This window comes from Ictalurus punctatus, chromosome 12 (genome assembly GCF_001660625.3).
Source record: "Ictalurus punctatus breed USDA103 chromosome 12, Coco_2.0, whole genome shotgun sequence".
In the NCBI taxonomy this organism is placed as follows: Eukaryota; Metazoa; Chordata; class Actinopteri; order Siluriformes; family Ictaluridae; genus Ictalurus; species Ictalurus punctatus.
The window spans coordinates 2,040,618-2,112,706 of NC_030427.2; the positions used below are offsets into that span (position 1 = coordinate 2,040,618).

The 72,089-nt window shown below is 39.5% G+C and overlaps 1 protein-coding gene, 1 long non-coding RNA gene and 2 other non-coding genes across 20 annotated transcripts; 2 read left to right on the top strand and 2 right to left on the bottom strand.

The window, feature by feature from the left end:
- The first annotated feature begins 3,849 nt into the window (after positions 1 to 3,849).
- Positions 3,850 to 3,931, top strand: trnal-uag (transfer RNA leucine (anticodon UAG)). Its single transcript has one exon. It is a non-coding gene; the product is annotated as a tRNA-Leu (tRNA).
- Positions 3,932 to 4,435: 504 nt separating this feature from the next.
- trnas-gcu (transfer RNA serine (anticodon GCU)) lies at positions 4,436 to 4,517 on the top strand. The gene has a single exon. It is a non-coding gene; the product is annotated as a tRNA-Ser (tRNA).
- A 5,748-nt stretch (positions 4,518 to 10,265) lies between these two features.
- LOC128634203 (uncharacterized) lies at positions 10,266 to 23,597 on the bottom strand. 2 transcript variants are annotated; one of them, XR_008397493.1, is made up of 4 exons: positions 20,581 to 23,597; positions 20,325 to 20,471; positions 11,098 to 11,223; positions 10,266 to 10,536 (listed from the first exon to the last, which is right to left on the bottom strand). It is a non-coding gene; the product is annotated as an uncharacterized LOC128634203 (long non-coding RNA). The 2 variants fall into 2 exon arrangements; XR_008397492.1 differs by having other exon boundaries at positions 20,325 to 20,468; positions 20,581 to 23,596.
- Positions 23,598 to 25,414: 1,817 nt separating this feature from the next.
- LOC128634184 (E3 ubiquitin-protein ligase UBR2) lies at positions 25,415 to 54,827 on the bottom strand. 16 transcript variants are annotated; one of them, XR_008397453.1, is made up of 13 exons: positions 54,595 to 54,824; positions 50,519 to 50,581; positions 48,363 to 48,510; positions 46,636 to 46,769; positions 45,696 to 45,749; positions 45,480 to 45,596; positions 44,777 to 44,884; positions 44,568 to 44,666; positions 43,711 to 44,460; positions 43,516 to 43,601; positions 37,812 to 37,940; positions 36,089 to 36,245; positions 28,225 to 28,425 (listed from the first exon to the last, which is right to left on the bottom strand). XR_008397453.1 is itself a non-coding variant. In XM_053684444.1 (7 exons), exons 3-7 carry the CDS (start codon positions 28,196 to 28,198, stop codon positions 25,749 to 25,751), a joined length of 630 nt encoding a protein of 209 aa, XP_053540419.1. In that variant the 5' UTR covers positions 28,199 to 28,425; positions 36,089 to 37,940; positions 40,256 to 40,416; the 3' UTR covers positions 25,415 to 25,748. The 16 variants fall into 16 exon arrangements, 1 of the variants encoding a protein (XP_053540419.1); XR_008397450.1 differs by having other exon boundaries at positions 37,791 to 37,940; positions 54,595 to 54,823; XR_008397448.1 differs by having other exon boundaries at positions 28,230 to 28,425; positions 36,089 to 37,940; positions 43,711 to 44,095; positions 44,287 to 44,460; positions 54,595 to 54,819.
- Positions 54,828 to 72,089: the final 17,262 nt, after the last annotated feature.

The window sequence follows — 72,089 nt, forward strand, 5'->3', positions numbered from 1 at the left end:
TCCATAAACATGCAAGAGGTCAGGCGATTGGCAAACAAGCGTACACGGGGCAAGGCAGGTATCTAGGTCGTGGTCACGGAAAACAGGGTCGATAAACAAAACAAGAAACGAACTATGACGAGGGACTGGAAGCGGATAATCCAGCGCGAACTAACTCTAAACATGGACCGTGACTATGACTATGACTATGACTATGACTATGACACGAGCTAAACTAACTCTAAACATTTAATCTTCCGCGTTGTGTGCTGGGAGGCGTGTGGTATATATGCGGACATGATCAGCGTCTAAACCGCTAGCAGCTGAGAGCAATTCAGACCCACGTGAAATCCCAGCCAATGACAGAACAGGGAGGAGACATGACAGAAACATAAACAAAACACACGTGTCCAGATGTCATTACAGTCAACAACGGAAAAGCAGGTGCTCGCACATTCACGCTTAGAGCACGCTGCTTCAAGGGGGAATCGTGACAGAACCCCCCCCCCCCCGAGTGCCATGAGTCATCCCACTTCATTGGCGGCCCCGGCCCCCTGGGCTGAATGTCCCAAACAGAGCCAGGAAACTGCCCGGTGTTCTTGGCGGCGTAGGGAGGCTGAGCGACGACCGCAGCTGAACAGGGAGGCTGAGCGACGACCGCAGCTGAACAGGGAAGCTGAGGCTCTGAGGTTACCAGGTGAACCTTGGGCATGGGCGGAGCTTGGCTGTGCGTGTCAGCAGACTCGGGCGTGAGCAGAACTTGAAATTACATGAATTTCTCAAAATAAACAGAAAAAGCAAGCAGAAATCTGTTTTTGCCTAACAACATTACATTTCAATTGCCCGGTGTTTAAAGGTGAAAATATACAACAAAACTGAAGTCATGCTGTTTAGGTATAGAAACTGTAACATACACAACACAACACCACATGAAATCTCTCTTGCAAGAAATGCATAACACCATCTCTACTTGAGCAGATTATTTTTAAGTGAATGTACTCGTGCACTGCAGGCATCAGCTCCGATGTTCATGAACAGCCTCTGAATCACCTCAAAGGTGTATTTGAAGTTTGTGGGGTAGTTTATGTTACGTGCATAAAGCAATCCCATCAAGTTGACAAATGCATTTGGTACATCACCAAGATTGCGTAGAACGACAACTTCTTCCATTACAAGGGCTACATCACCGCAGTCACACGGAATAGGGTCCATCACGTCATCCACAACTGTACTGATTCCAACAGTCACGCCCTTGATTAACTCTTCTTCAGAATCTGTGTGCTGTATTAAAAACAAAGACAAACTTTAAAATGTGCTTTCACACATACAACCTCACAAGCACAGCGACTTAAGAACAGCATGAGTGAACCGATCTTAACTTTACTAGTCATCACACAAGATGAATTAATATCAGAAGGTGTAAAAAAAATACAGTACAACGTCCTGAAATTCATCATCTCTCATGAAAATAAAACAAGGTAAACTCCATCAATACGTGGATATCAATACTCCATATCAATACGTGGACTTCCATTATCCGAATATCTATATATATCCGAATATCTATCTATCTATCTATCTATCTATCTATCTATCTATCTATCTATCTATCTATATATATATATATATATATATATATATATATATAAATAAATTACGTTCAAAGACTTGCATACTTAACACAAGACAGTTCGGATCATTTTACTGACTCGGATCTTTGAATCTCGTTCAGCAAAATGAACGACTCTTTTTTGCATCATTTCGTTCATTTCAGCAGAATAAAGTTAAAATGTTACATGTTAAATTCCCCAACACCTCTAGTACTTACGCAAACATTGATCACATTTGGAATAAAAAATAAACTATAGGCTAATGCAACCGAGGCCGAATTATGAGAAACAGAAATGATTGATTAATTGCTTAGCATTAGCAGTCTGTTAGTTCACCTCCCGATCCGAGTCGTTCTTCTTTTGTCACGTCACATTTGATCAGTTCACGTCTCAAGTTAGTTAGACATAATATAGTACTATGAAATGTTTCTGACCCAAAATATTACGAAATATGACTGTTTACATTAAAATGCAAAAGTTGATGAAAAAGTATGATAAGGTGAAAAAAGTGACATTTTATGTCTAGAAAGTCACTTTTCATCAAAAGTACAATAACAAAACTAGTTTGCATTCATTCTGTGTCCCCTTACACACTTGTGATCTTTATCCGCTCAAAACGCTATACAGCGAACGAGAAGGCGCTAGGAGCAAAGGAAAGTGGTTTTTCTAACAAACTCATATAATCAGTTGCCCGACCTACTCCAATTTGATTCTTTTCACATATTTACACATAATATAGTACTATGAAATGTTTCTGACCCAAAATATTACGAAATATGATTGTTTACATTAAAATGCAAAAGTTGATGAAAAAGTATCTCTAAAGCGCCTGGACTCCACCAATCCACAGTCAGACAGATTGTGTACAAATGAAGGAAATTCACGAGCATGGTTACCCTCCCCAGGCGTGGTCAGCCAACAAAGATCACTCCAAGAGCAAGACATGTAATTGTCCACGAGGTCACAACGGATCCCAGGGTAACTTCTAAGCCACTAAAGGCCTCTCTCGCGTAGGCAAATGTCAATGTTCCTGAGTCCACCATAATGAGTACACTGAACAACAGTGGTGTGCATGGCAGGATTGCAAGGAGAAAGCCACTGCTTTCCGTAAAGAACATTGCTTCCTGCATGCAGTTTGCTAAAGATCACATGGACAAGACACGAGGCTACTCGAAAAAACGTTTTGTGGACAGGTGAGACCAAACTAGAACTTTTTGGTTTAAATGAGAAGGGTTATGTTTGGGGGAAGGAAAACACCGCATTCCAGCATAAGACCGTTATCCCATTTCTGAAAAATGGTGGTGGTAGCGTTGCAGTTTGGGCCTGTTTCGCTGCATCTGGGCCAGGACGGCTTGCCATCATTGATGGAACAATGCATTCTGAATAATACCAGCAAATTCTAAAAGAAAATGTCAGGACATCTGTCCGTAAACTGGATCTCAAGAGAAAGTGGGCCGCGCAGCAAGACAACAACCCTAAGCACACAAGTCGTTCTACCAAAGGATGGTTAAAGAAGAATAAAGTCAATGTTTTGGAATGGCCAAGTCAAGGTCCTGACCTTGATCCAGTAGAAATGCTGCGGAAGGACCTGAAGCAAGCAGCTCATGTGAGGAAACCCACCCACATCCTAGAGATGAAACTGTACTGTAATGAGGGATGGGCTAAAATTCCTCCAAGCTGACGTGCAGGACTGTTCAACAGTTACCGGAAACGTTTGTTCGCAGTGGTTGCTGCACACCGTGGTCACACCAGATACTGAAAGCAAAGGTTCACATACTTTTGCCACTCACAGGTATGCAATACTGGATCATTTTCATAAATGACTGACCATCTGTAGTGTTTTTGTCTGGTTTCTGTAATTAGGTTCTCTTTATCTACTTTTGATACTTGTGTGAAAATCTTACGATGTTTTAGGTCCCGGTAATGAAGATGTATAGAAAGCTCTAAAGGGTTCACAAACTTTCAAGCACCACCGTAAGTGGGATGTAAGGTCATGGCAGAAGAGCTCTTCCGCAAACACTACCGATGTGACCGTGGAGCATGGGGTCTTAAGCCTAGACGAATCGCGTCCAAAAGACCAGGCCTTAGCTCTGTCTTCAGCTGGAAATGGTTAGATGTCTCCGCCAGAGCTGGTTAAGCGAAAGGCACTCGAGTCTCACAACAGCCCATTTGTCGCGCCCATGCCAGATTTCTTGTCGTCCGGCGGAATGACCCGGTCACCTTCTTACCACGAACGGGTTTACCACCACGCCGGCCTGCGGGTAGCGTGGCCGAGTGGTCCAAGGCGCTGGATTTAGGCGCCAGTCTCTTCGGGGGCGTGGGTTCAAATCCCACCGCCGCCACGGTCGTTAGCTTACAGTGGGTGATGTCTCGTCTCCAAAGGCTTTGCGCAGGTTTTTCTCCCACGCTTTCATGCTATACACCACGTAGCATGCTGCCTCACGAACGTCGCAATTCGTGCCCCCCTTTTCCACAGTCGTTGTGTATATCCAGGTAAGGATAAAAGTTACATTTCCATCCATCCATCTTCTATACCGCGTAATCCTACTCAGGGTCACGGGTAAAAGTTACATTTTCCAAAGAAATTTAACTCGCTGGTACGGGCAGTCCATAGGTAGTCGGTACCTAGCCGCCCAAGGATTGGATTGCATTGCGACGGCTCGACTATGGAGTTGTCCCGTTCTGTGAGACCTTTGGGCCGTCTCGCCGCATCGTCACCCTTCAGTTTATATGACGGCACAGCTCATACCCCAAGACTTGAATCAAATCTATTTGAGAAGCAGTCATCTAGTCGGCGAACATGAAACCCTCATTTGCATAGTTTTCGTTAAACGGGGCGGGCCTCGGGCGAGGTGGCCGAGAGGTTAAGGCGAAGGACTGCTAATCCGTTGTGCTCTGCACGCGTGGGTTCGAATCCCATCCTCGTCGCAAGCTTCTCACTTTGCCTCCTCTTTCCAGCAATGTCTGGCTTTGTTGCAGTCTGTCTCACACCTACAAGGCCTACAACCGGGAAGCTTTGTACACGTCCCTGAGCTGGCACTAGAGAGGGTGGAGAAATGTGAAGAGCTAGCACTGTGGCTACGTGTTTCACGACCGTGAGCTGTATTTCAATGCTTTTTGGCCACAGCTGCTGTAAGGCTCTTGCGTCTCTGGAGGTCCGTCAACGCAGAACGCATTCCGCAGTCCAGACGACAGGGGCAAAGAACCTGCACCGAAACCTCTTTTTTGCTCCGCACACCGGGATGTAATTTCATACGCGTGAGCTATGTCAGCAAGAGGTTAAGGTGATGAGCTGCCTATCCGCTGTGCACAGCCCATGTGGGTTTGGACCCTATTTTTCTTGTAAAGACCTTGCTTAAGCGCATTCTGTAAAGGAAGCGTGCATGGTGCAGACACTGTTGGCGTCTGCATGAGCAGTTAGTCTGAAGGGGAAATTAGGGTCAGGTGTTTTCAATCAACGGGATGACAATCAGGTGTGAGTGAGCACCCTGTCTTATTTGAAGAAGTGCATGGACTCCACCAATTCACAGTCAGACTGATTGTGTAGAAATGAAGGAAAATCAATCAATAAATCAGTCAGTCAATCAGTCAGTCAATCAGTCAGTCAGTCAGATGTTTGCTTATACTATTTAAATAGGCCCCATTAGGTGGCATCTGTTGCTTACAGCCATACCACTCTGACAAAGCCTGATCTCAGAAGCAAAGCAAAGTTGGGCCTGGTTAGTTCTTGGTTGGGAGACTGAATGGGACTACTAGGTGCTGTAAGCTTTTCATTTAGATAAGTGTTTTAAGCACTTTACTTTCTCCTGACATTGAAGAATATTCATTACTACACCAAAGCAGCCTCCAATTCCTACAGTTTTCTCCCATACATGATAGATGAACTCTAGTGCTACCTAGAACAACCTCCTGGAACTGATCAACTTTATTAAAATCCGGTGCAATTGCTCCATTTTCATGTTGTTTTTCAAGACAATTTTCATATCCAAATGTTCAGCAATTACCATGAAACAGTCCATTTCTGAAAGTCTCCGTATAACCTGTTATAGGAGATGGTGTGGAGTTCTCAAAAAAAATTTTTTATTTATCCCAGGAAGTTTTCGAACAGAAACCCAGACAAGAAGTCAAGGCTTCCATGTTTTTTGACATCCTCAGAAAGATGGGTTAGCCCATGTACATTGTAGATAACAAATTCAGGACCATACAACTCACTAAAATGCTTTACAAATGACACTAGCAAACTGTGAGCAAAGTCATTAAGAATTATACAAAGAGTGGATTGGAGAGTATAAAGATAGCAACAGATAATTAAAATTGCTGTACATTGGTTATGACAGCACATCAAGAAGAACCACTGGACTTGTGTATAACAGAAACTGTCGCAATTTTGTTGCTTTCCACCTCAGTCTTTCTGAGAATTGCCTGGGTTTCCTAGCAAAGTCCTCAGGAATATAACGTCTCAAGCTAACAAGTGTGTCTGAGATTATAACACTTTGGCGAGCAGACAAAAGACAACATAAAGGCCCTGAAGCAAGCCATAAGTCCAGCAGTTTTCACATAACACCAAGACATACAAGGTGCATGTAATCATGTGGAAAGCATGATACCATGCCAATTCCTGCAGCTTTTAAAAGAGATGTTTCAGTATGATGGTCTTCATCAGACATGTTGATAAAAGACTCATCAGTCCTACACGGGCTGTTGATCTCAGGAAAGGTCATTCTATGGTTGATGTACACACCAGATTGGATACACTTGTCACAACCTGAATAACCAGTATGTGATTTAATTCCCTTTATAAAAGCTCTAGCTGGAGCATCACACAGGATAGATGTGACATTTAGGAAAAATTGCTTCCCATTTATGGCAAATCCCTTGCTTAACCCTTGCAGTTCACTGACTAGATCTTTCAAATTCACCAGTTTGTGATGTTGGCTTTGATTTACCACAGAACAGAGCAATGACAACTGGTTTCTTAGTATAACCCTGCAGTAACCCTATAATTGGCCAAAACTACAGAGACGAACTTTTAAACAGTGGTAAGACATCCATGTTCAGTTGAAGTTCGAATTCATACTTCTCTAGAACATAAGACCAGATTCTTTCCATGGTTTTGGACAAAGCTTTAAGAATACCAAAATAATGATATGTGCCACCAGCAACATTTTGGATATTAGATGAAGTTATCTCGTCATCTTGCACTGCAGCACCAAGATCATTTTCTCCTAAATGACTTCCAAATGAAGTGAGCATTACATTGACCTTTTTTACTGCTCTTTTTCTAACATTCCATCCATCCATAATTTTGCTGGTTCCAGTGTTGACTGTCGCACATTTAAAATCTGTATCCCGTGTTTATATGTTTCTGTAAAGCTGCTTTGAGGCAACGTCTATTGTAAAAAACGCTATACAAATAAAATGGAACTGAATTGAAGTTACAGCGTGGTTTTGTACAACCAAGAATATAAGTCTGTCTCCTTTTCCCTTTCCTTATCGACAGTAGGAAATACAACATACACATACAAATATAATATTTGTACACATGCAAGACCATATAAGGCTGCTTCAGTAAAAAAAAAAAAAAAGGGGGGGGGGGGGGGTCAATTAAAATGAAATATGCAATTACCCATTATATTCTTGGTTTTAACTAGAGATGCACCGATGTATCGGCCGATACCGAAAGGCTATTTTTCATCTATCCATAATTTAAAAATATCTGATAATCCGACAGCACAAAAACTCTAGAAATTACTCAGAAAGTATTGGAGTTTTTGGCGCTTGATGATCAACCATACTCTGTAGTGAAGGACATGGGATTTCAGCGACTGGAAAAACACCTTGAGTCTCGCTACACTTTACCGAGGCGGCGTTATTTCACATTCGTCTACTTACCGGAGTTATACAACCGTATGACAGATCATATTCACGAGCTTCTTCATAACCACTCCGCGATGAACTTCACCACAGATGTTTGGTCTTCAGATGTAAGCCTGACGAGTACGCTTAATCTCACTGCTCAGTGGCTCCACTGTGACTTTAAACTTAAAGTCTTGCTTCATGCACAAGAACTTCCCGGTTCTCACACTTCATAAGAAGCACCTGCATCGCGTTGTAAATCGCGCTGCTCGCAGGTGAACTCTCGCGATACTCCTGGGCAGAACGGGAACTCACATTCCTGCTTCTTAAAGGGCCAGCGGAACATTTTATCCCTAGATGAGAAGGACATCTGTGCACACTGCATGGACAATACACTTAATTAAGGGCTTTAATAACCAGTTTCACAATTGGAAGGTTGTCTTCTTTTTCACCTGGTTATTTATATATAAAAATATAAAGTATTTAGCATATTTGTATTTAGGTACTTCTGTTTCTAAATAAATAAGCATTATGTCATCAAATCACAAGTCTGTTTTGATTTAATGGTCAAAAGCTGTACTAAATGACGAATAACCTAAAATCACAAACATGATACTTGTAAATAAAATCATGTCATATATGCAGTTTATTAGATCCTTAAAGTAAAAAGACAGCTAAATAGTGAAAAACATAATTGTTGGATTTATATGAATGCATGACAATAACTTGCTAATAGTCCATCAACTTAATTGGCATGTGCTCCAGTCAGTGTTGTTCATGGGGAATTTATTCTACAACTTCTACAGTTGTAGTGAACTTCCACAGTGAAAAAAACCCAATCCTTTAAAAAACAGTTAATGAAGCTGAGGCTCGAAGGCAGGTCGCTGGCATAGAAAGTCTGCTGTTACCGCTGCAAGTACCAGAAGTCACTGACTGCAAAACTGTGTTTACAAGAAGAGTCACTGCAGTCATCAAAGTCGATGGTATAGAGATCTGCTGGGCTAGCAGTGTGGATGAAAGGGCTCTTGCTTCATTTTGTGCTTATTTTGTCTTCAATTCAACATATCCATCTCATTTGAAGAACACTCTGATTTTTCTTCAGCAATATGTTTTGAAACTTACTGTTTTAACTACTCCAGTTACCAGAGTAATCAACTTGGTCTTAATGACTGTCAGAGGACCTTTTCAAAGTATGAGTCCTTTAGATGTCATATTTACCAAAAGCATAAAGACACTGTATTACAACGGACTATGGCTGATGATCCTCAGCATTTGCGATGGTGCAATGACGATGGTGCTTTTGAAGTTTGCAATCCCCTCGGGTCTAAACGTAACAAGCAAAAACTGTGTGCAATCTACTATTCAATTGGAAATATGGGTACAAAGTATTACTCTCAGTTAAAACATTCATTTAGCTTTACTTCCTTTTGTTATCATTATTATCCATACTGTGTGAAATGTGAGGATGAGTGGACTGTCCTCTCACCAGGTGAGGAGGTTGATTACCAGGCACTAGATATATACAATGTTGTTGACAAATTACTTATTAGCACTAGATATTATTGCTGAAGACAAAACAGCCCCACTTTATACTGATTTTACTCCTCACCCTTTAATCTATCTTTCTTCTTCTTCTCCTTATTGTTATTATTATTACTAGAGTAGTAGCCTAGTAGTATTCATCTTAGCATAGGATTAGGAAGTGATTTCTAAAAACTGTCAATCACACCTTCATGCTAACGCTGTACATGATGTCAATGGTTCACTACTCCTCTTTCTCTCTCTCTCTCTCCATAGATACTTACAGGGACCCTCGACTTTAAGTCTTTTTATTGCAAAAGCAACTGCTAAAATAATTATGTGCAGATGGAAAAAAAAACGTATTAGGTTAAGCAAATGTTCTGAGTTCTTTTTCCTAGCAGTTTTTGTCATGTATATGTATATCATCAGCGCTACTATGAGTTTCTTTCCCCCCCCCCCCCCCCCCCCCGGTAACAATAATATAGCCTTATTCTGTTTACTCAGAAAGACTATAACTTTATTCTCAGTTCCTCTCCTTAACTTCAGTCACTTCCTCACTGAAACCTATAATCAGAATAACTCCAAAGCTCAGGTCTAAGCCTAAGTCTTCACTCTAAATCATGTGTCTAGAACACAATCTCTGAACTCTTATCTAACACATTTGGTGTTTTATCTGCTCTAAAGCACCCACCTCAGCTCGTGCAGGCCGCTTAATTAGCTGATGACTTGAATCAGGTGAGTTTGGTGCAGGTTCTAATTGAACATCCTCAGGAGTGTAAAGAAGCCTCTCTCTAATATCTTTCTTACCGGTTCTACTCCAACTTCATCACCACCCCAAGAAAGCACTGCATGTTAGTAGTGTTCTGGGTCAGTATCTAAACTGACAGTCTATTCACACACACTAGCACTACTGCACTTCACATCCAGTATTTCCTTCTCTAATGTAGTAGGTTCATTGGTAACAGGTTTGTCTGATTAGTATTCTGTTAACAATGTCGGTGTGTTGGTTTGGAGTTGTAGTTTGTGTTTGCCATGTTTGTAGTCTGAGGTGCATTCTGGGAAACGGAGTCGCTGGTTTGCTGTGACATGACAACGACACTTGAGAGTTTACTGTTCAAGACTCAGAATTACTATACATTACTATAATTACCATCAAGCTGCACATGACATTTTATGAAAGTAGTACTATGTTTTTTCTCATTTACGGGTACCTCATACAGTCAAAAGGTTATTGAATTTTAATTATTTTTCTTAAAAATAAAATAAAGAAATGTAAAAACTGAGTTGTGTCGTGGAAATTAGACAACACTTGCAGACTCGTCCTCTGAGGTGAAAAAGGTTTATTACAGAAAGATGGTTAATACAGCATAGAAGAAGTATCCCAGAAGACAAAAAAATTTACATGATCATCCTGTTTACAACGTTTACAGCCAGGCTCTTAATGGATGCTGTTACCTTCTTGAGCATCAGTGAATGTTTGCACCTTTTGGAATAGTCGTGTACGAGTCCTTCAATTGTCCTCAGTGTGAAAAGATGGATCGGAACATCATATAACCTCTACTGGAAAGGGCTAAAATATGCAGGAAAAGCAAAGTATGAGAATGACCTGGAGGATTTTTCTGAAGAACAGTGGGCAGTTTAACTGCTCAGGACAAACAAGGGACTCATGAACAACTATCATAACACATAAAAAGAGTCGTGGATCATTCAGGTAACGACACACAATATTAAGAATCAAATGTGTGTAAACTTTTGAATGGGGTAATTTTGATTAATTCAGCTATTATCTTGTGGACTATATGTAAACTTCTGTTATATGAAATAGCTTATTCATGGCGTTACTAAATTAGAAACTTAGGATTTTTATGATCAATCTTATTTTGTTAAGAGTATTAAGATTTTGTAGATTCTGCAAGGGGTATGTAAACTTCCGACCGCAACTGTATACCCACCCAGCCCCACACACACACACACACACACACACACACACACACACACACACAAAAAAAAAAAATTAATAAATTCAACCATTTAAAAACAGCAAGGACTTTTATAAACAATCAAAAATAGACTATAATATGAACATTTTAACAAATTAACAAAGACACCACAGTTAAAACACTCTAAATACCTTCTTTTTGCAAAAGTTTTCAAAAGTCTTCTCTTGCACCCGCACTCTCGATCTGACACCAGCTGGAGCTACCTCTTCATGGTCCCCTCAACCTCCATCTCTGCAGCTTTAGCCGTGAAGAGGTTTCTATGAACATTGGAAGAAAGCAATACATATCGTAAGGTTATTATGAATCTTAAGCATTAATTACGTTTATACCATGGTCAGTGTGAATATTGGATTCTGATTGGCTGGAAGGTGTGCATTATAACCGTTTATTGCACAGGTAGTTCCAGTCAGTTTGATCACTGTGAGCATTTCTAAATCAACACGCAGCCTACATGCACACACAAACACACACACACGCTCAGACACTCGAGCAAACAGAGACATTCGTGAACACACATTCATACACACAGACACTTCTTGCCGGCGCTGTCTGCAACTTAAAAAAAAATATAGCTTTGCTGGTGAAAAGTTACATTATATTTCTCAGCAATGAGGTGTTACCATCACTGTTTGTGAAGTAATTCAACTCTCAGTTTTACTACACTACTGCTGCGCAACACTGACTATGTTTACATGGACAGCAGTAATCTAATTATTGACCTTACTCTGAGTAAGATAATAACGTGATTAAGGTGTTTACATGCGTCGCTTTTAGAATACTCCTGTCATGTTCCCGTTTTACATGTTTTAGAACATAATTAGATTAACAGCCCGCATCATTACATCACCGCGCCACGCCGTCTGATGTCCCTCCAGAATTTCACGCATCAACATACAGTTCGTCTTCGTTATGGTATAGTATACAGTTTTGGGTGTTTTTATTTAATTTTTTTATGAACGCTTTAAGCGCAGTTATTTATTTGTCATGCTGTACGTGCAAATAGACGACTGCTTGAAGCCGTGAGCTGCATCCCAAACCGTGCACTTAGCGTCTCTATAGTAGCCGAGATAGATGTATTTTCCCCACTACAGGCCTATAGTCAGCAAGTATGCGGTTTGGGACGCAGCCATGCTCTCTTGTTCGCTGTAAAATGTTGAGCACTGCCGTGTGTGTACGTGTCCTGTCGCAAAATGAGGTGAAAACTCACATGACGTTAATAATGTGATTCAGGTGTTTACATGTCTGTAATACACGTTGATAATGCGACTAAAACAGGAGTACTCCACATGTCTTAATTCGATTAGTGCTTACTTCGAGTAACTTGACTTTAATCAGATTAAGGTAATTAAAAATTGCTGTTTACATGGTAGTTTCTTAATCAAAGTATCGGCTTAATCGGGTTAACAGTGGATTATTGTGGTCCATGTAAACACACTGACTGACTGCTGAGAGGCACATGATGCAGGAAATTCATACATGATTAATCTCTCTGTCTCTGATAGATATCTGTCAATTCATTCAAATAAATGTAATCTCATCACACTACTTTATCTCTGTGTCTGATTTATATTGGGCAAAATTCCAGATCTAATGACCTAACTAATAGAAATTAACTGTCATTTTAAACTTCTAATCAAAGTTTGAGCTTCTAAAATCAATGACAGCTTTAACTTTATTAATTGTGGAAAGACCATGGTATAGGCGGGGTAATCCATGGCTAGGTGTGCATTAAACGATTTGAACGAGTGGTGCATTTCCTCCACATCATGCACTAAGATCGTTTAATGTACATCTAGCCGTGGATTACCCCTTACATATCATCTGAGAAAGACAGCTAATTCTGTATGTAAACAGATATACTTACCAATCACGACCTCTCCGAGTTGGAGAGCGGACAGTGAAGTCTTTCCATTGACTCCCCTCCAATTGAGATTCTTTGCCAGGGAGTTAGCAGTCACCCTCTTCAATATGCACCAGATGCAGTCACGCACATCCACCCCGTCAATAAGCACCAACCAGTTTACCCGAAACCGATGATTTTTAAAACAATAATATAATATAAAATATAAATAATTAATAAGCATGTATTGCCTTGTCAACTGTGTCAGTGCTTCTCACTACTCCTGCAGTTACCCTGCCCTGTGTGCTTTCCATGTTTTGCTCCTCTAACAAAGATTAGGTCATAACTGTTCCCTCATATCAAAGTGTGTCACCTTGAGAAAACAAACACTCTCAGTAGCTGTGTAATTGTGCAAGCAATTGTTAACAAAAAAAGGAAAAAAATTATCACCAGTTTTTGCTTGCAATCTGGGCTCTGTTGCATCCTTTGTTCCAGACTATGCAGTTGAGGAAGATCTTGCAGGGCAGTAAATCTTCATCAATATCCAAAGACTGCACCTGGAACACCTGTAGTTGAAGCAATCTCATTGGTTTGTTGGTCCAGCACCATCTCTAATTTAGTCAACACCTCCCTCAGCATGGCTATGGTAAAGAAGTTAACAATATTTACAAACGATACACACTACAAAACTGTACAACTCCATCCTCAGTCTTATTCCTAACCTACACAAATTCCAGTAAGATGGCTGAGTGGAAATCACGGTTAATTAATACTTACAAAAGAAAGTCAATCAGAAAGCAGAAGAATACTTGGTACAGCCGATACTGAAAAAAAAACTTATCGTATCATTCTTTTTAAAATTTTAGTATCAACTTGGTACAGATACTTTTGACATCACAACTTACCAATTACAACATCCTTGAATTGCATGGATGCCAAGGATATTTTCCCATTCATTTGTAACAGATAGCTGCACAGTAACAGGGGCGGCTGTGGATCAGGTGGTAGAGCGGGTTGTCCACTAATCGTAGGGTTGGCGGTTCCCAGCCAGCATGACTCCACATGCCAAAGTGTCCTTGGGCAAGACACTGAACCCCAAGTTGCTCCCGATGGCAAGTTAGCGCCTTGCATGGCAGCTCTGCTACCACTGGTGTGTGAATGGGTGAATGAGACACACTGTAAAGCACTTTGGATATAAGTGCGCCATTTACCATTTTACCATTTATTGACACAGAAGCGGAGTCCATTCCATTCCATGGTGTTTTAATTAACGGAAGTAAAAAAAAGAGATGAAGAGAAGGGTGGGGTCTTAGGAAGCAATAAAAAGAACAGGTGACTAGGTGAGAGAAAGCGGGACGCGGAAATGAGAGCCAGGTGGGAATGGCGGAACTGATGGTGTGCGTTTGCCAAGGACCATGCTAATGCTCTTACTGTGGATTATAACCTTGTGGATATTGATTCAGGAGGCTGACGAACACTTCGGGAATATTCTGCCAAGGTGAATAAACGAGCGAGCGGAGTTTTGAGGGTTCGGAGGAACATCACGGGTTTGAGATCCTTTCTTTAATACTTTTGTGGAGAACCAGTATGTTTAAATCGTTGGATGTTACTGGCTGTAAAGAACTCCGAGTGTTAAGCGGAATCTGACTGCTCTTTCCCATGCTTTCGGGTTCACAAACTCCCGTACGCTTAAATCACCGCCATTGAAGTGCAACTTTTAAAGTGAACAACTTTTTTGTTTTGGTTAAGAATTATTTTGGGGTTAAATGTTTTTTTTTCTGCCTTTTGTGTGTGAAAATTTTCTTTTATGAATAGAGCCTTGTTTCCTTATGGGTGCGTTTATTAATCCCACGTAGGGGAACTTTTTGGTTTTCATTATTTCAGTTTCTATGACTGAAACGATCTGTATTTTCTTATGTTTATTGCATAAATAATAATAAACTTATTTTGTAAGAATTGAGTAGCCTTATTCTGAGTGATGTCCAAATTATAAGTTATAAATGACTGTTAATTTGAACTGTCTGGCGTCCAAACCCCATAAGGTACCACGCTACAGAGTGGCGCCCAAATGGGGACCGAACCGTAAGATTTAGAAAGTTTAGTTGGGGTACTGAACTTAACAGACTTGGACATTTGCGTTATTGATGGACTTGACCATTGTTAATTATTGTGAAATACAGTGTGTACATATATTTTCAGTTTTTATGGTTGGTGTTTACATGAAATGTATGGTTATTGAGAACATTCAGGAGTCTGTGTAACTACTTGCTGCTCTGTATTGTTTCTCTTCTTCCCTGGCCATGTCTACCCCTACCCCTCGAATCAAGCGAATCATTACTCTTGTCTTCTTGTTGAAGGAAAGAGCCAGGCTCCCACATTCAGTGGAAAAGCAGAGACTGCCTGTGATTTTGCAAGCAGCTGTTATCTGCCTTGCACCAAAAGCTCAATGGAAGGGAAACCGCTCCCAGCCTTTTTCGGGCGTAGACCTCTCGCTGATAGGTGAACTTGGCGACCAGTACTTTATGGAAAATTTTCCAGTCACGCACAGAGTCTTACTGAACAACGAAAGAGCCAGGCTTCCACTTTCTGTAGAAAACCAGAGACTCCCTTTCATTTTGTAAGCAAATGTTAACTGCTTTGCTACAAAGGCACAAAAGAAGGAAATCTGCTCTGTCCAAGGTCTCGCTTTCCGGCTGTTCCTAGAGGACCTGATCCTACAGTGATGACAACCGGTCAGTTATTAAAGCAAAGTTCAAAATTGCTAGCTTGTTTCTGCCCAGTCTCGAACCAGGGACCTTTTGCGTGTGAAGCAAATGTGATAACCACTACATACCACGTGATAACTACTACCACGACAGAAACACCCTTTAGCTGTTGCCTATGGTCTGCTGATGAGAAGAGCACATAGTTAAACTTTTGTTCAGCCATCTGCTTTGAAATGTGATCCATGTCTATCTCCATGAAAGACTTGGCAACAAATGCCACACATATCTCAAGATTTTCAAAATCACTGAACCTTTCCTCAGATTCCTGCCCAAGCCTGGACAGGAGGTCACAATACTCGAGTACATCCAAAACTTTGCTTGCATTTGCATGGCTTTCTTTCTATCTTTACCAATGACGGGAAGTGTTGCAATCTTTTGTTTTTCAATTGCTGAAGGTAAAATGACAGTTTTGCTTTAAATACCTTCACAGCACTGATCATATCACATATGGTTTTGTCTTTACCTTGTAACTGAAGATTGAGCTGATTCAGTTTCTCTGTCACATCAGCCAAGAATGCAAGATCAAGCAGCCATCAGACAACAGGTTAGTGTCGCCCCCCCCCCAGTTCCATTAAAGCCGTAATTTCACTCACCAAGGAAATAAAACGGTGAAGTACTTTACTCCTACTCAACCATCTGACTTCTGTATGAAGGAGATCGCCATACTCTGCAGAAATTTTGAATACAAATTCTTACATTCAGCCATAATCCAGTCCAGACATTCTGTCATCTGCTCCGTGCAGCACTGCTTCATACACGCTGTAGGAGAAAATAAAGACTTCAGATCATCACCATCATCACCACCATTACCACCATCACCGTCCTCATAATCATCGTCATTGTCATCATTGCCATCATTGTCACCCTCATTGCCGTCATCATCATAGTCACAGTCATCATCGTCGTCACCATCATCATAATCATAATCGTTCTGATCATCGTAATCATAATCACCATCATCGTCGTCACCATCATCGTAATCATCATCATCATCATCATCATCGTCACGATCATCGCCGTCATATCATCGTCATTGTCATCATCATAATAATCACGTCATCAACATTGTCATCATCATGGTCATAGTCATCATCTATTGTCATCATCATCATCGTCACCATCATCGTCATCATGATCATCATCGTCAACATCATCGTCGTCATCAACATCGTCAACATTGTCACCATGATCATCACACTCCAATGCCCTACAAAACCCTAAAAAAAACTCAGAAAACCTCTGAAACCCTCCGAAATGCTAAAAAACTCAAAACCCCCAAAACACGCCAAAACAGTCCAAAAACCCCTCAAACCCTCCAAACCTGAAAAAACTCTCAAAAAAAAAACCCTCAAAACCCCAAAAGTTACAGCTTTATTACAGATGTGTTGAAAATGTTTAATTTCTCAAGGGTTTACATTGGAGACCCCCTAATGGTCAAAAGTATAAAGACATGTAGAACTGCAGCACAGTAAACCTTTACTGTGTGTAAAGGCCAAGAAGAAATAAGCAGCTGATATACACATCAGATAAAGTATTTCCTGAAGGAGCCGGGCCAGACTGGGACAGAAACTGGGTCTCACACCCACCCGGTCCTCCCCATACACAATAATACATGTTTGATGTGAACATTAATAAAGCTATTGACCTGTAGCTGCATGATTTCATGTACAGTGCTGCTGTCACATGATTAGCTGAGTGTATATGGGCCATTGTTCCAGTGATACAATAGAGACTATAATAATTAGAAAATATATTTATAATTAAAATCTACAAGTTAATATAGGAAATTTAAGTAAGACTAGTGAATTTAAATTCAATTTGCATATCCCTCATCAAAAAAAAAGTTGAGCAGACACGACAGTACGTTTTTTTATCCATGAACACGCATATGTACATAAAATTAATCAGATCTCTACACTTAAAGGTCGTAAACCCTGTTACCTCAGTGTCAAGCCTGTTACCCTTGTGTAACCAGTGTTACCTCAGTGTCAAGCCTGTTACCCTTGTGTAACCAGTGTTACCTCAGTGCCAAGCCTGTTACCCTTGTGTAACCAGTGTTACCTCAGTGCCAAGCCTGTTACCCTTGTGTAAACAGTGTTACCCTCATGTCAACTATAAAGTTTGTATCTCCATGTGGTATTCGTGTACTGTGAAGTATCTGGTGTTAAATTTTGGGAAAATGAAGAAAGCTAAAGTACAAGTTACACTCTAAACACAAGCTCCATTAAATCATCTTCAGAGAAATGCTGTTACTACAGACTTCATATAATAACTGATACTCTAGATAAATATCCCCGCTCATGCCAAGGGATCAAGTGGACACACACATTCATGATAAAAAGAGACTTTATTTACAGTTTACATTTTCATATCACTATAATTTGATTAAAATTACACCTCTTATTTAACAGTTCAGATCAGTAGTTCATAGAGTACAGAAGATACCAATAAGGCCACGTTGTGAAGCACACACACATAAAAGGACACATTTTGATATTTTGTAAAATAGTTAGTAAAATTAGAATAATTCTAAGAATTTATTTATTTATTTATTTATTTTTAAATAGCAAGCTTTTTGTGCCAATTGACAGGCGTGTCTGAGTCAGTGAGGGCGGAGCTTAAGTATAATCTGAACTGTATAACATTACCACTAGCTTCTGTTTTTATTTCTTTAGTATTTGTGGGCATAAAAGCCTGCCTATAATTAAACAGTATAATAGTTTAGTAATATCAGCTGTGCTAGCCCGTCACCTACCCACAGCACTAGTTAACATAGCGAACATTAACGTTACCTCCCCAGCAGTCGCTATACAGCATTAAATAGATGATCAAGCTGAACAAGTGGAAAGAAAAGCTAACGGATGTCACATGATTAAGTTGAAAAAAAATTCACATAAGCTCCACCCATACTGAACCAGGAACACCTGTCACATGGCAAATTCAGTATATACTGACTGTGTGTGCAAGAAAGAGAGAGGTAATGCAACACATGTCCAGCAGAGGGAGCTGGTGAACTGTGTGTTTCTCCAGTACACACACCCCAGAGATAAAAGAGAAGAGAGATTTTCCTCCCATTAACCACAGCATGAGGTCATTAAATAACACAGAAATGAAATAAAATGCATTTTTAAATCCAAACCTGTGACTGTAAATGTATGTATAGTGTATGTGAACATGTACGCATGTGTGTGTGTGTGTGTGTTTACAGTCACAGTGTGTTTTGCTGGTCTCCTAGCTGCGAGTTTCACTCTCAAAGGCGGGGTTATCGTAGTGCAGTGGCACTTCAAACACACTGCCTCCAAACCTGCAAGCCAATCACAGCACAGGGTACAGCCATTGAATAGAGCCTCCATATGGAAGTGTACCTCTGCACTGAGGAGCATGCCCTCCTAAACAGTTAGGGCAGCTACGAGAAAACAGGTTCCCAGTCCATCACTGAATGCAGAAATACATAACCAGAGCCATCTCTCCCTACAGCTCTTGCCTGGCGTCCCACTGAAGATAAGCAGGGTTGAGCCTGGCCAGTACTGGGAGACCTCCTGGGGAAAACTAAGCTTGCTGATGGAAGTGGTAATAGTGAGACCAGCAGGGGGGGGGCTCACCCTGTGGTCTGTGTGGGGTCTAAAGCCCCAATATAGTGACGGGGACACTACTGTATAAACAGCACTGTCTTTTGGATGAGACATTAAACTGAGGTCCTGACTCTCTGTGGTCATTAAAAATATAAAACATAAATAAAAATAAAATAAAATAAAATAAAATAAAATAAAGAGTAGGGGTATAACCCCAGTGTCCTGCCCAAATTCCCTCATTGGCCTTCTCAATCACCCCTAATAATCCCCATCTCTGAATTGGCTACATCACTCTCTCCTCTCCAGTAATAGCTGGTGTGTGGTGGGAGATCTGGAGCACTATGACTGCTGTCCCATCATCCAGGTGGAGGATACGCACTAGTGGTCTCCTCCCAGTGTAAAGCACTTTGAGTGTCTAGAAAAGTGCTATAGAAATATAACTGTAACCAAGTAACTTGAAGATGCCCCACCTGCCAGAGAAAATCACCATGAAACCTGCCCTGGATCTCCACAGGTCAACTCAGTGACAAGACCAAGACCAAAAACTGTCAGCCACTGTGAAGAACACCGCTGCTGAGCTATTCCCATTATATGGAGAAAAGTATTAGAACAGCAAGGGCAATTATTTTTGGTTTGCTATATACGGGAAACATTTGGGCTTGAGATCAAATGATGAATAGGAGTTGATTAACACATTTAAATGTAAATATTAGGAAATTAAATTCTGGTCAAACAACTTAAAATATGGCACCTTGTGTTTAAACCTACCCATTTTTCAAATGATCGAAAATATTGGAACATATTTGGAATGTCCTAAAAATGACCGACATATCTCAAACCCAAATGTCTTCAGTGTATAGTAAAACCAAATCCTGGGCTTCAGAGGAAACTGTATTGAGAGACCAGCGCACGTCCTGACACCATGTTTCCATCGAACCCAGGACAAGAATATCAGCGTTCTCACAAACCTTATGGCCTCTCGTCAGTTGAGCCACAATCTTGAATCTTTTTGTGGTCATGCTAGTATGTTTAGTCCAAATACAGGTGTGTGCTTCCAAAATAATACCCCCCCCCCCCACACACACACACACACAGTGAACAAACTAGCTTATTAGCAGCAGCTTCTGGAATTCAGCAAGGCAGGCTGAAACACAGTGTGTGTGTGCATGCGCACTTCTCACCTTCATGTGTGTGGTCAGCAGGACCCAGCTGCTCTGTTGCATGCAGAGATTCATATCCAGAAAAGGCAGCATCGCTGTGTGAGAGACTCGGAGTTGGGGTGTATGCTGGAGACTGAGTCACAGTGTGTGTGAAAGTACTCAGTGCTGCTGGGAAACGAATGCAGAGCAGAAGTGACCGTCTACATGTGCTGCTCCTCAACATCCGTCTATAGAGAGATGAGAAACTCTCATGAATCCATTTACGCACACACCTCACCTCTACTCTGAGGGATTTGAGGATGACACACGTACATCGGGCAGGTCCTATGATCCATCAGCCATGGCTCAACACATGCCTTATGGAAGAAGTGACTACACAGACAGACAGACAGACACACACACACACACAGGGTAAGACTGATAATGTGCTATGGACACAATTCTGTCTTACAGGGTTTCAGAATGTAAAGTTTCGAGTCCAGAGCTCTGAGGTGTACACTGGCACTGCAGAGAATCCTGTACCCTCCTCACTCTCATCTCATGCAGTGCATTCTGGGAATTACAGTCTTACTGATATTCCACAAACTCCACATTTCAAGTCCACCAACACTGTAACAGAGGTAATTTCCTACTGCCTAACTCATATTCTCTACCCCTAACCCCTTAACTCCAAAAGCCTAACCCCTAGCCCATTAGTACCAAGTGCTTGTGATCAGGGTGTGGTTCAGGAGGTATGGAGAGTTCAGTTCCTCGTTCTAAAGATATTGAGACCACAGTGTCAGAAACTGAAACTCCTCCACCTGGATTTTCTGCTGTCTGTGTTGTAAACAACATTAATCTGAATTTGACTAAACCAGAAGAAATAAATGTCACAGCGTCTCAGATTGTTTCCGAATAAGCAATCAGACACACCTCCCCACCAAACAATCAGCTTTAGGGGTACGGTACACTTTAGTATTTTTACTTTTAACTATATGTTTTCTTACTCTTCCTCAAATAGAGATGTTCTATGCGTAGTAAAAGGTCGGTTGTACCGGAGCTGAAGTTTCTCTTTTCTTTCTCTTGCTGAGTAAGAAAAGTCCAGAAAGCAGGAGGGCAGTTCTCAATAGAGGAATTGTTTTTGAAAGTTTTTGCTAGAATGCTTGCAATTTCTTTTTTGAAGAGTGTGCCGTGCTGTTGTATTTGTATGTGTTGTATTTACAGTGACCAGCGTGTGCAGAAAGCGCAGGACCTGGTCCAGGCCGAGTCACAGCTGCACAGCCTCATGATGGACAGCGTTAATCAGAACTCAGGACCCAGTTGGCTCCCGCTGTCAAGGCAACAGGGCCCAGACCAACACACGACGATGGATGATGTCAAAACCACGCCACCCTGCCATAACCTCAGCCCACCTGCCGTGGTGGATCTCACCCAATCAGGATCAGACGAGCTGGAGATGATGAGCATGGATGGAGGGATGGAGATGAAGGATGAGCATGTGATGGATTTATCTACACAGGTGACAGGACAGTTATTTTGGACAAGTGTTTAAGAGCATAAATGATGAGGAGCGTTTAATCATAGAGGAGAAATCCGATCATACACACTCACTCAAATCAGACCTTGCACATTTCTCCTTTCAAGCAATCAGATTCATCTGTAGTTCTGTTGGGAATTGAGTCAAACATACCAAAAGCATTATCAGAGGTGGACTTTGATTCAAAAGCCTGCATCGAGTTTGATGCTGATGCATCTAAACCTCTGCCACTGGAGCTATAGATGAATCTGACCCCACACCCAACAATGATAGTGGTAGGCAGAAATCAGTATATTTCACTGCAGCAGACGAGTCCTTGCTCTGCCCCACCAAAAAAAAAAACTGCAAGTCATCTATGATGGTGAGGAAGAGGGGCATGAAGAAGAAGAGGTGGAGAAACCTGTTTTGGCTAGCAGTCCATTAGCTCGCAGCTTCATGGGCCTCAGATCTTCCACACCCGAATCCATGCTGAATAATGGCACCAACCGCAGATGCAGCAGGAACACATCAATCGCATCACGACACTCATGAGTACAGTCACAGCTGCAGGATATGGAGGAGGAAGAGGAGGAACCAGAGACGAAAGAGGAAAAATTAGAGGAGTGGGAGGAGCCAGAGGACGAGCCAGAGCCTAGTGAACACATGGTTGAGTGCGAGGAGGAAGAGGAAGGTGATGGTAAAGAGCTTCACTGACGTTCAACTGGCCTCTAGTGAAGTTGTGCATCAGTGTGCAGCCACTGAAGTGCAGAGTCCAAATGATGTCAAACATCCAGAGGAATCGTTTGATTCACTGGTGCATTCTGGGAACGTGTTTGTCTAAAGGGATGAAACAGGAAGCACTGGACTTTTTTCTGAAGGCCACTGACATTAACACTGGAGACAGTGAGATACAACTGCTCATCAGCTTACTGTACAGACACCCGAGTCACTGACACACACACACACACACCTGCTCATCATCCAACCATACAGACACAGTCACTGACACACACAGTGTGTGGGTGGGTCTTCCAGCTAAAGTGGTTTAGAATTAGGCCTAGATTTGAGGAATGCTGTATGGTGCGTGCTCTATGCCATATGAGGAGTTTTGTACATCAAAGCAAGCACTGATCATGTTTGGGGACACAAGCTCCGCCTGCTTGCCCTTTATGTATGTTATACAACATGGCTAAATTTTTTTGACTTTTTCTTCAATTCAAGCACTGAGATGAACAGCCACATCTGTTTCAGATTCATATTTACACTTACTCTTGCACTATTAACACTAAATCCCATTACCTGTATTTATGAATATTAACATTTGCTATTTTCATTACTTATGCTACTCCAATTAATAATCTTGCTGTTCATATTGTTATTTAATAATATAACTGTCAATCCAGCATCTAAAATTTTCACACCCCAACCAGACATCCCAAATAGCAAGTACGTTTGGGCCACATGTGGGTATTATCCGTCACATATGGCCTAGATATAGCACCGCTGAACAGATATGGGCCAAATTGTGACCATATTTGTCCTCGTCCTGCAGAGTATCCTCATTAGAGAACAGCAAGTCATGACGGGACACGCCAAACACATTCATGCCCTTCAGAGAGGAGATGTGGCACTGCAGCTCAGGGTCGGAGCGGCACGCAGACGAGTGGAGCGACTGCAGCTGCAGCCGAATGGAGGACGAGTACGTGTCCTCCAGTGTGAAAAGCTCCTTCAGCTCCTGCTTAGAGAAGTACCGAAATGGGTCCTTAAACACCTATAGTAGGAAAACACACATGTGCACATACATGTGCAAATACACACACAAGCACACACATGACGAAAATATATCATATAGATGTACCGGTTCAAGTAAGAATTTTAAATACGCAACCAGGAAAAAAAAAAAAAAAACATTTGTACACCCTGGCACATGTGTTTTTTTTATTTTTTTTTTAAAGTTTTAAAATAATAATAAGAACATTAATACTGAAATAACATGCACACAAACATGCTGTGAAATCTTAAACTTTTTAAATGTTATATTTAAATTTTTTGCACATACTCAACATCTCCCAGATTCATCAAGAGCTTCACCCAGGTTACTTTTCTTAAAGTTCTCAAATGAACAGAGCTCCTTACTGCTTCCCCTGAGGTCCACAGGAACACTGCTCTTTTTAGGGCTTCAACAATTAGTTTTATAAACAAATACTCTCGACTGTTTTTAATCAACTACTCCTGGGTAGCTGGAGTACTACTCCACTAAGCTTTTGTGGAGTGCCTTAGGCAGAATGAACTTAAGAATGCATTTAGGCAACTTATTAGAAGGAATGTAAAAAGTGAGTTCTTAAAATAAATAAATGAAAATAGATAAATAAAACCTGAGATGTATCTTGATCTCTGGTTTCCCTTATCGATGGCTTGTAACTTGCTTATCCAAGTCGATGGATGTAACTACCACCCCAAAGTGACAGAGAAAGGATACATGGCGTAATGGACTATCAAATATCAACAGATATTAAATAAAAACCTGACTGCCTCTGACAGAGAGCTTCAAATTGGCCGTCGTTGGATCTTCCAGCAGGACAGTGATCCAAAACATACATCAAGATCAACACAAAAACGGTTTACTGTTACTGTATTTGTTACACAAATACAATCACACACACACGTTTGTAGTGCTTGTGTAGTTTCAGTTTGAATGTGTAAGCTCTGGGAGATTCACACACTAGAGGGTTTGAGTGGTTTCCCCCTGCAGTGTCTCCAGTTTTACAAAAATGCAGTAAAAATGGGAGACAGGAGTTAAGTGGTGCAGAGACACACACACACACACACATATACACACACACACACACACATATACTGACTGGTATGTAAATACCTGTTATATTTCTCCTCCCTGTTTGCATCATTGATATTCAAAGACCTGCAAATAAACCAGACACAAACACACATAAGCTCAATGATACACACCTCTCAGCTCAGGGGTGCATTAACACAGCAGCCTGCACTCTGACCCCCACCTCATTATACTTTAATAATGTCCAGTGGATATATTCTGATGTATATATAACAAGTTCAATCACCTGATTTCTTTAGCTTTTGATACTCTCTGGCTGCTCCTAAGGCCATACAGACTTCATATGAATCCATAATGAACTTTTTCACACTATCTGTTGTTACCCAGATGAGGATGGGTTCCTTCTGAGTCGGTTCCTCTCAAGGTTTCTTCCTCTTAAAACATCTTAGGGAGTTTTTCCTCGCCACCGTCGCCACTCAGTGGCTTGCTCAGTTGGGATAAATTCACTCCTTTAATATCTGTATACCATGTTGATATTTCTGTAAAGCTGCTTTGAGACAATGTCTATTGTAAAAAGCGCTGTACAAATAAAATTGAATTGAACTGCACTTACTCCTAAGGTCAGATCAGGTTAACGTTCTTTGCTTCCCCATGAGGCACAATAAGTTTACAGACTTTGAAAGTAACACTGGCTTGATCTAAGACAGTGAAAAATAGTCAAGTGCACATAGCAAGCTTTGTTTCATGCTTTGTGTCGATGATCAGCTCACTGTATTGGGTCAAATTTATATATATATATATATATATATATATATATATATATATATATATATATATATATCTGCAGATGGCATATTTAAGCCAAACACATCCAATTTGGATCTACATCTTATTGATCACCACACATCCATGAAGACTTTCCTGTACATCACAGATTAGATTTTTGACTTTTCGGTCACAAAACATCCAGACTGATTGATTAATATTAGCTAATTTATTTGTAATTGCTCATATAGAGGTCATATTATTTTCTAGACAAACTATTTACTGTTAGCTGCTGATCTATTGCCTATATCCACAAACATTTGAAAGCAGCAAAACTTTTTATTTGGGATTAAGTAGAAGGCTGTCTAGAAGTAACATTTTGCCCAACTCCTCACCTCTGCCAGCAGTGAGAGTACATGGTGTGGCCGCAGCTGCCGGTATGGGTACCAAAGGACAGGTCAGGGTGCATGAAGAGGGGATCACAGCTCTCTGTAACACACATGTATCCTCCAGAAATAAGCACACTGGCTACTCAAACCTATCCAATTACTTGACTTGCACACTGTAAACCATAACCTTACCTGGATTGTGAGGGGGTCTTTTGCGGTTCTTGGACATGACCGTAGAGCGTTGGACAAAGGCAGCGAGCACCATGGCGGTGCCATCAGGTAGGATCTCCTGCGCTTCGTGACACAGGATACACATCTCCATCTGCCTCCTCTCTCCTCCTCTGGCACGCCAACGACGAGGTCCCACACACACCAGAGCACCATCACATGAACTGGGGCTGTACCAAGCAGAGACGGATGGTTACAAGTACACTATAACCTTAATTTTATGTTACGGTACCTCTGAATTTGTTAAAATAATCAATGTTGAATAAATGGGTTCATCTTTTTTTACTCACCAGGAAATTGCTAAAAATGGCCTAGGATCCTCTCTACTCATTTACCCCAACAGAAAATGCTCTAAATGAATATGCAAGATAAAGAGTTTAAGGATGGGAATTTACTTATGTTATGTGAAGACCACCATTATATGCAAGAACTTTTAGGACAAAGAACAGACAACTGCTCAGCAAAGTCAAGGAAGTGTTGATGCATGCATTTACTGACATAAATGTACTGCCTGGATATTGAGAATACAATACAAGTTGACTTATTAAGAACACTGCGTCACTACGAGCATGCTTAGGTACCCATGCTCTGCTGATGTAGAGGCTGAGGCGTCCAGATCCTCTGAATCCTGCGTGAGCAGATCTATGTACTTATTGATAAAATGACTCTGGCTCTCTAATGTTTGAGTCATGGTCTTTTTCCAGCACAGTTCAGCTTTCCTTTTTCTCTCTGCTTTGTCTTTGTCCCGCACAGTCTACAACACACACACACACACACACACACACACACACACACACACGTAGATTTAAGCTCTTCAACACTTTAAAGGGTAATGGTTAATATGTCTGTGGAATAGAAAGTTGCTCAAAGTCTGACCTCCTTGTGACAGTGCCCTGTTCCTTCACAGGGAGGTGCAGCAGCTGTGCACTCACGCTTCGTTTTAATGCTAACCACCATCTGTGTAGAAAAAGACACATAATTTAGGAAAATACTTTTACAAGAAAACGATACAGCAGTGCAGTTAGAACTACATGCACACACAATCAAAGTCTGCAAAACTAAGCAGATGTTCAATAGAACACATTTGTGTACTAAAAAGTATACACACACACCATACCATTAAATACTGAAGATGCATTACAATTTTACTAACATTTAATTTGCCTGTTTCTCTTCAAAGTACATACTGCAATACATCATTAGCCTTGGCCTACACCATGGCCTTTATATGTACATGTTCTGCCTGGTGCAGGTGTCCTGACAGTTTTCACTATATGGAAAATAAAATGCACACATCACAGTGCATTGAAATTCAGTTTGTGTAGTAAGCAATCCTTACATGTCATTTAAATATTCATGTTGACATACAGCTTTTAAGTAATACGCACAATAATCCACATCAACACACCCCTAGGGCCACCGACAGATGATCAGCAGCAAAACCGCTTTGTGACAGTGAAGCATTTGTGCTTCTCCGTGGTGAGAGGTGCTGCTTTGCCTACCGGCCACGCCACCTTGAGCGGTGTTGCACTGCTTGGATTTCAAACAGGTCTTGATGCAGCACTGCTTTAAACTTCATGGTAAAAACGCTCATCTTTTGTATGTTGCGCCTACCTTCAGTGAGCGAATTGTAAAACATGCTAGGTTGCCACCTGGTGGACATATTAGGTGCACGCATAGAGAGAGTAAGGCAAATTGCAAACATAATCAAGATGTAATTTCACTTTAAGGATCCAGCGAATCATGTCTTTGTGCACTTACAAGTGAGGCGCGTGCTGCAAGGCCTCTAACAGAGCCAGGATGCTTGGAGTGTTGCCGGGGGCTTCACCGGGACCTGTGATACAAGAACCACAGATCTAACTACAGGCTTGAGGTTTTGAGATTGTGTGAGATGATGTACAAAACTTACGGGAGATTTTGAGGGTGAAGTTGAAAGTAACTTCATCGTCATCCCCAATGTTCTCTAGCTGTTGCTGCTCCTCCAGCAGAGCCATGCCTAACAAGTGCAGCACCTGTAGCAACACACACATACAGAACTGTGAACACTACTCAGTCATTAAAAAGTGATGCTCATGAACACAGCATAGCAAGTGGAATTTTGTTGAATTTACTACACTATCATGTCATTTTAACAAAACATCCAAACATTTACCCTCTGCAGCATGGACTCAGACCAGTGTCCTCCACTGGGCTCCATAGCCCACTGCAGCACAGCTCCCAGCATGCCAAGCAGCACGTCACACTGCAGAATGTTTCCCAAGCTGGCAAACAGTGGGCAGAATGGAGGCAGGGCTACGACACACACAGACACTCACACTTCAGCAATCTGCATTCAACTGACCAATCATTTTCAGATATGACTACAATCACTGAAGAAATAGCTTACCTGGGTCCTCTCCATTCTGTCTCTTATGCTTTTGCTGAGCTTCCTCTGCCTCTATCCAAAATAAACTACATAAAAATTTAGAAAAACCATTAGTGCTCATGTGACTAAAGAGAATTACTAAATCTGCCAAAAGCAGCACATCACCTTAAGGACATCCTCAGCACTAACAGCCAAATCAAAATGCAAACGGATAAGTGCATATATTGAGCTTCCAAAGAGCATTTCCTCATTAGACCACTAGGCACTCAAACTGGTATTTTGTCATTTATGTGCTTTTCTTTATCAATCACAAAATCTGACAGAGGCTCTGCACTTAAGAGAAGGAACTAAAGAATGAAGTAACACGTGAGTTGCAGACAGTTTTAGTTACTGCGTAGCAGGAGCTCGGGTACATGCTTTAAGTAGTGAATTATTATTTACAACAACTGTTTTCAGAATTGTAATGCTGTTCTCTCCAGGGAAGGGGTCACAATGTTAACGGATGTCTGCCCCAGAGACAATAACAGCACCGAGACTCTTCCCATAATGTCTAACCTGAAATCTTCCTGTAATGCTGCAGACCGAGGGGTCCTGGTCCATGCCACCATGGAGGACATTTTAAGCTCATTGTAAAACACTGATTTTGAGTTTCTTGAAGCATTTGTGTGTTCATTTGGAAGTATGCTTGGCTCTTTATCTTGTTGAAAGCCAAGTCTGAACCTCCTGGCAAGGGCAAGCTAAAGGTTCTGGGCTAAAATGTGATTGCTCCTCCCTCCCTCCCTCTCCCTCTCCCCCTCCCTCTGCTTCAGCGGTTCAACCCCAGGTACCAGGCAAAAATTACTTCATGTATACAGAGATCCCCAAACTATACACCGAAACCAGACCTCATTTCAGAACATCTCGAAGAAAAAACATTTTATGAATACATATTTATTATATATCTATTTTTTAATTGCTTTTTTTATATTATGTGACTGTTTTTTATAATGCTCATGTTTAAATAAAGGATTTAAAAGTATTATTTATTTATACACAAAGTGGTATCGAGTATCGTGTATTTTTGCTGGTATCAGTACCGACTACTAGATTTTTGATATCGTGACATCCCTAGATTGGACATTCTATGTTTGAGTTATAACAACTTCCTTTTTCATGGTGAAACTTCTAAATTTGTGAGAGCGCCACGCCCACGGCAAGCAGCAAAAATTCAAAAGCTTCGCAATTTAGCATCGTCAATGCCTGTAGATGAGACTGACCGAACGTGATGCCGATCTGACGAAAGCTCTAGGAGGAGTACGTTATAGTACGAGGCCTGAAAATGGCAAAAAACGGAGGAAAAAATTAAGAGAAAAATCTAAATGCTGACTTCCTGCTGAGTTTAGGGTTTGGGTTCAAGAGACCAGGGAGTCAGCCATTTTAAGTGTTGTCTCAATTGCAAAATCCTTCCAGTGCACTGGAACTTTTGCTCCCTAAAAAATCCCCACAACGCACCACAAAAACCAGGGAGTATCGATACTCACTGTGTTCCCTTACTGGAAATGACCTCATGTCTCTCAGCTAATGTCTCTCTCTAGTGTCTGGTTTAGACACTAGAGCTATACTGAGAGCTATTGTAAATGCACTGTAGCACTTGTCTGTCCTGCAGACTTCATAGTTGAAAATGTGAACTGCTTGCTCCCAAAACTTCTTTAGTGCAGATTAGGGCTGCACAATTAATCGAATATCGATCGCGATTACGATTTTGACTGTCCATGATTAAATGAACATGATCGACTGCGATATTGACATTTAAATTCCGTCCTCCGCTCACAGAAAACTCCACTGCAGATCAAATCAAGCGGCTCCTACACTACAGCCAATCACCATAGAGTGGCGCAGGGATGACGCCATTTTGTAGTGCCAAAACCCCGAAACGGAATTAGCATTTCAGCCCTCAAGTTGCTAGCTTCGCTTCGAGCTCCAGAGCGAGGGGAAATCATGAAATTAGCACGATGCTAAATAGCACTTCAGAGGTTGTCGGGGACATTAAACCTAATCACGCTGAGTGGGAAAAAAAAACTTTGCAGATAAACTCAGGGCTCTATGGTGCAACCATTTCACTCGCATTGTGACTGAAAAGTACTTTGTGCGACTGTGAATAAATATTTATTCACACCGGTGTGAGTGACCTGTTCGGAGTTGTATAATACAATCGGAATAAAAACTACAGGTTGTCCAAAATACATCTACACCGCGCAACAGTTACTTTCACACTGCTTTTCATCTCCTCAGTCCACTGTACAAGTGTGGAAATACTGCAGAGAAGCCATTATGATGAAGTGAGTAACTCTACATCATCTGCTTCTCTCAACTCTCCGATCTCACAACCACCATCTTTTATTGATCCTGCAAAATGACCTGAACTTTCACCTGCTCGTGTAGCCACAGCGGCTTCGGGCGGAGTAAATTAATAATAACATTACAAGGTGGGTTCAAATCAAACTTCTTTATTAAATAATTCCTCACCAATCACAATCAAGAGTAGAACTGTTCCGTCTGTAAACATACAGTACACTGCAGCTCTCCTTCACTAACTCTAATTCACTCCATTTAAACTCACGGTTGCCAGATATCACTAGAAAAGTCAACTCCAGTTTCTATGTTTTGATTTATCCCCCCAAAACACAATATTATCAGCATACACTGTAACACTGTACTGGGGAACCGATCTAAAACTGAAACAAAAATAAAACTACTAAAATGTAAAGACAGAAAATGTGCTTAGTTATAAATAAATCATTTAATATATAAAAAAATAGATATTATAATAACTTCATAAAATATAAATAAAATGAGAAATGAAATAATGTTTAATTACTATGGGTTGCATTTAATATCAATTTGACCTTAACCTTAGATCACTATTTCCTTAGAAAGCTATCAGCCTTTTTCCCAATATGGATCATTTTTGTGTTAGTCTACTCTTAATTAGGACTCTTTATTGTTCAAGATATTTTAAAATAAATATTTTATGCTGTATATTTATCAATTAATCAACAGTATTTCTCATTGCTATTATTTTATTCAGTTAACAGTGACCATGAGCAGAGAGCTTACATTTACCTGTTTATCTGGATCAGTTTCAGCTGTAAAAATCCTGATCGGAGCATCAGTAATGAACACCATTAAACTAAAGCGCTTTGCTTCGCTTAACAAATTGTTAGTGCTGCCAAGCTGCTGTGTTGCAAGTGGAATAAAACATTTTGGGACGTGCTGTTAACTCCACGTTGAGCTGAAGAACATGCCACCCCATCAGTAAATATATTTTCCTAGAACAACTCTGTGGTGTTTTATTCAGTTGTTGATTTTGTTTGTGTGTTGATTTTGATGTATGTTTTGGATCGTTGTCCTGCTGGAAGATCCAACCACGGCCCATTTTAATCTTACTGGCAGAGTCAGTCAGGTTTTCATTTAATATCTGTTGATATTTGATAGAGTCCATGATGCCAGGAAGTGATGGACTTTTAACAGCTTGACCACACCACATCATGGCTCATGTGAAAGTAGACACTTAAGACTTTAAGAATTAGCAGTTATTTCAAGTATTTCTTCTTTGACCTAGACTACCTGGGGCAATACATTCAGAATTATTATTTTTTTAAATTATCTAAACTTTTTTTTTTAACTTTTAACACAAATGTTATCTCTTCACAGCAAATGTTGATATAAACCCCACTCCTGGTCTCAAAGATGCCCAGAGTACTTGTCCATGAACACCGAAAATATGAGGAAGTTATCTCTAACTACTACAATGGTGTGTAAGGTTATCCAAACACAGGTAAAAACCTCTCCAAATGGCGCCAAATCTCTCCAAATGGCACAAAGCTTATAAAAATGGCACAAAGCCTTTAAATATTGCAGACTTCTAGAAATAGAAGGAAAAAAAATGTTAAAGGCACAAAATAACCTCCAAGTGGCACCAAATGTCTCCAAACCAAAGAAAAGAAGAGCCACTCAGAAATAACTTCTCCAGAAGCTGTGACACATCCGGGCTTTTTCGGGAGCACGCGGCCGCTATAAGACACCGATAAATCACATGCTGAGTGAAAACCAGTAGACAACTAGCGATCAGAAAAAACTGCCAAACACGCAAAAACCTGCCTGCTGTATAAAGTTTTGCAGGAAGGCCGCTAGAGCAGAGAAGCCATTTCCTGATAGTTTCTCTGCACAGCCCTGTAGCGCTGTGCTGATTGGCCTGTACCGCTGACACACAACTCAAGACGCACACGTAAAGGGTTGTGCTGAAGACACGTCTGATTTTCTCAGCCTCTGAGTGGTCAATCATGTCGAGTTTGGGCTTGTTTGAAAGCTAGAAGAATCTACAATTGGTCCAAGTGGGTGTTAATCAAGTTAGAATGCCCGATTATAATTTAGGAGGCGGGTTGTTCAGCATAGCCAAAGCAGATTAGCTTCTTTTAGATGGTGTCTCAGTTCAGTTTATGGCTAATAACTAAATTGCAGAGGTGTGGGATATCAAAACACTTAATCCATTTTGAAGAGGACATTTGTGACTAAATCTGGAACTTTGCATTTGCTTTCGTCAATAAATGCACAGTTCCATATTTAGTCACAAATGTAGTAAACACAAGTAACGTTGTTTTACTGTCAAAAAAGCTTTATTCCTGCTCTCCGATTTATCTCTGTCTCAATGTTTTCATGGAGAGGTGTGAATTGTTTGCCCAGCAGGGAGTTCAAACTCCGCCCCTTTCCCATACCCCTGCTCACTAGCAGTTAAGCACAAAGTCATGAAACTGCACACACAAAAAGCCACCAGTGTCCTGACTAATCTTATACCAGAACTGCGGTGATACAATAATTCATTTATCTATACTAATTGAAAATGTCCGATAAGTTGTTTTCCATTCCGCCGGTGGAATGAACGCTAGTGTCGGGGCGAAAGGGGTTAATATCTGTTGATATTTGATAGTCCATGATGCCAGGAAGTGATGGACTTTTGACAGCTTGACCACACGGCATCGCTCTTATGCCAGTTGACTTTTGCAGATGAAGCTTTTCCATAACATTCCAGAGCGTATTTTACCACCTTAACATCACCTCTAATTAAAACTGTGATATCATCCGCATATGCAGATAATTTGGTGGGTTGTTGACAGTTTAGAGTGTCGATTTGTAGACCTGTTAATTCTTTCCTAAGCTTAAAGAAATGGAGAGAGAGAGAGAGAGAGAGAGAGAGAGAGAGAGAGAGAGAGAGAGAGAGACACTTGTTTCTGTCAGGCTCTCATAGTGACTCAGGCCTCAGCTGGTGCTGTCCTTGGTGCTGAAATCAGTTACCAGCCTGCAGTTCACTGAATCTTCATTACAGCATAAACATGATACACCATGTAACCAAAAGTATATGGACGTCTGACCATAACACCCACATGTGCTTCTTCCCTGAACTGTTGCCACACAGCTGAAATCACACAGCTGTATAGAACATCTCTGTACGCTGTAGCGTTACAATTTCCCTTCACGGGAACTAATAGACCCAAACCGGTTCCAGCATCACAACACCCCTGTACACAAACCCAGCTCCATGAAGACACAGTGTGTTACGGTTCATGCAGAAGAACTTTACTGGCCAGAAGAGTGGACTCTATTGTAAGAGCAAAGGGGAAATACATCTGGAAGGGGATGTTCAACAATCTGTACGGGTGTGATGGTCAGGTGTCCACAAACTTTTGGCCATATAGTGTGTTCTTGAAGAAAAAGGAAGCTGGGTTCCAATGTTCAGACTTGATGACAGAATTTTAATAGAGCTGTGATGGTTTAGCCCGAGACGGGACTGAAAACACTCAATCCACCCTCGCACAGAAAGTGATTTGGGTTAAAAGAAAAAAAAAAGACACTTCCAGCAGGGTTTACTGACTGTTTGGTAAACAGCTCCCCAGTACAATACGTTATAATAATGCAGATACAATGAGGGCCTCAGAAACCATAAACTAGGCTTTTATCACAAAACACAGCACTGAAGCACTAAATCTCGATTCGAACCCCAGACCCCAACTCCAGAGAAGCGAGGTCAACATGATAACCACTAACCCACCACGCCCCTATAACAATAACAGGTGGTCATGGTAACACGTCACACAACCCCATCCTTGATTATCGGCTACTATAGGAACGATAACATATTAGAACAAGTGCATTTACATACGAGGGTGAATCAAAGAAATGAAAACCTTATAAAAACCATATATAAAATTTATATATAATATATATTTTTATGTATATATATATATATATATATATATTTTTTTTTTTTTTTTTTTTTTTCTTTACAAACTTTTCTCAGCACTATAACTCTATAACTCTGACTTTCCACCAGATTTCTTCCCTTTAGCACACATAAACACTTTGTACTCGATCAGCCTGACTCCCCTGGAGGTGTCCATCATGGAACATCCTGCCAGACCTGAACGTCAGCACGTCTCAGAGCCACGGACAGGAGAAAAGGAAAGACACATGACGGTGTGGAGAGAAGACGAAACGCTGAGTGACTCAGAGAGAGCCTCATCGATCCACTGATCACGTCATACCACTTATTATTATTATTACTGATGTGCTGAAGCTCGGTTTCCATTTTTAATCCATTATGAGATTAGAGGAATAATCTGCTTATAATCACGTATACAATCTGATCATAATATACATCATGCATGTTATTGTTTTACACATACACTCACCCCTTCGTTGCCAGAGATCTAATTAAAGACTGAGATTGAACGTGTCCCTCCTTCTGATAGCGTAAAATTACATGTTACAGATTTGGAATTGCATTCTCGCTGTGATGTCTCTCACTCTTTACTGGTAGGAAGAGCGAGAGAGAGAGAGAGAGAGAGAGAGAGAGAGAGAGAGAGAGAGAGAGAGAGAGAGAGAGAGAGAGTGTGTCAGAGAGCGAGCGAGTCAGAGTCAGAGATAGAGAGAGCAAATGTAATAATAATAATAATAATAATAATAATAATAATAATAATAATTATTATTATTATTATTATTATTATTATTATTAATATTAATAATAATAATAATTTTAAAAACGGAGCAGATCCAATAGGGCTTCACAGCAGCAGTGCTTTACCTCAAAGTGATTTGTAACACACACGGTGGAAATGGTGTAGCAAAAGTCATGCAACCATTGTGGGGGTAGGGGGGGGGCTCTGAATTTGTACCTGATGCATCATCTTTTATAATTGTGATTAATGGTCCATTAGAGAAGAAAAAATTCAGTTCCATTCTTTGATTACTTATTTGGCGTACAGTGAATATTCACACTTTAAGGCCATGTGGAACAATTTCCAAAATGCATTTAAATGGGGTAAATTGTGTACATTGAACCGAGAGTACTAGACATGTTTGCTAAAAGCAACACAAAGGCTTTATTCACACTGCAGGAATTTTATATTGTGTGTTTAGATTTTTTCTTTTAGACAGACTGATCAACTGCAAATTTGTTCTGGTGAATGAAAGGCATTCAAAATCTTTCTGCAGAACTCTGTTGAAGATTCTGTACATCAGAGATTCATCTGAACTTCAACAAAACATTTCACATGTATAGAGTTTTGTCTACGTTCATCAAGTAATCACATTTATAAGTTTATTTATTAATCACGACAGTTCTACTGTGCACGTCTATTACACAACTATCAGTGCTGTTCTGCTGGATGTCGGCTCATTTCTGGAGCAGAACAAACTAAAGTTCATTAGACTTACCTCTTGATCAATGCAGGTCATCACATGTTGGATTTCGGGTATTTCACTGCCTCTCGGTGTTGTACAACTGCAGGAGCCGTGGGAGGTGTTGATCAAGCCCTTCAAACAATGCCTTCTTTAAGTCAGGTGACACAAGCCTGCACAACTCAAACACAACCTGTTGAAGAGAACCAAATTTAAAATAGTTAAGAGACAAATCTCCACCATTCTGAAGGGATAAAGTACGTATTCATGTGTAAGCAAACATTTGTTTTATCTATGGAAAATAAATGAACATTAGAACAGATTTACTTGTCTCTGACTGAACAAAGCAGGCCATATTAAACTGGGTTAAATATACAAATCCACACAGTTCACCAGTCCAACAGAATCTGTAGAACACATTAGCAATACTTCTGCTCTGTTTAGACCCAGAAAATATAAAATACTTACTTTAGTATGAAATTTCTGTCGAGTGTCTACCATGGGGTCGGGATTTACGGTCTGTGAACACGTGCTGATTACACGTGCAGGAAAAGCAACCCACACGTGCAACCCTGACCGAGTGAGAACGACTCAAACGATTCAAGAAGAGGATTCTGAATCGGCTCATTTAAAGAATCATTACCAAAGCAGCTTATCCTACTTCGATTGTTTGATAACAACAGCCCGTCTTACAGAGTGCTGCAGGAATGAGTCGTGAAACCCAGAAACGAGTCAGCGTATTAGCACTTCCGTCAATGGGGTTTTGGGTTAAATGCCGGAAATAAGGTCTGTGGTGAACACAAACTCAAGATGTTTTCACGTTTATCTCGACACACAGCCTAGTGAGAGACCTTTTATTATTTTAAGGTACATTTCCTGAAGAAAATGTGAGTGGTGCTTGCCGTGGCAAAATTCGGATCGGGTGCCAATACTTTTGAGAACTGCCCGTGAAGGGCACCAATAGTTTTGAGAGCTGGACGCATAGGGCGCCAATAGATTTGACAGCCGGACGCATAGGGCGCCAATAGATTTGAGAGCCAGCCGCGTAGGGCGCCGATAGATTTGAGAGGCGAAGATCTAAAAATAGTAGTGACACACAAGCTTGGTCGCAGTCGTGTTGATTAAGGAAAGCTACAAGGTTACAGATGTGAGGTTCTGACCTTTACGGTACAGTGAGGATGAGCAGAACATCTACACAGCATGGAACTGTGAATAGACTCAGTGTCTGTGGACTCGTGTACACACAGTTTGGTGAGATTATGCTACAGGAACAGTCAAAATACACCATGGCCTTGAATGTTTTGGCCCTGTCGTAAACACTGAACAATCACAACTACTCTGTTGAGAGCGAGAAATGACCTCACAGAGTGGTGCGTGTTGACGTCCATTTTATATAGTTACTGTTTCTGATAGAAAATCGATCTCCCTCGCGCTCTCAATACTGCACTGTAACAGTGTGGGACAGAGACCCAAACAGCAAGGTGAAAATGGTCTCTCTGCAAAACATGCGTAAAAGTCGTTTAAACAGATTACACAGGGTCTCTTTTTCCTGCAAGGGGTATGTCAACTTCAGACCAGAACTATATACCCACCCAGCTACCAACACACACGCGCGCACACACACACGCACACACACACTAATTCAGCCACTTAAAAACAGCAAGGACTTTTATAAACAATTAAAAATAGACTATAATATGAACATTTTAACAAATTAATAATAGCGCAAAAAACACACCAGTTAAAACACTGTAAATACCCTCCTTTATCAAAAGTCTGCTCTTGCGCCCACACTCTCGCTCTGATGCCAGCTGGAGCCGCCTCTTCATGGTCCCCTCGACCTCCATCTCTGCAGCTTTAGCCGTGAGGAGGTTTCTATGAACTGCAGCTTTGGAATAAAGCAACACATATCGTAAGGTCATTATGAATCTTAAGCATTAATTACACTTATACCATGGTCAGTGTGAATACTGGATCCTGATTGGCTGGAAGGTGTGCATTATAACTGTTTATTATTATTAAAGTCCATGGGTGTTGATTTTTTGTTCTTCTGTTTTTCTTTCGTCTTTGTAATTCACTCACAATCTGTTTAAAGACCCTCTCAGCGGGGATATGACACTGATTATTAATCAATTTACACCTTGTTTTCCAGATTTTATAGTTAGCGGTGCATATAACAAACCAGTAAGAGTATTTTATTTTTTTTGGATAAAAAAAAAAACACTGTCCTTATAAAACCTTTCTAAAAAGCAACTAACTGCGCATGCTCCACAAATCTAAGATATCATATAGACATGAATAATTAATAGCGGCAAAGAAGACTGGTCTGTTTTTAATGAGAAAAGGTAAAATCCCACCTAAGATGAGTGCACTGTGAAGAAAGGTATAAAAGGGGCTTGTGTGTATTTGCAGATTTTAGAGTTTCTGCAGAGTGAATCACTTTATTGTTTCAATAAAGTTTGATAATTTTTTGGCATCTACAAACCCTCTGTCTCTGAAGTTTTATTTTAACTTAGGCCGGAAAGATTGTTTCCATGACATTTTGAGGGCTGAAAAGTGCTTCTTCTAGCCAGAGACCCCTGTAATTGTAAGGATATATTCCACAACCCCCCTACAGGCCATGAGACAATAGTCATTCTAGTTAAAGGAGATGAAACAGACCAGCCTTATAGCATACACACATCACCTATTGATGATGTGAAAAGATCTAGGGAGAGGTTTCAGACAGCACTAGACTGCTCAGTGAGGCGATATAACAGCTGCACTGCTGCCACCTAGTGGATACTAATGTCCACCAACTCATTTAAAATGTCAATAAACTATCATTTGTACGTTTATAATTACATAAACTGTTCACATACTACTGAACATAAGTATTAGTACTTAGTGTGTATGTAGTCTACTATAACTGTACCATACATTTCTGTCTAAAAAAACATTCAGAGTACACTCCACTTTGCCCACTTTTTAGTGGATTTTAGGATTATGTTCTTAAAACAGCTTTGCCTTTCATTAATAATAATAATAATAATAATAATAATAATAATAATAATAAATAGGCTTGTTTTTAAGCATGACGCTTCCAAATTCACTCTGTTTAAATAATTACTTTAAATAGAAAACTTATTTTCCCTGTACTTTAGAGACATTGTACTGTTTGTGAAGAACAAACATGATCTCATGATGGAAATCATCAACTTTTGCATTGAGATTATACGAGGGGAGATCTTATATAATGATTTTTTTTTTAATCGCATGTATTTTAGAAAAAAAAAAAAAGTTGTGTGTGTGTAATTTAATTATTTACAGCCAAAGCCTCTGAGAAAATACGTCCCAAACACGTATGTGGTGCCGACAGAGAAGAAGTGCTATGATTTAACGTGGGAAATCCAACATGACTTGACAAACGGCATCATTCCTGCAAAAATAACCTACATGAAACATGACATAAGCAAATGACTTTAACGTCCATGTCACGTGAATTTTTAAGATTTTTATCTAACAATGCAGGTAGGCTGCACGATTATGGCCAAAATGATAATCACGATTTTGATCGATATTGAGATCTCGATTATTGATCTCGATTATTGATTGATTTTAGGGACAACATATTTTTATTGCACTTTCACATTTAAATGAACAGACCGCTGCTTTCACCTCCATGTTGTGCTACATTCCTGATCATTTACAAATCTGTAACAGTGTTTACAGGAGGAGAGACGCAAGACCATTTCTTTCTAATTACAAAAATTTAGGAGCACAGTTGAAGTTTAGGGTTTTTTTTGTTTGTTTTTTAAACATTTTTTTTTTTTAGAGATAGTAACATTAATGTGCCACAATATAAGTAAATATAAGTAGGCATGAGAAAACTTGAGCTGGTCAATTATGACAGAATTTAGGAACATAGTGTGAGTCATGACACATTAATTTACCTTCTGATAAACTAAATCTAATATTTTCAGTTCATTTTACAGACTGTATGCACAAAACAACCGTGAACCTGTTTACCTTGTAAACAAATACAATAAACCTCAATGCTCAGTGTTTGAAGTCTGCTCCTCTTAAATATATTTAAAGCTGCACTATTAGACATTTCCACTGTCATGGTTCTGGGCTGGAGTCAGTTCTCGAACCACTCTGTGTGTATTGTGTGTGTATATCTGAATAATCTCATATAGGATGTGATTGGGTGAGTTCATTTACCCGTCAGATGCAGAGCGCTTTAGTTTAATGGTGTTCATTACTGATGCTCCGATCAGGATTTTTACAGCTGAAACCGGTCCAGATACCAATCTTTTCTTGTTTAAGCTTTAAATCAGGAAGTCATAAACAGTTAAATGTTCTCTCTCTGCTCATGGTCACTGTTAACTGAATTAATAATAGCAATGAGAAATACTGTTGGTTAATTGATAAATATACAGCATAAAATATTTATTTTTAAATATCTTAAACAATAAAGAGTCCTAATTAAAAGAAGACTAACACAAAATTGATCCATATTAGGAAAAAGGCTGATCGCTTTCTAAGGAAATAGCAAAACCAAGATTAATGTCAAACAGGATAGCTCAACACACACACACTTTTATTTCACATTATTTAAAAGTAATTTAAGTGTTATTTACCATAATTATGAACACAAGTTGTTGAGTTGACAATCATTTTAAAATTCCGTTGCTCCATTTAGATTTTCTCCAGTAGAATACAGCCTTTTAAACCAGGAAAAATTACTCATTTTAAGTCGTATAACATTCGTAATAACTAAAAAACGGTGTAATTACCAGTCTTTCCTCCCCACAAGGGAGTTTTAGGAAACTATCAGCTTTTAAACGTCTGTAGGTACTGTATTTGTCTGTGTTTGAGCGCCATCTGGAGGACAGATGCCATTTTGAATTGAAACTCATGCCATCTTCTAATTGTCAAAGAGGAAAATGTAGCGCCGATGTTCATCTCACTACCCAAACTGAACTAGTATTCTTCCACTGAAAATAGTACCGTGTCTTATGTTGAAAATTTTGTTTGTACTTTTATTTGACTTTTGTTTTTTAAACTATATCAGTCCATATAATATGAAATAATATAATTTACATTTTAAGATAAACGTGTGCGCGGGTTGATACAGCGCGAGGGAGGTTTTTTCAAACTGCGCTTTCCTCAGGAGTATACAGTCACAGTAAGGATGTTTAAGCAAAATCTGATATTTATTTTTATAGTTCTGTTTAGAATTGTGTTCTTGTTTGTAAACTAATGCTAGTTAAATCGTTTGTAATAAGTAACGAGCAAATGCCAGCCGGATTTAGTCAGATAATTAGCCTTATCTAAATTATAATAATCGAATTGTTCAACAAGTTTTGTACATGAAAAAAGAATTAAAAGTGCTTTGAGTATGGAAATATTTATTTATTTATTTAGCCCCCCACCATGCTTAACATGATGGTTCTACATAATGTTTTTTTTTTTTGGTCTTAACACACACAAAATTTGTATTCAATCTTCTTAATGTATTCCCAAGACGAGCTTAACTCTTCTTTATGCAAAAAAAAATAAATAAAAATAAAAAAATAAATTTTTAATCGACACGTTTTTGTTAACAAGAAAAAGCGCTAACCGTCACTGCACGAGGCAGTCAGCGCTGTGTGGTGCGTGCTCATGTTTGACCTTCACAAATTGGGACAAGTTTGTATTTATTGTTGTTATTTTAGTGTATATATATTCATAGATAAACTTTTGTGTTCACTTATAGTTTTGTGGAAAAAAAAATTAACTGGACCATGTCCGGACGTCGATCCAGATCCAGATCCCGTGTGCAAGGACCGCCTCCGCAAGAACCACCTGCGCAGGACCCGATCAAGCAACTCCTCAATAACGCCACTGTTTTGTTCGGGTAACGTCTGAACTTATTCACTCTTATTCTCTGTCTCTCTGTGCGCGTTCATTACGCACCTGTTTGACTGACTGTGTTTAACGTGCAGCGCAGCACAAACAGTAAGACAACTAACTCAAGCACGCTTAGCTGCGCTGAATGCTCCAGCAGATCCAGCAGCTGGCCAAGATTAGAGCGGAGGGAGTCAAAGTGACTTTTGAGCAGAATGTACTACACTGAAATACTTCAAGCTGCTTTCACACCTTACCAGCCCCTGCCCCGGTCAGAGTAACTCTTCTGCACTGTAGCTTTGTAGATAGAAGTTGGTTTAGTTCGAGATGGCGTCATAACCCTCAGGTTCGAGTTTAAAGCAGAAGAAGTGTTACAGGAACTTGTCATTAATCTCTCACTAGCTGCGTTTACATGGACAACAATAATCCACTCTTGATCCGATTAAGACCATACTCTAATTAAGAAACTACCATGTAAACAGCAATTTTTTACCTTAATCTAATTAAGGTCATAATCGAAGTAAGCAATAATCTAATTAAGACAGGTGGAGTATTCCTGTTTTAGTCGCATTATGGACGTGTAGTAGTGACATGTAAACACCTTAATCACACTATGAACGTTGTGTGAGAGTTTTCACCGCATTTTGCGACAGGACACGATCACACACGGCAGTTTTACGGCAAACAAGAGAGCTCGGCTGTGTCCCAAATCACATACTTTCCTACTACAGGCCTGTAGTGGGGAAAAATACATGTATCTCGGCTACTATATAGACAGTAAATATGCGATTTGGGACGCAGCCCACGGCTTCAAGCAGTTGTGTATTAGCAGGTACAGCATGACAAATAATTAACTGCACTTAAAGCGTTCGTAAAAAAATTAAAAATTAAATAAAAACATGTAAAACTGTATACGGTTCCATAACGAAGACGAACTGTATGTCGATACGTCAAATTCTGGAGGGACGTCGGATGGCGTGGCGCGGTGACGTAATGATGCGGGCTGTTAATCTAATTATGTTCTAAAACATGTAAAACGGGAACATGACAGGAGTATTCTAAAAGCGACGCATGTAAACACCTTAATCACATTATGATCTTACTCAGAGTAAGGTCAATAATTAGATTACTGCTGTCCATGTAAACGTAGTCACTGTGACCCGAAAGCTGCTTGTTGGATGTTTAATGTAAGATTAGAAAGTTCAGCTGGTTTATCTCCTCTCAGGTGTGTGTAAAACAGAACCTGGCTGTGTCCTTGCAGTGTGTGATTTCTATTTCGTCTGTGTCTTTTCAGATGAAGGACGTGGAAGACGTCACCAAGTTGTGTGAAGAGCTTGTGATGTTTGTTTGTGTTTCTTGATATTGCTGTACTGAATGAATTAAAAGACTTTTACTCTGTAACACTGACTTCTTGATTGTGCTGATGATGCCAAACACGCCACGCTGAACTCCTGAGCCTGAACGAACACACACACACACACACTCCCCTCAGTATATACGCTTCTGGTGCACACTATTTTGGATTAACTACGTGTTGTTGGAGATTAAGTGTTTAATGTTTACAGCCTAAATTGTTGCCATGGAGACAATACCTGAAATACAGAGCTTGCCGGTCAGCAGGAAGTTCCAGAGAGTTACATGGCACCTTGGAAGTGTTTCCAAAGTCCACAAAGAACACCTGTACACACACACACACACACACACGTACACTCAATGTGCAGTTTTCCTGTAACCACTCCATTCTCCATCACGGAGGCGCTTTAATAGTGTGTGTGTACAGATGTTACCTCCACATTACTCCCCATGACATGCAGTATTTTGGCTCTGTAGTAGTTCCCAGGTTTGGTGTGAGTTTCAGAGAAAGGGGCGAGACACAGAAGATTTGGATAAAGTGAGACAGGAAGTGGGCAGAGCGCCCGTGTATTAACGGCCACTGTCAGCCACCTCTGTTTCTCCAGACTCCAGACTTTCTCCACACACACACACACACACACACACACACAGGAGCCACTGCTTTTTTTTTATTTGTGCACTGAAAGTGAAAGAGGCGGAACAGACACCTCGGTGATATTGACGATGAAGACAGGGTTAGACGGAAGGTTCTCCAGCTCAATGGAGCTGCTCAGAACCCCGACAGGGCTCACTGACTGATTCTGAAAATCCACATTCACCCTGAGACACACACACACAGTGAGTGAGAGAGACACAGAGAGAGAGACCTGTAACAGAACAGCACTAATGTACAGAACATCATCTAAACATCACACTGTCTAGGGGATGTGGTCACATGACTACTCTCACTTAAAATGTAACTATGACTCATCTGATGATGCTCGCTGCAGTGTGCGTGTGTGTGTGTGTACCGTGTATATCTGAGGTGTGAGATACACTACCCCCCTGCCCAAGTCTCCACCTCTCCAGCGGGTTAAACGTTGAGATGGAGAGGAAGTCTCTTCTGCGCGAGGAGGAGAGACAGAGAGACCTCTGGGAGAACGCCAGAACCTCTCATTGACGAGCGGTAGAACTCTACATAGGCCCTGATACACACAGACCCACAATACATGTTTATAGAAAATCACAATTAAACACACACACACACACACACACACACACACACACACACACACAGTGGTGTCACACACACCTGGAGCTGTCAAAGGAGATGGATTTGACTTGACCAGTGTCTGAAGAGAGACTGGAGCTGTTTATGGTAGAGGAATGCAAATGGAGGGAGATTACACACCTGAGAGAGAGAGAGAGGGAGGGAGAGAGAGATATAATACTACTACTACTACTAATAATAATAATAATATTATTATTAATCCCCTAGTTAAATGGAAGCTGACTGAATACCACTATGGTGGTCCTGGGGTCGTTTCCATAGAGTTCCTTGGAGGCGAGCTCCTCGTCCACTGTTCCCTGGAGGAAGCAGTTCGGATAAAATGCGCCTGCAATCGCCACCTGAACAACGGAAACATCACTGATACTTAATAATTATTATTATTTATTTTCTGCAGGAGTAAGTTACACTTCTTGGACTTTGTCATCATGGACTTTGTCATCACTTTGGATGCGTGTGCTTCTAAGGCTGTGAATTATGACTAATATTTATATTTACTGTATATCAGGGGTGCACACACTTTTTTGACTTGCGAGCTACTTTTAACATGACCAGTCAAAGAGATCTACCTACACTAAAAATGCGAAAAATATTTATATATACACTGCGTATACTTGTGTGTGTGTGTGTGTGTATATATATATACTGGAGCTGGGTTTTGTCAATGAAGTCTTTAAAAGACTGAAAAATGTCCTCTCCCCGCGATTTCGCTCGCTAGCCTTTAGCACTGGCGCGCTTGATCGCACACGCGTGGTGAGAGAAAAGACGAGATCTCAGACTGGCTGCCCTGTACGGCAACTAACATCTTTTTTTTTTAATGGCAATCTACCTGCACTTGGGCACCCCTGCTGTATATATTTTGACCTAAAGAAAAAAGCCTCTTTATACACATATGCTGTTAACTACACCTGTTCTACTCGTGTGGGTGTGTGTTACCTGCACTATGAATTTCTGTGTGCGCGCTGGTGTAGTCAGAGGGAGAGGAAGTTTCGCTGATGTGCATGTTGAATTGTGACACTCGATTCTTCAGATCCTCAAACAACTCGGCCACCTCTAACACACACACACCAGAAATGATAGTTAGGGATCTGTGTCAAGAAGTGTGTGTATAGATGTGTGCGAGTGAGTGAGTGAGTGAGTGAGAGTCATAACCTCTCGTATCCATTTGATCTGAATGCAGTTCTCTTTGCCCCACTCCAGCTCATCCTAAAACACACACACACACACCAGTACCACTTTATTTATTTCTATAATCCAACACGTTATAATTCAACATAACTGTCACGATCTCCTGCCTCCCATACGCCGTGTACCAGTTTAATCTATTTCCTTATTTGGTCAGTGCTTCCTGTTCTTATTACGATGTCCTCTCTCTGACTGGTTCCTATTTCTTAAATTGTGCACTCTATCTGTACACTACACACTTGACCATCTAACACCTGGATATTTGAAGAGCATACAAAGACACACACACACACACACACACACACACCCTGCGTGAAGTTGGCCCCCCAACCAACACAAAACATCGGTAGAATAGTTTGTGCTGGTTTTTGCCGTAAAATTTTTTGTTTGTGCTGCTTCAGTTCTGGAGATATTAAAAGAATATTTATAGGTCATTCTGGGTTCACTCAAACCCCCCACATGCTCCAAATTCACCCCAGATGGTCTCAATAATAATAATAATAATAATAATAATAATAATAATTCAAAAGAAGAAGACTACAGCGCCTAAACCCACACTGCGCATGCGCGAAGCCGGATGACTCAGCCATTAAATTAGAAAAAGAGCTCTAATTAGCCAGTGAAGCTACATGTCGTTCTGCCACGTCCACTTATAAAAGTAAATCATGCAGTATTCTCAGCCTGGGCAGTTATTGACAGAGTGAATTCATCGTTTTAAATAGAATCAAAAATAACATCGACCTATTTGCTAATCACATTTCGAATAGCTTGCTCATTAATTACACTGCGCATGCGTGGACTGGACTGCCTCCTCAAAAGCTAGCACCGCTAGCATATTTGTATAATATTAACATTAATACTGAACCAGAGGAGTGAATAAAAAAAGTTATAAAATGTTATTTCTCACTTCTCCTCCTCTTGTTCTTCTTCTCCGTAAGGTGTGAGTTATCTTTAGTCGGTTCCACGGTGATTCGGTCATTAGTGAACCGAGCTCCGAGAGTGAATCAGTGCGCCGTCACCGCCTGCTTCATACTGATACACCTGAAACACAGGTGTTAACACCGTTAACTACACACATACACACAATACAGAACAGAACGGGTTCGGTTACACAGAACCGAATAAACTCACTTTAGTTTGGGTCCAAACGGGCCAGAACTAACACTAACACCGCTTTCTGCTCCTACCTTCGACTTCTCGCGCTCGTGGTGACGTCACCAACGTAACGGACGTTGACGTAAATTTGAATCTGTGAGGAGAAAATAAAATAAAATAAACCCAAATATTATTTCATAAAAAGCTTCATTATCCTCTTCTTCTTAAACACGATAGAGGATAAGATATACAAATACATATAAAAAAAAACAGCTTTATCATTATTTTAAATCAAATCTTTGATTTTTTTTTATTATAATAATATAAATATTATAAAAAAATATTTATTATTTTATTTTAAAAAGTGCTCCTTTATAATTACATTTTAATTAAAAATATACTTCATCTTAATTTTTTTAATTAATATTTAATTCATCGATGATTGTAGACGTGTTGAGGTTTCACATTCTTTGTGCTTTATTATCATAAATATACACTTTGTTTAAACTTTTGAGTTTGGACACAAAATGTAAACATTCCTCATGAATCCAGAACATTCATTTGTTTATTATTTAGAAAGTAATAATTAAACAGCTGAATAAAATGATCAGATTAATCACTTGCAACATTTAGGATATGAATTTCTTGTATTAAGTGAGGTTTAATTATACACAGATATAAATAGATTTTATTTATTTGTAGTTTTCATATTTGACTCAGTACATTACACTACATTTATTTAATCAACTATTTATCAAGTTTTTTTAAAAAAATATTTAACTGAATGATTGTTCAAGATCAATAAAAATCTTCAAATAATCTATCAACACCATCAATACATCTCATCAGTAAATTAAAAATCTACATTTATCCAGCTGATCTATTGACTGGTTTATTGAAAGTTTTACAGCTCCAGCAGGTAAAGAAGCCGTGGCTTTAATCTGATCTTCTGATTTCTAATGATAATTAAATGACAAAATACAGAATTAAAGAATATCTTTATTTAAATTCAAAATCACGAATCATTTAAAAATATGGACTACAAGTCATTTCTACAAATGTTCATACAGACAGAAAGACCAGAGATGAAACGGATTTAACAGATACAGGACAATTAGGACAAGGAAAGTGAGAGAATAGAATGATCATTTATTTATTATTTTAAAAAAATTACAACTGTGTTCAATATCACAGCAAAAAGACAGTAGAGGAAACAAAGGGAAAAATATTTCACATTTCCTGTTTAAATTCAACAGTAAAATCACATGAACTGAAGACATCGTGACTTTTTGAAACCGGTCGTTACATTTTTGAGTCAAACAGAGCAGGTAGTGATGAAGAAGCTGCCTCGAAAGAGCATTTCTGTTCCTCGAAGAGTAAAAAAAAAAAAAAAAAAAACATTAAATTCTAAATGTATGAAAAATAAACATTATGTACATTTTATGTCTAATTACAGTGAACCTGACGGAGAGTGAAGCTCACAGAGGCGAAGCGTTCACGCTACAGCAAATTTCACCGGTTGACACTAAACTCGCTCACTTTGGAGGTGCGTTTCTCTGTCCCGTGATATTCCTAGCACTGTGTGTAAAAGCTCCTGAGATGTCCAGCATGGAGACGTGTGTGTATGTTGATGTGTACACAGTACCAATGGTCAGGATGTACTGTTGTGTCAGAGTTTCTCATTCCCCTGAAAAACACACGTGTGCGCGCGCGCGCACACACACACACACACACACACACACACACACACACACACACACACACACACACACACAGTGGAATTGTAAAGCAAAACATTGGAATATATATCTTAGTCACATCTCATAGTCCTTTTATAGAGTCTGAATCAGTTTGACTGATTCATTTCGAGTTGATTCAGAGTCGAATCACTTTCTAGTGAGAATCAAATACTCATCTCAGTCTAGTTCGTTTGGAAGTGTTCGACGCTCACTAGAAAATTAATTGACTCCGAATCGTCTCGAAACGAATCAAACAATCAAACTAATGGAAGGGAAAGAGCAACAGGAAAGAGGACAGCCTTCCTGCGGAAAGCAAACCGGATCAGAACCTTACATTAGATTGTTTTCTATATTTTTATTTTAAATCAGTTGTGTTGTTTTTCTTCTTTCTGCACCCGAACCCGAGACTACCTGTAGAAGGTGGTTGAATTCGGTTACACTGGAACTGTGAATGTGAATTGTCCCATGAATGTGAACGTAACTTGTATCCGGGTCTGCACTTTTTCAGGAAGTAGAGTAACCTGTGCTGAAGGCCTGTTGTGGTGATGACGTGTCATGACATGTTTTGGCCCAAATCTGCAGTAACTTTGAAAAAGTGGAAGCTCCTCTGAATATTGTGGAGTTTCTTGAGTTTGTGTTAATTTCTGTGATCACAAAATGGTGTACAGTGTCCTCCACTAATATTGGCACCCTTGGTAAATATGAGCAAAGAAGAAAACCTTTTGTTCAAAAAAAATTCACAAAAATACTCTGCTCTCATGGATAAACAATTGCAAACACCACAAGTTTATAAAAAAATATTTGTTAAATGAGTGTACAACAATTATTGGCACCCCTATGAATCCATGAAAAATGTATTTGAAGTATATTCCTCTTGATATTTTACTTTTTTGTACACTTGGGAAACTAGGAACAGGACATTGTTCAACCATGACTTCCTGTTTCACAGGGATAGGTAACACATAAGCCAAATTCTCTTACTCATTCAGAACAATAAGTGAGGCCAAGATATATTCAGTGGTACTTGAAGGTTTATGAACCCTTCAGAATTATATATATATATATATATATATATATATGAATAAAGATGACCCAAAACATCAGATTTTTACACAAGTCCTAAAAGTAGACCAAGAGATCCCAGTTAAACAAACAAGACAAAATGATAATATTTGATCACAGACAGATTGTGCACAAATGGAGGAAATTCAAGACCATCATTACCCTCCCCAGAAGATATCAACCATCAAAGATCACCCCAAGAGCAAGACAGGTAGTAGTCTGTAAGGTCATAAGGACCCAGGGTAACATCTATGCAACTAAAGGCCTCTCTCACTGTAGTGAAGGTAAGGGTTCTGTTTAGTTTGCCTTACCTAGGGCTGCTCCTATCACACAAACCACTGAAGTGAATAGCATGGAGGTGGTATTTGAAGTTAACGCAGGCTGTGGAGTGATCATCAGTAAAGATCAACATTCAAACATCAAAGATTCAACATTCAAAGATGTGGGGGGAGGGGGGGGGGGCTACGGAAATCATTTGTTGCATCAGCTGGTAAATACAGTAGCAAATGTACCAGGTCATAAGTTGGCTAACGTATTGGAGAGACAATCCGAGGTGTTCAGAGAAGAGTTGGGTCCACTGCTGGAGCGAGAACTCCAGAGGCTGGTGGAAGACAAGATCATTGAACCAATGCAGTTTGCAGAGTGGGCAGCTCCCATTGTTCCAGTCAGGAAACTGATCGTTCTATCCCAATTTGTAGGGATTATAAATTCGCAGTAAATCCAGCTCTAGTGTGGAGCAGTATCCAATTCCCAAGGTAGAAGAATTATTTGCTCAGTCGGCAGGAGGAAAGAATTTCCAAACAGGACATGACCCATGCGCATCAGAAGATAATGCTGCACAAAAATTCCAATAAGTATGTTACAATCAACATGCACAAGGGATTATGTACTTACAACAGGCCACCATTTGGAGTTGCTTCAAGTCCAGCGATCTTCCAGCACACAATAGAAGGGATTCTGCAAGACATCGCACGCGTCACAGTTTATCTGGATGACATTCTAGTCTCAGGGTATAATGAACATCTGCAGAACTTGGATGAGGTACTGAGTAGGATAGAAAAGAGTGGACTGAGACAAAGAAGGAGCAAGTGCGAGTTCATGGGAGAAGTAGAGGTATTTTTAGGTCACAAAATTAATGCTATAGGATTACAGTCGAAAGACAGGTCCTATATTATGTTTGAGACAGCTGGCATTGTAGCCGTGAAATCAGCTAACATTATGCTCCATGTAATGTTTGCGATATCCAGTTATTTGTTAAACGCTAACGCATTGCAATGTTATAAACTACCTCCTAATGGACCACCATGCATCTCCATTCAGCCCGTGTCCTGTCAGCTAAATGTAGCCTAATGTCACTCATAATTATTCACATGTTCATGCTTTTAATAAATCTTTTTATCCTGACACCGTATCAGTGAATTTAAACTAATGCTTGCATTCAGAGTATAAGGGGTGTGTGTGCGTTTAGGAGTGCACCTTAGCACTTATTAGTCATGGTCAGACAGTGTTTGAACTAAAATATCCCCCTCTCTCTCTCTCTCTCTCTCTCTGCCAGTATCAGCCAGAGGAGGATGTCCTCCAGGAGTTTTTAAATTTATAATTTTTTTAAATTCTCTCTCTTTTTTTTAAAATAAAAACCACACCATGGTACTGAGCATCGTGTACTTTTGGTGGTATCGGTACGAACAACTAGATTTTTTGTATAGTGACATCCCGAATATGTAAGGAAATAGGATGAACTCTGCATACAGGGAAGCTTTGTTTTAAGGGGGACTCACGTAGTGATTCCACATCCGCGGCGTGCGGCTCTTCTAAGACATCTACACGAAACCCATCCGGGAATTACCAGGATGAAAGGCCTGGTGCGTAGCTATATGTGGTTGCCACACTTGGATGCAGAGGTGGAAGCATTGGTCAAATCGTGTGCAGTCTGTCAGGAAAACAGAAACGCTCCGGCAAACGCGCCACTGCATGCGTGAGAGATACCAGAGCAACCATGGAGAAGGATTCACATTGATTACGGTGCACCGTGGATGAGTAGAATGTTCTTGATCGTGGTAGAAGCATTCTCAAAATGGATAGAGGCTTATCTGTTAATCAAGTCTACATCCACAGTTACCATTCAGTGCTTAAGACAAACCTTTAGCCAACACAGGATACCAGAAGTAGTGATGTCAGACCATAGCAGTTTTGTTTTTTTACCAGTGCTGAACTCCAAGAGTTTATGGAAAGAAACGGAATCAAACACAAGCACAGCACCCTACCATGCATCTTCCAGTGGTCTGGCTGAAAGGGCCGTTCAAACATTCAAAACCCTGATGAAAAGAGTGCTGGAGAGTCCATTGAAAAAGCTAGGCAGAGTGCTGTTCAGTTACCGAACGACGCCACAGTCGACCACTGGCAAATCAGCCGCTAATCAGCTGTGTGGAAGGAAACTGGTCTACACAGGGTCTCATTGAGATACAAATAATTGAGAAAAATGGTACCATGACTAACATGCAAAGGAAAGATATCTCGTGGTGGGTGACCCAGTGTATACTAGGAACTTCAGCTCTGGACCTACTTTTATTCCAGGAACAGTTCAGAAAAAGACTGGTCCTGTATGGTGCACAGTAGCATTGGGAAGTGGGCAAGTAATGCACTGACATATTGATCAGGTGAGAGATGGGCACAATGCAACATCAATAGCACCAGAGTTGTAAGACACTTCACGGCCAGATGTTGCCATTCCAGCGCATTCTACAAAAGACTCAGGTTCTTCATTGTCTGAGGAAAGTCACAAACAAAAACTGGGAGGAACTTCTGAAGTGGCTGTGTCAGAAACTTTCCTTGGGATGGAAAACCCCGAGTTGAGAAGGTCTACACGTACTAAATCTCCAAGCTATCTGAAAGATTATAATTAGTGTAGTGGTGAGTTCCCCAAACGCAGGGCAAGAATGAACCCAGGAACTGAACTGAATCTCAAGAGAAAGTGGGGCATGCAGTAAGACAATGGCCCAAAACAAAGAATGGTTAAAGAACAATAAAGTTATTGGTTTGAATGGCCAAAACTGATGTCCAAGCCCATGTGCAGGACTAATAAACAGTTACTGGAAATGATTAGTTGCAGTTATTGCTGCACAAGGGGGTCAGATCAGATACTGAAGGCAAAAGGTTCACATACTTTTGCCACTCCCAGATATGTAATATTGGATTATTTTCTGCAATAAATAAATGACCAAGTATAACATGTGTCACGTTTGTTTAAATGGGTTCTCTTTGAGTAGTTTTAGGACTTGTCTGAAAATCTTGTTATTTATGTAGAAATATAGAAAACTCTAAAGGGTTCACAAACTTTCAAGCACCACTGTAGCTGTGATGTGCAGCAAAAGGTTGTTGAGCTTCACAAAATGGGAAGTGTCTATAAGAAAATAGCACAAGCATCGAAAATGCTCATTTCCACCATCAGGACAATAATTAAGAAGTTCCAGTCAACCGGAAATGTTATGAATCAACCTGGAATTGGACGCGTGTCTATATCGTCTCAACACACTGAAGAGGACGGTTCGAGTGGACAAAACATCTCCAAGGATCACAGCTGGAGAATTGCAGGAGTTAGTTGTGTCTTGGGGTCAGAAAGTCTCCAAAACTACAATATGAAGTCACCTACATCACCACAAGTTGTTGGAAGGGTTTCAAGAAAAAAGCCTCTACTCTCATCCAAAAACACACTCAGGTGTCTTCAGTTGGCCAGACACTACTGGAACTTCAAATGGGATCGGGTTCTATGGTCAGATGAAACCAAAATAGAGCTTTTTGGTAATAAACACCAGAGGTGGTTTTGAAGCACACAGATAGGTAGCCATATGGAAAAGTACCTCATGCCCACGGTTAAATATGGTGGTGGAACTTTAATGTTTTGGGAATGTTTTTCTGCCAGAGGACCTGGACATATTGTTAGGATGCATGGATATTAAATAAAAACCTGACTGCCTCTGCCAGAAAGATTAAAATGTGCCGTGGTTGGATCTTCCAGCAGGACAGTGATCCAAAACATACATCAAAATCAACGCAAAAACGGTTTACTGACCACAAAATCATCAAGTCATTTAACACTAATGATCAGTATTAAAAATATTAACATGGATATCTGAGTCTGATAATAAAATTAACTTCTACTTGCAGTCAAATTTTGTAGTGTTTAGGACATTTAACACCCTTCCGTCCAAAAGAAACCAAAAGGGGGTACAAACTTTTACACTCCACTGTATTTGGTTGAAATTGCGCTTATAGAACAACTGAACAGCAACGTTTCCATACAGGTTTTAGTGAAGTGTTTAACAATAGCAACTTGACTTGAAATGGATGATGTTTCATTAGCGTGGCCTGTGCCCAAATCCTGCACGACTGCGTATCTAGGTACACTACACACGGTCTGAACGAATGGAGTCTCTACCGCACCTAGTGCACTAGAGATAGAGATTCCATACAAGGTGATTTGGGACGGAGCCAGTGCACAGAAACCGTTTCCCTGCGAGAGGCGCAGGTGGAGCTGGAGCTGTGTGACTGATTTGTGCACCTGTGACTACAGAACTACCTCAAGTCTCCACACGGAGAGCTGTTCAAGAGAAAAACACTCCTAAAGAACAAATCACTGCGCCAGCGAGACATCAACCCTTTAACTAGACGTTCATCCCAATTCCACACAAATACCGCGGAACTATTTAGGGCTGAGAGACAGTTCAAAAAGCACTGAAAATAAAGTCACTCGGTAAACAGTTGCTCTCTGCGTCACCCAGACAGCGAGGCGGATAAACTACAAGTTCCCGAGAAGCGTCAGATTTACTAAACTAACTAGTTCACCGTTTATCCGGCGCTAAATAAACTCCCACCGAGTTAACTCAGGTTAGTACTTTATACTAAAACAGCCGCAGAGCTAACATGCTAGCAGCTTAGCGAATAAATAAGGCCAAACGCGTTCACCTACCCACCTACAGTCGGGTGTGAAGTCTACAAGTTGCTCAGTGCTGCGTTTTCTCTCCACTTCTGTAGTTCTCCGTCATTAAATGCGGTTCAGAGATGGCTTCCATTACACCAATCACCAGCCCTCAGTGAGTAACCCGCTCGCCATGTACAACCTGCTACCTTCAACAGACAGACGCGGTTAGCCACGCCCATGGACGCCAGAGAGGATAATATGATTGGTTCGAACGTGCGTGGTGGGTGGAGCCACGAGAGAGCGCTCTACATAGAGTTCAAATCTATTACTTCATCCCCAGTGAAATCCTCTTATACAGAGACTAAGGGTCCATAGAGTAGGATTCAGTCATTATCTACATCATTTAATTCACTTGAGTGGCACCTGTTTATAATAGTTTCACATAAAATCACAAATATTATAGCTTAAAAATGCAACTCATAAAATTTTTTTGAAAATAAATGATATATTTTGTAAATGTATAAAATAAAACTTGTGTCCTATGTGGTGGTGTATTGGCTAGCCCAAGGACAGATTTAGTGATTTGTCGGATCCTAGACAAAATATAGGGATGGGGCCCTCATTTCAGTGTTTTAACATCAATATTTAAAATTTCAGCTTATGTTATTTAGCATTAACAGCAATAATCAGGCGTGTACGGGGCCTAAAAGTGGCCCTGGACTTTCTGGCCCCGAGTGGACCACCACACCCGGTCCACAATACGCCACTCATGAAGTAAGCATTCTGATGGCATTTTAGAAAAAAACACAATTAATTAGCAAAAAGTAAAAATAAAACTTTCTTAACTATAAGTTTATGCAGCGTTTTGGGGGCCCTTGCTAGCTCGGGGCCCAAGGCAATTGCTGCACGTACGTTATCATGTTTGCCTTGCACCTCCAGTTTTGGAGGTTCAATTCCTGCCTCTGCCCTGCATCGTAGTTCTCATCGTGCTTCAGGGGGTTTCATCCGGGTACTCTGGTTTCCTCCCACAGTCCAAAGACATGCGTTGTAGGCCGATTGGTATCTCTAAAAAATGTGTGCAATTGTGCCCTGCAATGGGTTGGCACCCTGTCCTGGGTGTCCCCCCACCTTGTGCCCTGAGTCCCCTGTGAGTCTTGACTCTGTGTAGGAAAAATGGGTGGATCTATGTGTCCTGCTCTAAAAAAAAAAAAAAAAAAAAAGAACCTGTTTGAATATTAGTACTTGCAAACAAGCTAAAGTGTTGTGTGAAGTGTATTAAAGAAGACAGAGCACTTGTGAATTTTAGACTTGACTGAAAATCACTTACACACAAACAAACAAAAAACCTCAAAAGTGTAAACTCTGGGTTTAAGTATCTGTCCAGTGAAGTATTTAGCAGAGCATTTATCTCCATATCAGGTGTGTTATACTATTACACTGAGCAGACTGACCTATCATAACAATCAGCATATAGTCTCATATTCCATATTCTATTATATACTAGCAGTATTATTTAACTGAAAGTCAAAACTTTTGCTACTAAAACCATGCAGTAGAACTGCTCGATAGAAATAACATTGCTCATGTGACATCCTATTAAATGTAAATATTATGTATATGTACTTTGGCTAGTTGTTTTTTTCTCCATATGGTTATAATGTTCCCAAGACTAATACATCACAGGTATTCATAATGTATACATAAGATGGACTACCATAACAAAATGAGCATAAAGTTCAAGTCATGCACAGATGTTTATAATCGAATCATTTTCCTATATGTCACAAATGACCAAATAGTCTTCAGTAATTCCAGACAGCATGGAGAAAGTTAAATAAAGTGAAGTGAAGGATATAATGGATGCCTGAAGGGTTGCATAAAACATCTCAAAACTATGACTACACAATAAATTGATGGGATTTATGTGCATTAAATTGTGTTTTTATGAAACATCTTAAGAAACAGGGGAATAATGTCGACTGAGATCGATTACTTAAAGTGAAAAACAATAAGAATCATTTTATAATAAATAAATAATGTACAATGTAAAATAGATAAATTATTTACAATAACCTGATTGCATAAGTGTGCACACCCTTAAACACATTTAAATTTTATCACAGCATTTCATCTTTTTGGATAAGAGTAGATCAGTTTGGAGCGTCTTGATTTAGCAATATTTTGCCATTCTTCCTTGCAAAAGCATTCTAACTCCGTCAGATTGGCTGGACATCTCCTGTGCACAGCCCTCTCCGGGAAACCCCACAGATTTATGATTGGATTTAGGTCTGGACTCTGACTGGGCCATTCCAAAAGCTTGAACTTGTTTTGGTGAAGTCATTCGTTTGTTGATCTGGAGGTTTGCTTGGTCGTTAACATGCTGAAAGGTGAAATTCCTCTTCATCTTAAGTGTTGTAGCAGAAGCCTTAATGTTTTGTACCAAAATTGACTGATATTTGGAGTTATTCATTATTCCCTCCATCCTGATTAAAGCCCAGGTCCAGCTGAAGAAAAACCACTCCAAAGCTCAATGCTTCCCTGTGGTCATGGTGCTCTTTTGGTGTTGCGTTGTTTTTTTTTTTTGCCAAACATGTTTTTTGGTTATAGCTAAAAAGTTAAATTTTGGTCTTGTCAGGTATCATAACACATTATTCCACATGGTTTTGGGAGATAAAAAAGGAGTAATTTTAGATGTGTAATTCACAACCTTAAACTTTTCATTCAAAACGTTGCTAAATGTTTGAGATTTTTCTTTATTCTCTCGACCATATAAACCATAATACTTAAATACTTAAGAGACGACAACTGAATTTATTTGTGATATTTGACTTTGTACGGAATGAATGAACACAGGATATTCTAGGTGAAACCATCAGGGTTGAACAGCATTAATAGGCACTAGATGGGACAGTGATGAGAAGTTTAAATAGACCCTGTAATGCAGCCTGGCTGGGGTTTTAAGGTCATGTAAAAATCCACTTAAAAATGATATTATATAGAACACGGATACATTCATGGCTCATTTGTTCACATTTAATCCGCACTGAATCATTTGTCAAGTACTGAATAGAAACCATATTCTGTTCATTAAAATTTACTCCAAGTACGTGCGTACCATGTGTGTAAAAAGAAAATCAGTACCATCATGCCCTTCTTTAGAGATTTTATATTGATTAGTTTCACTTGTCCATTTGCTCTTACTATGTTAATATTTACGAGGGGCATCTACACACAAATTGTGTTTTTGCTTTGTGCAGGATAATAAAATACATCAAAAAGGCACTCGGGATAAACATTGTGTACATGGACTTTTTAATAATGCTGTAAAATGATTAGCAAAAGGAGACTTCATAATCTTGCTTACAAATCAGAATATATAACTTCAAATAATAATAAACACAGGAAGACATTTCTGTAACCCATCATTCACAACAGCCTTTAAATCTGTTTGCTGGTCCATCTGTAAGAGAAAAAATATTATACATGCATACAAAAATAAATTTCCAGCCCAGCTACACATTTGAGGTTTCATGCTAACTGCAGTTCTACCTGCTTTTTATAGTTACAGGTGTGGGTCACATTTCTTCTGTCATATTCTGCAGAGAGCATAATAAAGCACACCCTTCTTTTTCCCCCTGGTTTCACAGACAAGGCCTAAGCCTAGTCCCAGACTAAAATGTATCTTTGAGCTGTTTTAACTGAAAGCTACTTGCACGGACGGATCTTAAAACACGTCAGTGCCATTGTTTTATCTCAGGATGTGCACCAGAAATATTTTTTTCTAAAGAAACGTTTATAAAAGCTACTGAAATGTCCTAATTTATTGAAGATCTAATCCTGGCTTAATGTAAACCCTGTCTGTGAAACCGGGCCTTTATCTTCTAGTGAAGGAGAAGAACATTCATTGAGCCTGTAATAAACTTTTAAACAATCTTTAAATAGTAAAAAATTAAGGACACTAATGTAGTAACCGCTGAAAGTATCATGGTGAATATAGTCACAAATAAGGTCAAATATTTCACAAGACCTTGAGCGGGGATAGTTGTGACTTTCACAATATAACATCCTCTACACAACACCAGCAACGATGAACTAAACCTGTTCTGAGACCAGGAGCTATGCTGAAAGAAGAGAGAGCAGCACCTTGCACAGGAAGAACCTCTCCTCCCACTCATCAACCCCATCATACTTACACTTCTTGCAGCATAACTGGACTCACCTCTGTGTAGCACAAGTCAAACCACTGAACAGAAAAAGGTTGGTGGGTGGACTACAAGACACAGTCACACTTTATTTATAATAATAGAGTGTTTATTCAGAGTCGTACCATCACCTCTTGGGAGAGGGTGAAGATGGCTACCTGTGTTGGAGTGTGATGGAGAACAAGATCACTGCAGCACAAGCACCATGGCCAGAAACCCTTTTGACCTAAAAAAAGAAAAAACATGTTTGGTAAATCATGAGGCTGTCTAACAGAAATTAAATCAATACATAAAAACATGACAAGCATTCTGGCTAGGTCAGCTGATGGAGGACAACATACCCCAGCCCACTTAGCTTCCACATGACAGCCAGGAAGTCTTTCTTGGTGGCCTCCAACACAGCCAAGCACTGCATGTGGAAAACAGCACCTCAGTAAGAATCTGAAAATAAAAGATCATCACCTGGGACTCACAGAGGCCAGAAATGCTGCTTATGTAGAAAGTTTAAAAGCAACTCAACATCCAGGTCATAAACACACACTCAGCAGGAATATAGATTTATAATCTGCGGCTTTAAACAACGTTTGGGGGAAGGTGCACTTCCTAAACATGACCACACGATGGCAGTCAAGATCCATCCAGAACACCACGCAGCGCTGCTATTTTATTTATTTTATTTTATTAATCACCCTTTCTTCTTCTTCTTCTTCTTCTTCTTCTTCTTCTTCTTCTTCTTCTTCTTCTTCTCTTCTTCTTCTTATTATTATTGTAGCATTCATATTAGCATAAGATTAGGAAATAATTTCTAAAAACTCAGTCACACCTTCATGCTACCTCTGTGCATGATGTCAATGGTGCACTGCTCCTCTTTCTCCATAGATACAGGGACCCTCGACTTTAAGCCTTTTTATTGCAAAAGCAGCTGCTACAATAATAATTATGTGTAGATGGAAAAAAAAGTATTAGGCTAAGCAAATGTTCTGAGTTTTTTTCTAGCAGTTTTTGACTTTTTATTTCAATTTATTTGTGTAGCGCTTTTTACAATAGACATTGTCTCAAAGCAGCTTTACAGAAATATCAACATGGTATACAGATATTAAAGGTGCGAATTTATCCCAACTGAGCAAGCCACTGAGTGGCGACGGTGGCGAGGAAAAACTCCCTAAGATGTTTTAAGAGGAAGAAACCTTGAGAGGAACCCGACTCAGAAGGAACCCATCCTCATCTGGGTAACAACAGATAGTGTGAAAAAGTTCATTATGGATTCATATGAAGTCTGTATGGCCTTAGGAGCAGCCGTAGTCCCAGCAGTCTGGAATTAAAGAAGATTTGAGCTCCATCCAGAGGCAGAAAGGATCTGGATCTCTAGTATCTCCATAAATTCGTGGGGGGCTCGGTGAAAGGAGAGAGGGAGAAAAAAGATAATTATGACTGCGAATTAGTAGAACAGAATCTAGTCAGGGTAGGCTTGAGTAAACAAAATACGTTTTAAGCTTAGACTTAAACACTGAGACTGTGTCTGAGTCCCGAACACTAATAGGAAGACTGTTCCATAACTGTGGGACTCTATAAGAGAAAGCTCTTCCCCCTGCTGTAGCCTTCACTATTCGAGGTACCGTCAGATAGCCTGCATCTTTTGATCCAAGTAGGCGTGGAGGATCATAGAAAACCAAAAGGTCCATTAGATATTGTGGCGCGAGACCATTTAGTGCTTTATAGGTCAATAAAAGTATTTTATAATTAATGCGAGATTTCACTGGGAGCCAATGCAGTATTGATAATATCGGTGTGATATGGTCGTATCTTCTAGTTCTAGTTAGGACTCTAGTAGCTGCATTCTGGACTAACTGGAGCTTATTTATATTCCTACTGGAACATCCAGACAGTATGGCATTACAGTAATCTAATCTATAGGTGACGAATGCATGAACTAGTATTTCCGCATCATGTAGTGACAATATGTTTCTTATTTTAGAAATGTTTCTGAGATGAAAGAAGACTATCCTAGTAATATTATCTACATGAGCATCAAATGATAGGCTGGAGTCAATAATCACTCCAAGGTCTTTAACTGCTGCACATGATGAAACAGAAAGACCATCCAGAGTAACCATGTGATCAGAAAGATTACTTCTAGCTACACGTGGGCCTAATAAAAGTATTTCTGTTTTATCAGAATTAAGTAGAAGGAAGTTAATTAACATCCAACATCTAATGTCCTTTACACATTCCTCAACTTTACTAAGCTTCTGTCTGTCCTCTGGCTTCGCTGAAACATACAGCTGTGTATCATCAGCATAACAGTGGAAGCTAATTCCATGTTTACGAATAATTTGACCAAGGGGTCGCATATATAAAGTAAAGAGCAGTGGGCCTAAAACAGACATGTACATGTATTTCATCAACACTGCTACGAGCTTATTTTTTCCCCATAACAATAATATAGCCTTATTCTCTGTTTACTCAGCAAGACTATAACTTTATTCCCAGTTCCTCTCCTTAATTTCAGTCACTTCCTCACTGAAACCTATAATCAGAATAACTCCAAAGCTCAGGACCCAAGTCTCCACTCTAAATCCTGTGTCTAGAACACAGGCTCTGAACTCTTATCTAACACATTTAGTGTTTTATCTGCTCTAAAGCACCCACCTCAGCTCGTGCAGGCCGCTTAATTAGCTGATGACTTGAATCAGGTGAGTTTGGTGCAGGTTCTAATTGAACATCCTCAGGAGTGTAAGGAAGCCTCTCTCTAATATCTTTCTTATCGGTTCAACTCCAACTTCATCACCACCCCAAGAAAGCACTGCATGTTAGTAGTGTTCAGGGTCAGTATCTAAACTGACAGTCTATTCACACACACTAGCACTACTGCACTTCACATCCAGTATTTCCTTCTCTAATGTAGTGGGTTCATAATAAAACTGCCATATTAAATCATGAGCACCAAAAGTCATGTTTATTCTCATCACTGCTCCTGTGTAGCTAAATATATTCCGTAGGAGGCCTCGACTGTTTCACTCGAGAATATCCACAAATAGGGAAGAAGATTACAGAGATAAATGTAATGTATTCACTGTTACATTAAAACAACGATTATCAAGGGAGAGAAAGAAAGTGAGTTCTAGACCTCTGACCTGTACATGACGTCATCAAAGATCTTATGGTTCACTGCTCCAATTTAACTGTGTGTGTGTGTGTTAGGGATGCACCGATGCCGATACCAGTACTCAGGTGTCGGCCCGATACTGTGTTCATGTACTCTTGCTTGTAAAACTAAAAAAAACTAAAAACAGAGGAAGAAAGGATCTGGATCTCTAGTATCTCCATAAATTCGTGTGGGGATTACTGGTAGATCAGAGAGAATAGTCGGGAACATATTAAAGGATTTGAAAACATCTTTTCCTGCATGTTTGTGGGATAATATATAACCAAGTTTATGTCTGGCAGTAACACAAAGGTCTTTTTTTCCAGAAGTGTACATAACTCCACAGGTAGGTCAAATTAACAATGGAGACAATGTAAACATGTTGTTATCCTTTAAAGGCTTGCAAAGTCTTCCGTTTTCCATGGTGAACAAACAAAATATTTTTGGTGAATGAACAAAATACAAGCATATATTTCCTGTGTAAAGTCCGACTTTGTCAGACATCTAAGGGGGAGGAGGCATACAAAATGGAGGACTCATTTCTTGATGTCGGGAGATAATGAACTTTCATGGCGGTTATTGTATAAGAACCCTCTACCAAAACGGTCTGGTGACTTACAGTGGCGGATTTTACATTGTGCATTACCAACAAAAGTGTTTTTGTTTAAATGTAAATGTGCATCGTCTCCACTGTGTACTTTGTGTGATGAACTTGATACTGTGTTTCATGTCTTTTGTGAATGTTGTAAATTATCTCCGCTCTTTAATCTATTGTATACAATGTTTCGTAGTTTGGGGATCATTTTCTTGAAAACAGTGTTTATTTATGGGGGTAGATATTCTCGCCACAGGCAGGAAATCTGTACCTATTCGAATTTTTTGGTCGGTCAAGCAAAATTAGCCATTTGGAAGGCTTACAAAATGGGATCAGAAGGGAAAGAAGTAAACATGGTTAAATTATTTAAGGCCTTGGTTGAGTCTAGGATTAGATTAAAGTACGAATTTTACCAAATTAATGGTGATCTTCCGATGTTTGAGAAGAAATGGTGTGTAAACAAAGGGATGACCTTATAAGAGGCGAGAATCTCTTTTTCAATTGGTAATGGTCGTTAAAACAATGTGTTCTGTATGTTAAGGTTTTTTAATTGTAGAATAAATTATATTTTAAAAGTCAAAGTCTCTCTCTCTCCCCCTGCAGATGTGTTGTTATCTCTAGCATCCCTGCTGGTGCCTCTGCAAATTACACCTGCAACATGAGGGGTCGTTATGTGAACATCATCATTCCCAATGTTATCCAGGCTCTCACACTCTGTGAAGTGGAAGTCTATGGGGTTCCAGGTTACACTTTTATATCCAGTTCACAATTTCATATACATTTGAAGTCAAATTAAGTTTTACAACAGCTGCTAAATATCAACATTGCTAATTTTTTTTAGTGCCTGTTACTAAGAGGGCATTTCTGAGATTGAAGTTTAACATCAGTGAGTATCTTATGAACCCTACTGTGAGGGACAAAATTATTCAAAAGGTTTGTGTTCATGACATGTATGGTAGATTCATAAATAAATAAATAAATAAATAATACTTCATAATACTAATTTTTCATCATAGACGATATCTGCCAATGCCCAGCCTTCAGTGCGTCAGATCTGTTGGACTACAGAACCAGAGGTGGAAAATGAAACTTAAAAAATGGTAGGAAATATCAGTACTACTACTGCAATAATAATAATAATAATAATAATAATACAACTACTTCTACTGCTAATAATAATAGTAATATAGCGATAAGAGGCAATCTGTCCAAACACTCCCTGCATATAGCACTCCCAGTGGCCAGTTCTTGTCAGGATTCATAGAACAATAAAGAGACCATATGTGAACATACTTATGCATATCACATTTTGTGATGATGGCTCAATGCTAGTTGTGTAACCTACCTGCTGAAAGCCGACTGGCAGAAGGCAGACATTTTTGAAGTAATTCAGTTACAGATTAGCAGAAAGCGCACAGCAAATTCTGCTCAATTGGCATTTTGGTTCCTGAGAAACAGCTATTTGAACTTAACGCTGACCCTTATAAACATGAACAGCACGCCCCAGGTAGCCAATTTGAGCGAGATTGCATTGGATACGAGGAGGTCCATCCCTGAACTTTATATTCAAGTTTTGTGGCAATAACCTAATGAGAAACTTTTCAATTATCTGATATCTGATTGGCCAATGACAGGCATGTTTTTTTTCAGTAATTAAGTCATCATGAGAATCTATTATAGATTAGCACATACGGTATATCTACCATATCAAATTTCAGCTTGATCAGACATACAGTTCCTCATAAACAGCTATCTGATCTTAGCTCTGCTCCATTTGTATGACCAAATTTGGCACATAGCAAAAAATGCTAAACTAACTTTTGCCAACTAGTGCTAGGATGTTTGGCCTAGCTTCAGAAATTTGGTGACAGTCCTCATTAATTAATTTTTGGTGTGATGCTCAATAATTATCAAAAACATGTTGACATTTGTAAACAGCAACATCTCACTTTCCTGGATAATGAAAGGGAGTACTACAACCACAATTCCAAAAAAGTTGGGACGTTGTGAAAAATGTAAATAAAAACAGAATGCAATGATTTGCAATCTCATAAACCCATATGATAGAACATAAAAAAACAAATCAAATGTGTAAACTGAGGAAATGTAGCATTTAAAGGAAAAAAATAGGTAACTTTGAATTTATGGGCGCAACACGTCCCAAAATAATTTGGACGGGGCAACAGAAGGCTGGAACAGTAAGTGTTACTAAAAAGAAACAGCTGGAGGAACATTGTGCTACTAATTATGTTAACTGGCAACAGGTCAGTAACATGATTGGGTATAAAAAGCGTATCTTAGAGAGGCGGAGTCTTTCAGAAGTAAAGATGGGCCTCTGTACACCAATCTGCGAAAAACTACATCTACAATTTGTGGAACAATTTCAGAATAATGCTCCTCAATGTAAAATTGTGAAGGCTATGAATATCTCATCATCTACAGCACATCATATCATGAAAAAATTCAGAATCTGGAGAAATCTGTGGCCCAAGTCTCTTTCCATAAATCTTAAATAAACACCTCCTTATAGATAGCTTCACCATATCAACGACTAAAAGTTTTTATTAAAGTAGTACAGCACAAATCTGTTTATTATTAGACTTTGATTATGTGGAATGTTTGCCAGAGAAGTCTCTGTGAATGATTTGCTATCATAGAAAGGATAACTTATTACAATGAGCACATTAATGTAAACCTGAGATATGAATTGCAACCTTCAGACCTTCTGACCTATCAGATTCCAGAGTGCAACAGCAGTGTGATATAATTTGTATTAAATACACTAAAATGTCTATTAATAGTTCCATGAAATTTGCAGAAAATCAGTTTACTGTTACTTATTTATTAATTCATTGATTTATTTCTTTTACCTGAGTGATATTAGTCAAGAATTTTGTCATTCTGACTTACAGGTGGCAGAAATATATCTGCAACAACAAGAAGAAGAAGCGGAAGAAGAAGAAGAAGTGTTCAAAGAACAAAAAGAAAGAAAAAACATCAAATGTGTGAGGTTTGGGTTTAGCACTTGAAAATACTAGCTAACTGATGTTATAGGTTTATTAATTAGAAGTACTAGAAGTTTTTTAGTTTGTTTGTTTGGGAAATGTATCCATGAAAATTATTACCACAGGGTTTGTACAAGGTGCTTGAATTTGGCATCTGGAAATTTAAGTACTGGAAAACCTTGAAAATAGCCAATTTTTTTTTTATGTTAAAAAAGTGGTTAAAAAGTGCTTGAATGATAAAACATCAATAAATAAAAAATAACAATCACTTTAAAGGGTTTATTTTCAAAAGAACACGAATACAATCCTTTCACTCAAAATATGACTCCCCGCTGCAGCCCCTCCTCCTCCTGCCGTTCACTCATTCATTTTAACAGGGACAGCTTCGGTCCACTTCTCAGACCCCTTTAGCAACTTTTTTTTTTTTTTAAAGCATCTAGCGACATATCTAGCGACTTTTTGGACAACCCTTAGCTAGTTTCCATAGAAGATAATGGCCAGTACTGCGCGGCGAGTGCGAGGTCCTGCTTTCAGAAACAGAAAAAATGTCCAGAATGTCTCTGAAACACTTCAGCCTATGATTAGCCCTGGATTCCTGGGAGGACACTGTAGCAGTCTCTGAGGATTTCTTCTCATCACTCCACTGTAAAAACAAACAAACAAAACAAACAAACAAACAAAAAAAAAACAAACCACTAAATGCTAGCTTCATCTTCTTTTAATTTGATTGTCAGTGCTCAACTCAAACCAACAGCAGAATTATTAATAATATCAAGAATGATTGTGTCTAAAATCAGCCACTGATTATATCCCACTTTTTTGTTTCTATATAGTATGATTTATTTAGCCAAATCTAAACTCACTTCTCCATTTGTGTAACTGGATACTCAGGATAATGAAATTTCACTCTCGTTTCCATCCACCCCCATTTTCTACATCTCCTATCATACAGGAACCTTGAGCCTATCCCAGAGATCATAGGGCACAGGACAGGGTACACCCTGGACAGGGTACCAGGCCATTGCAAGGCACACTCACATACACATTCACACACCCATTCATACACTACAGACACTTTGGACATGCCAATCAGCCTACCATGCATGTCTTTGGACAGGGGGAGCAGCACAGGGAGAACACGCAAACTACGCGCACACACAGGGTTGTGGTGGGAATCAAACCCCCAACCCTGGAGGTGGGAGGCAAACGTGCTTAGCACTAAGCCACCGTGCGCCCCACTCTGGTCTCTTTAATAAAAATGTGACACACAGAATAGCACAATGTGCTATCAAATAAATAGTGGGTGACTGTTTTCTTTATAGTGTATATGCACTGTAAATGACTTCTTATTTAAAAACATAAATGTAACTGACATGCTGCTTTATTAAATCATAGCAACTTGAGCACCTGCCTAGCCCTACTCTGAATATGAGGAACTTTCCTACACAACTATTGACATAACTAATGGTCTGCACTTATATAGTGCTTTTTAACCTGAGCAGTGTTTCCCATTCACCCATTCTCACACCAATGGTAGCAGAGTTGCCATGCAAGGTGCTAACTTGACATCAGGAGCAACTTGGGGTTCAGTGTCTTGCCCAAGGACACTTCGAGTCATGTGGGCCAGGAATCGAACCTCCAACCCTACGATTAGACAACCTGCTCTACCACCTGAGCACAGCCACCAACTAGATAACTAGATGTTTAAGTCAGCCTATCCCATTCCTTCATTTTCTTATTACATATAGATTAAGTCTCTTAAGTGTTTCCTACATGTATATATATTTTTTAAATTTGCATATGTCTACCAATATGTAAGCCAATGCATATGTTTTACACTACTAATACAAAATGTCCCAGTGAGGCCTTCTACACCCATCAAAATATTGCCATCTCACTGTTTGACAGAATAAAATATAGCAATGATGCTTTAGAATTAGATAAATTAAGTTTCTGCAAAATATTAATTGAACTATTCATTTAGAATTCAAAAAGTACATTAATGACTTTTGTAATGACTACTGTGTAGCCCATGTAGCACACTAACCCTAATGTGCATGACCGCATGTACTATGTTGCAATAATAATAATAAAAATTATTATTATTATCACCAAATAATCACTTCACTGGACAGGAATGTGATGTAACGACACAGGACAGTTAGCAGGAAGTAAGCGCAGGAGCGCCGTCTTTATTAATAAACAAACTAACAGAACACAAGAAACGCGGTCTATGCTGAACAGGACTAGCTGGATCAACCATGGAACTACAGTCTAGGCATTACTCGAAAACAGAACATGGAACTGAGACCGCTAGCATGCTACACGCATTCTAACACAGCGCTAAAGCTATACTCCTTAAACACTACTAACGTTACAAACTATAATACTGCGCGAAGTGCGCAGCCACACGAGGGGTTAAATAACCAACATAATTATCTAAAGCATAGACACCTGGAGAAATAAAGACACACCCTCGAACATAAGCCAATACCTGGACAGGAAGTAAATCAAAACAAACGAGCCGCGCGTGTCCATATGTCAGGGTCTCGTGCACGCGCGCTCTGCAGCAGTCTTTGCGCTTCGACGCCGCAGCGCCATCCACCGGCGGAAGCGTAACAGATGTAAAAACAGACTTAAAAACATTGAGTCATTTAACACAGGTCAACTGTTTTCTATTATACAAGCAGCGTGTGTGTGTTCTGTTTCATTTTCTTCTCAGGGATAAACATACTGGAGGATTTTTTGTTGATCTGGCACAAAATTAAATGGAACTAAGTTACATTAAAAAGGGGGAAACTTTGGGTACCAAGGTTATAAGTTATAAACTAGGGAACATTGAGAGAGAGAGAGAGAGAGAGAGAGAGAGAGAGAGAGAGAGAGAGAGAGAGAGAGAGAGAGAGAGAGAGAGAGAATCGGCATGTGGTCTGCGCCTCTGTAGCACCGCTGTTCTACAGTAAGTGCTGAGGGGGAGACCTGAATATCGGGCTGCCAGATAGCTTCATTTCAACTATAACTATTAACTGGATGGGGTGGGGTTAATATTTGACTAGTGCATAAATTACACCTAATACGTCTAGGTCACTAGTTACTATTAGCTATAATTTAATCAAAAAAGAGAACCTAGTATGTTTATTAGAAACCAACCAAAATTACTCCAATAGTGAGACATGTAAAAGTCCCTGAAGTTACAAAGGAACCCAGGGTAACTTCTAAGCAAACAAAGGCCTCTCTCACATTGGCTAATGTTAATGTTCATGAGTTCACCATCAGGAGAACACTGAACAACAATGGAGTGAATTACAGTGTTACAAGGAGAAAACCACTGCTCTCCAAAAAGAACATCGCGGTCCATCTGCAGTTTGCTAATGATTACGTGGAAAAGTCTTTTGGAAAAATGTTTTGTGTGGAAAAATATAACCTTTTGGTTTAAATAAGAAGTGTTATGTTTGGAGAAAGCAAACACTACATTCCAGCATAAGAACCTTACTTATAAGAACCTTTCAATAATTGATGGAACAATGAATTCTGAATTATAACAGTGAATTCTAAAGGAAAGTTTCAGGACATCTGTCTGTGAACTGAATCTCAAGAGAAAGTGGGTCATGCAGCAGGCCAACAACCCTAAGCACAAAAAGCACATAAGGGTCTACCAAAGTATGGTTAAAAGAGAATAAAATTCATGTTTCAGAATTTGCCAAGTCAATGTCCTGACCTTAATCCAATAGAAATGTTGTGGAAGGACCTCAAGCAAGCAGTTCATGTCAGGAAAATCACCAGCATTCCAGAGCTGAAGCTGCTCTGTACTGAGAAACGAGCTAAAATTCTTACAAGCCGATGTGCAGGACTGATCAACAGTAAAAACAGGGAAAATGTTTAGTTTCGGTTATTTCTGACCAAGGGGTTCACACCATATGCTGAAAGCAAAGGTTCACATAGGATCACATAATAGAAAGAAAACATTCTACACACCGTTATACCACCAGCAGCAGTCTGGACTGTTGACACAAGGCAGGTTCATGCTGCTGATGCCAATGTCTGACCCTATCATCTACATGTCACAACAGAAATCAAGATTCATCAAATCAGGCAATGTTTTTCCATGCTTCAACTGTCCAGTTCCAGTGAGTCCACACCCACTCTAGCCTCAGGTTCCTGTTCTTGGCTCACAGACAGGAGTGGAATTAATATGGTTGTAGCTTATCCACCTCATTTGGCTAGACGTATTGTATGTTGCAAGAGGGTTTTCTGCTCCCCACACTTGTAAAGAATTACAATACCATACCAAGGCATTACCATAGCCTTTCTGTCAGCTCGAACCAGTCTGTCCATTCTCCTCTGTCCTCTGTCATCAACAAGGTGTTTGTTTTTCTCCACCATTCTGTGTAAACTCAAGAGATTGCTGTCTGTGAAAATCCCAGATCAGCCTCTAAAATTCTCAAACCAGCTCGTCTGGCACCAACATTCATACCATCATCACTGAGATCACTGAGATTCTGATGTTTGCTGTGAACATTAACTGAAGCTTACTGAAATACTTACCTGTATCTGCATGATTTTATGCATTGTGCAGCTGCCACACGAATTAGTTAAGTTCTTTTTCAAACACATCCTGCAGAAGCAAATAAGATCGGCACTCCAGCTGCTTTGAGTAGCCTAATGCAAAATGTATTCAAAATACTATTTTTCCTAAAACAGATCATTAAGAACTCCAAAACACCTGAAAGTGGATTCAAGGCACTGTATACAGTGTTACCACCACTGAAATCACCATTTAATTACATATGCTTCAACAGTTAAAATATATCATAAATAAATAAATACATTATTAATAATAATAATAATAATAATAATAATAATAATAATAATAATAATAATAATTATTATTATTATTATTATATGTGTAATTTATATAGCTCCTTACTCATAACCAGTGTCGCTTTACAATTACAATGTCTCAACAAAACATGGAACATGCGGTAGACTAAATTTGAGAAAAAATATGATTTATAGTTTACAAAGAAATATCACATTTCTCATCAAAACACGATTTCACTGCTTATGCTAAGCTTAATTTACACAGGTTTCTAATTACAAGATTGAATTATATAAAGTGAGCATGATCAATTCATGTAGTATTAATGTAAACCCATTACATTATGAAATCTTGTGGGGATGTTGGCACTGATAGGTACTATAACTATAGTATTTAAATTAACATGATTCAAAGGTGTGTGATAGAATAGCACAGTGTTTTAATAAATTCAATGCTAATGAATATTAGGTGCTATTATTAATGAATATTATCCTGGTGTCTAATATTTTTTGAGAACAGTTTCATATTGAAATACAATGAATCTGCACATTCTAACAGTTCAAATGGAGAAGTTATTAATGTTTTGTCACAGTAATGATTCTGTGTCTCATTGCCAAAAATGAAAACTTCTTAACTCTGAAAGTCAATTAAACAATGTTTGAAGGAGAATCTATAATAAATGTATCATCAGATGACTAAAGGGAATGCTGGATGATCCGTCACATCAGTTTTAGCCTGACATTTTTGCTTTTGCGTCACACATTTGTACAACAGTTTTTATGAATCAGACATTGATTGATTCATAAATCAATTATCTCGCTGGATAAAACCTATACCTATATTATATATGTATATATTTATGTATGTATAAAATGTAAATGGAAGCTTTTTGCTTCATGTTTTTTTAAACTTTGCTGTAGACTGTCGTTTGAGTCAAACTTATTTGCATTTGAAGAACACAAAGTGCATTTGCCTTTTAAATAAACTAAATAACCATTTAGTGATACACCAAGTGGACAGGTCAGAGTTTAAAGGGTCAAAGAAATGACTTTCTGATCTATGTCGAAGAAGGTAAGAAATTCTGATTTCAAGTATCAAACAGATTTCAAGTATTTAAAAAAAATCTCATTTTACAGTACACTATGATTGAATTAATATCACTTGTAAATTGTCATCATTTAAAAAGACAATACCTTTCATAGATTAAAAACACAACCTATCAAATGTTCCTATAATGTATATATATTTTTGCGCAAGGTAAGAATACAGTATAGTAGAACACAGAAACACACACACACACACACACACACACACACACACACACACACACACACACACACACACACACACACACACAAATGTCTGAGACCACATTGAAAATCTGGATTTTTTTTTCTCTTACATTTTGAAATAAATTGGTTAGAATTTATTAATATTTAAAACAAAGAAAGTAAATGTTTCATATATTGGATGTTTATATATTTTTTTAATTCTGCAATTGTAAACATTAAGAAACTCTGAATCTCTTGTAAATATTTTAAAGATTCTCCGTTTTTTTTTTTTTTTTTTACTGAAGTTGTAGTCAATAATACAATTTCGAATGAAAATGTTAAAATTAAATAATAAAAACATGCAAAATAGAAACATTTTCCACTAGTGCTCTCAGACTTTTGGCCCCGACTGTGTGTGTGTGTGTGTGTGTGTGTGTGTGTGTGTGTGTGTGTGTGTGTGTGTGTGTGTGTGTGTGCGTGCGTGCGTGTGCGTGTGCGTGTGTCTGTGTCTGT

Coding starts and splice junctions, on each gene's coding strand:
- LOC128634184 (XM_053684444.1), bottom strand. CDS start 28,198: ATGCTGGGAGCTGTGCTGCAGTGGGCTATGGAGCCCAGTGGAGGACAC. Junction 26,729..26,850: donor CAGGGCACTGTCACAAGGAG/GTCAGACTTTGA, acceptor TGTGTGTTGTAG/ACTGTGCGGGACAAAGACAA. Junction 25,847..25,938: donor AAGACCCCCTCACAATCCAG/GTAAGGTTATGG, acceptor TGTGTGTTACAG/AGAGCTGTGATCCCCTCTTC.